This window comes from Beta vulgaris, chromosome 7 (assembly GCF_026745355.1).
Source record: "Beta vulgaris subsp. vulgaris cultivar EL10 chromosome 7, EL10.2, whole genome shotgun sequence".
NCBI classification, from domain to species: Eukaryota; Viridiplantae; Streptophyta; class Magnoliopsida; order Caryophyllales; family Amaranthaceae; genus Beta; species Beta vulgaris.
Window position 1 is genome coordinate 18,921,278 of NC_079208.1, and position 72,089 is coordinate 18,993,366.

At 37.3% G+C, this 72,089-nt stretch overlaps 3 protein-coding genes and 2 long non-coding RNA genes across 5 annotated transcripts; 3 read left to right on the top strand and 2 right to left on the bottom strand.

Moving 5' to 3' along the window:
* Window positions 1-4,072: 4,072 nt before the first annotated feature.
* LOC130589488 (uncharacterized) lies at window positions 4,073-4,546 on the bottom strand. The gene has a single exon (XM_057390758.1). The coding sequence runs from the start codon at window positions 4,544-4,546 to the stop codon at window positions 4,073-4,075; it is 474 nt and encodes a 157-aa protein (XP_057246741.1).
* Window positions 4,547-4,594: 48 nt separating this feature from the next.
* On the bottom strand, window positions 4,595-9,504 carry LOC104898892 (uncharacterized). Its single transcript, XM_010686021.4, has 4 exons — window positions 7,341-9,504; window positions 5,295-6,993; window positions 4,850-5,198; window positions 4,595-4,750 (listed from the first exon to the last, which is right to left on the bottom strand). Exons 2-4 carry the CDS (start codon window positions 6,156-6,158, stop codon window positions 4,596-4,598), a joined length of 1,368 nt encoding a protein of 455 aa, XP_010684323.3. The 5' UTR covers window positions 6,159-6,993; window positions 7,341-9,504; the 3' UTR covers window position 4,595.
* Window positions 9,505-28,983: 19,479 nt separating this feature from the next.
* Window positions 28,984-30,018, top strand: LOC104898895 (uncharacterized). The gene has a single exon (XM_019250580.1). The coding sequence runs from the start codon at window positions 28,984-28,986 to the stop codon at window positions 30,016-30,018; it is 1,035 nt and encodes a 344-aa protein (XP_019106125.1).
* Window positions 30,019-39,104: 9,086 nt separating this feature from the next.
* LOC125499610 (uncharacterized) lies at window positions 39,105-41,033 on the top strand. Its single transcript, XR_008970453.1, has 3 exons — window positions 39,105-39,450; window positions 39,541-40,551; window positions 40,963-41,033. It is a non-coding gene; the product is annotated as an uncharacterized LOC125499610 (long non-coding RNA).
* A 23-nt stretch (window positions 41,034-41,056) lies between these two features.
* On the top strand, window positions 41,057-42,643 carry LOC130592201 (uncharacterized). The gene is made up of 2 exons (XR_008970454.1): window positions 41,057-42,003; window positions 42,319-42,643. It is a non-coding gene; the product is annotated as an uncharacterized LOC130592201 (long non-coding RNA).
* Window positions 42,644-72,089: the final 29,446 nt, after the last annotated feature.

The window sequence follows — 72,089 nt, forward strand, 5'->3', positions numbered from 1 at the left end:
ATAATTCTGGTGGTTCGTCAGACTCAGCGTTCCTAATGACAGTACTTTCGGGCAAATTCCCTTAGTCTAAGAACCTTAAAAGGTCCTCCTCAGACATCGTTGACAGTTCATCCTCATTTTCTACCCTCGGATCTACAGCTTTCTCTTTCCCCTTCGATTTTTCTTGGTTCTTTAGAAAGGTCCTAATGCTACGTCTACTAGGTGCCATGAAAGCAGTAGAATTAGTAGAGCGAATTAAAGGGAAAAACGAAAGAGTATGAAATTACCTGGTGTCAAACGATCGATTTTTCCGGCGGAGAGAATAATGGAAGTTAAGGAAGTTGCCTTACTTAAAGAGACAGAAAGATTTGATGAAATTGGAGTGAGGATTGAGTTATTTAAAACCGCCTTAGTTATTTATGCCAACAAGAAGTAATCATGACAATTGGGCCAACGGTTATAATTAAAACGGCTATTTTAAAAACAAAAACTACCTTTTGTAGTTGGAGACTCTTGAACTACCAAAAATAAACCGCTCAAACGGATCTCCTTTCCTTCCTTGTGTCCCCTTGGAAATATTTTCTATAAACTGACAAAAGCAAGACTTATCTTATGATTTCTTGATTTCCTAATGACTTTGACAGAATTTCTTTTAATTTAAGAATTTTTTTATAATTGTCTCATGGGTTTTGTGTCACCCCGATTTCAACAATTGGGGGCAAACTGCTATGGCTGAATTTTTTGACATGATGACATTGACGCAACGACACGATGACTCGATGACTAGGGGTGTTCATGGGTGGTTAACCGTCCCGAAACAATATTTCGGTTCGGTAACCGGAAGTTTCGGTACACTCTTTTTGCGAACCGTAACCGTAACCGTTTAAACCGGTTACCGCCTAGCGGTTAACCGTTTTTTCGGTACGGTTTTTCGGTTAACCATTAACCGTTGTTTAAGTTATACTATTATGTTTTACTTAATGTACATATATATTTTCAATTTTTTTGTACATATATTTTAATATTATATATACTCTAATATAAAATGTATTATAAAGTGGATAATAAATCAATTGAAAAACATAACTAACACTAAGAATTCACTTCATTTCCTAATTACAATGTTTATATTAGTACTAGAGTTCTAAATAATTACATACTTCCTCTAATTGTTGTAACTTAGCAACAAATATTAGAATTAATGTAATTTATTGAAAATGTTTCACAAAAATTAAATAGAGAAAAAAAGATTTCGGTATTTCGGTTAACCGTTTACTCAAAAAGCATAACCGTAACCGTACAGTTTAACCGCTAATTTTTTCGGTTCGGTAACCGTACCGTTAAAACTTTTTTTTGTCGGTACGGTAACCACCCATTTAGACCGGTTTTTCGGTATTTCGGTACGGTATTTCGATTTCGATTTTTTATGAACACCCCTATCGATGACATGATATCATCTAACATAGCGACGAAGTAATTATGATCCGAAGACGCAACAGAGGATGTGAGATTAGAGCTGGGGCATTAAAGAGTAACGGTCCGGCTAAATAAGGAAGGAGTATAACAAGCCATAAATTCAGCCGTTGAGGAGCATGAATCAAGACGTTGGAGCATAAGTGAATGAGATCACCGTGATTGAAGCAAAAAAATTAATGTAATAATTAGTAGATTTATTTCTGTATTCGTTGGAAAAGCCAAGGAAAAGAAGAAGGCATATAAAAGAGAGAGAGAGGTCCTAGACGAGTTTTTTACGCAACATTATTGGAAAAACGCTAGAGAGAACTTATCATTCTTGTAACGACAGTCAAGTCACAAAGAAAGATAGTAAACTATATTAGTTTGGTGGATCTCCAACCACCCGCGGTTTTTTACCCATCTTCATTGGGATTTTCCGCGTCACCATTTCCCTGTGTTCATCCCCTTTGATCCCCTTTACAATCTTTTGTCGCATTGTCTTTAACATAATCTGGTTAACACGTCCCACAACTTTAATTTCGTCGTAAGCGATAAATTTTAGCATAAACATAGTCGTAGGTGAATAATTTTCAAAAAAAACGACCTCAATCAGGGGCGGATCCAAGATTTTGAATTTGGGGGGTCCTAACCAAACTATCTAGGAACATAATAAAAAGAAGTTGGACAGTAATTTCGTCATATATTGAGAATGAGAAGTTGAGTTTTTGAATGACAAAGCTAAGGGCCTGTTCTCCCCAGCTTATTTTTAGTTCAGTTCAGTTCAGTTCTGCTCCAATAAGTTTAGTTCAATTCAGTTCAGTTCAGCTCCAATAAGTTCAGTTCGGTTCAGTTCAGTTTAGCTCCAATAAGTTCAGTTCAGTTCAGATCAGATCAGTTCAGTTCAGCTCAGCTCCATTCTTTTATAATTATTTTGTTAAATATTATTATTATGTTGGTATAATTTATTTTACTAATTACTCTTATTATTATTATTGTTATTATTATTATTATTATTATTATTATTATTATTATTATTATTATTATTATCATTATTATTATTATGATTATTATTATTATTATTATTTAAATATATATTAATACTATAAGTATTATTATTATAAATTTTTTTTTTTTGTTGTTGTTGTTTCCATATATTATTTTGTTTATTATAGCTTTACTCATTATTATTATTATTATTATTAGGAGGAACATGATTTAGGTCAAAGCACAAATAAACCCACTTTTTTTAACCGATAAACCAATCAAATCGCGTCAAGACTGTTTATGATGTAATTTTTGCGGTCCAACCCAATCATTATTTTTATTACTAAATATTTTTATATTATTAAATCTAATTGTTAAGATAGTAATATTAATTTACTTCTTAGATATTATTGTTATTATATATCATCATCAAGTATTAATATATTAATACAAATAATATAAAATAATTATTATTAATTATCATTATTATTATTAATTATTATTATTATTAATTTATGATTATTAATATTATTTATTTATAACTATCATTTAAAAATATCCAAAATACTATTATTATTATTATTATCATTCATTATTATTACTTATCTTTATATTATTATGTAATATTCATATTATTCTTGTTTAAAATATTATTTATATATTTATTACATTCAGTTTATTTCAATTCAATTCAATTCAATTCAATTCAATTCAATTCAGTTCAGTTCAGTTCAGTTCAGTTCAGCTCTGATAAGTTCAGTTCAGTTCAATTCAGTTCAGTTCAGCTCCAATAAGTTTATTTCAGTTCAGTTCAGCTGTTTTATGCCGAAGAGAACAGGCTCTAAAACTTTACATCGAACACACCAATTATTATAAAATACTTTTGTTGTAATATATTTTAATACGTCATCCATCTTTGGAATATATATTTAGTAACTTGACTTTATACTCTCAAATACACAAATTTGACTATTCATTTCTTAATACTTATCTTTACTAAAACGGTTATTTCACAAGGTACTCCTGAGTTCTTGTAAAATTCACGTGGTACCAACAAAATTTTCAAAATTCACGAGGTACACCTCAGTTTCCGTACATTAACACCGCATACCCTATTTCGTCAACTCTCCGTTAGTGAATTTTCAAAATTCACATGGTACCCAAGATATTGAACTTATTTCACAAAATACCCAATTTTTTTAAAATGAAAAAACTAGCCGTTGCCAAGCTATAAAGGCTAGTTATGTTTTCCTTGCATATATATATGTGAGAGTTGGTGTACTCCTTTGTGTGTTAACATGTCTTCACATTCCATAACTTCCTCTTCATTTGAATCTACATACATTAGATTTATGTAATGTTGGGGAGATGAAGCAAAGTAATGTAATGTTACTAAATATTTCGTGCAATAATATATGTTTTCATTTAAATACCACAAGCAAGTTAATTACATAATGTTGTTCTAAATAAATACACACTAACACATATGTTAAAAAAAAGCAGCTTATGCCACTAAGATTAGTCAACTGCAATAAAAATCTAACAGGTGCAATTTAGAAGCACATACTGCCACTAATTGTCATAATCAAAAAAAAGCAACCAGCTTGGTACAGGTGCAAGATTTCCAAAAAAATGCAATTTTTCTATGTTTTTCCTAGTTAGCCTTTGTTGACCTCCTGGTTTTTCTTCCCTCAGCTTGTTGTAAAGAGCTTGCCTGAGCAGCCTTTCTTTTCTTCCCTCTGCCTTGTTGGCTTGCAGATAAACTTCCAGCTTGGCTCTTACTTTTGCAAGTCTTCACATTGTGACCCAACTCTTTACAGATGCTGCATTTGTTGTTCTTATGCCTCTTACCCTTTCTTGCTTCACTTGGACCCCTCTTCCTCTGCTTGGCAGGCCTTCCTGCACTTCTCTTGATAGTTGGAGGGTTGATTTGAGGGACATTGAATGAAGGCCATTGTGTATGGTCAGCCATTGGATGGACATGGTGAGCATAAGTGGCCTTATAAGCTGCCCCCTTGAAGTATGCAGACACATAATTGGCAGGGTTCAATCTTTGGTTGTATATGACCCTCAATCCATGCTTGCATGGTATGCCAGACCCCTGCCATGTCCCACATCCACAACTCATTCTACTGAGTGTGACAGGGAACTTGACATGACCATCCCTCACCTCAAACTCACCCCCCTCCACATACAGTGACATGGCAGAACCTTGAATCATCACTTCTTGTCTTCAAAATGTTCTCTGCATATTCAGTAAGGGCATTGGGGTCCATATCAACCGCCATATCAAACCTTGATCCCATTCTTTTCATTATCCATGTCCTAACAGCTATTACATACAACACAAAAAAAAAAAATAAATTAGTTTACACATATATCATATTGCAACATTAAGTAATTTCAAATTATATTGTCAATGCAATTTCACCTTCTAATAGTGTGAGAACAGGCAAGTCCCTGTTGTCTTTTGTGCAAGCATTGAAAGACTCAACAAAGTTTGTTGTGTTGTGGTCACAACAAACTTTGTTATCAAAGGAGTGCCTAGACCATTGCTCACCAACATTTCTTAGGTATTCTTCAGCTGCTGCATCATGTTTTTTAATCTTTGACATTGCCTTCTCAAAAACATACTCATTATATGCATCTGCAGCAATCCAGAACAGCTTGTGAAAAGCTGATCCACTCCAACCTGCATTCTTGCAGTTGGAGTACAAATGCTGGCAGCAAATCCTCCTTGTGGCCCTTGGAAAGACCTCAGAAAGTGCTGATTCAACTCCCTAACAATCAAGGCAAAAAAAAAAGAAATATAAATTAGTTATGAATTTAATTAAAATTGCATAAATGAAACCAATGATGCCTTAATAAAATATTACCCTCATTCTGTCACTTATGAATGTCCAATCATCCTTCTGACATCCCTCTTTTTCAAACAACAACCTTAAGTTTCTGAAAAAATATGTCCAGCTATCTATGCTCTCAGAGGCTACAACACCAAATGCAACAACAAATATTTCATTGTTACCATCAATGGCAACAGCAGTGAGCATCACACCTTTGTAATAACTAGATAAATTTGCACCATCTATCCCTATGATTGGTCTACATCCACCTAAAAACCCTTTCACAGAAGCAGCAAAAGAAAAAAAACATGATGTGAATTGATGATCTTGGTTTGTGTTGTGTCCTGTCCATGTAACTAGTGCATAAGAGCCAGGATTAGTTGCCTTAATCATCTCAGCATACCTTGGCAATAAGGCATATGACTCAGCAAAAGAACCATAAATCTGTTCCCTTGCTATGCTTCTGACCTTGTACAACAACCTTATTGTCACATTGAGCCTGTACCTCTCCATACACAGCTTCTGTAACGCATCTACAGGTATCTCTGGATTTGCCTCAAGGTCTTGCAAAAGGTGTCTGCACAACCACTCATAAGACACCATTGGATTTTCTTCAAGTCTGCCACAAGTGTTATGCTTCCCAGTTATACTCTTGATTGCCCAGCTTACATTATCTTTCAACCCAGTAGCATGGATCCTCCAGCTGCATGACTGCACCAGACAATATGCTGTGTACCTTGCACTGTCAGCTCTTTCAACAGTGACAGCAAAGCCTTCTTGAATGCAAAAATCCCTAAATACTTGTAGAAACTCAGTCTTGCTTTCAAAAATTAACCACTCTTCAAGTGCAATAGACCCAAATGGTAAGTTGCTCCAAATTTTGCCATTCAAGTACATCTTATCCAAATTATGACTCCCATCTAAGTAATCTTCAAACCTTTTTTCATGAATCTCATCAGAAACTACCAAGTCATCCTCATCAACCAAGTCAACATCATCAACGTTGTCATCATCATCATCATCCAAATCAGAGAACACATAATTCGAATCATCACTGTCATCCCCTGTCAAATCATCATCATCAACTTCCCTCACTTCTGCCTATTGCCTTCTGACCCTCTTACCTCCACCAGTACCTCCTGTCTGTCCCTTAATAAAAGTCCCATGTCTCAAGGCTGTAGTCTTAGGAACTCTCCACTCTTTTGGCTTCTCTCTAGTTGATTTTTTTGGTGGATGTGGTGGATTAGGTTGTGCTGGGGGTGGAGTGGATTGTGGTGGAGGTGGATTGGGTTGTTCTAGAGGTGGAGTGGGCTGTGGTGGAGGTGGATTGACATGTTGGTTTCCAGGAGGGGTGGGTTGGGTGTCACACTGTGATGTTTGGGGTTGGGAATTACCAGGGAAACATTCATCCAACTTCTCCCAACTAGCCTTAGCAGAACAGAATACAGTCCATGGCTTTTCAACTTCCTCAAGCCACACCTCTATAGTTTCCTTGCCCTGATTCCATTCCCACATTTTCAACATAGCATAATCATCATCCAACTCCATCCTCCTATTCGTCGTAGGTTTATTGACAGTCAAAATGAAATATTTGGGGAGAAACACATTCTGTTTTACAGAGTCCTCAAACATCATCTCATATAAACCCATCACATGACACAAGTCAATATCCTCCACCCATACATCAAAGTCCCCACCCTTACTATGCACCAACAGCCAGAATGAGAACATCCTAAACAACAAAAAATACAACATAATCACATTCCAATACTTTATTAAAGACCACAATTCAGTTGTCTCAAATAAACAAATTTCAAAAAATCTTATTTCTAACCAAAATCATAATAATCAATTCACAATTCACGGTACAACATGCATACCCATAATCACATTCACAAACACACATTTTTACAGCATCAAAGCATTAAAATTTTCTGGAAAACAAAATCGAAAGCGACATTTTATATAGCATCAAAGCATCAAAGCATTAAGATTTTATGAAAATTGCGAAAAACCCTATTTCATTCTAAAGATTTCATCTTTGCACTTCGAAAACAAAATCGAAAGCGACGAAATTACCTTCTTTAATTAACTGTTGCGACGCTGATCGAAATTGTACTGTTGCGACGCTGAAATTGTACTGTTGCGAGTCTTGCGACGCTGATATGATCGAAAAACGCTTCAACTGCACGACGAAATTGTACTGTTGCGACGCTGATATGATAAGATTTTAACGCTGATTGCACGATGTTGCAGATATTTTGGGAAGAAATTTAGGGTACTGTTGACAATGGTGATAGCGCAGAACAGGGGAGGAGAACAAGATGAAGGGTCGATTTGTTTTTCAGTCGCTTGATATTCGATGGGGTCAGTCGGCGGAATAGTGGATTTAATACAATAAGGGCAAAAAAGTCATAACACAGTAACGGAGAGTTGACGTCTGTTAGGAAATAGGGTATGCGGTGTTAATGTACGGAAACTGAGGTGTACCTCGTGAATTTTGAAAATTTTGTGGGTACCACGTGAATTTTACAAGAACTCAGGGGTACCTTGTGAAATAACCGTTACTAAAAGGTATAATAGTTTATACTTAAAAGATATACATAGATATCAACAAATTACATAAAACTTTTTTTTACTTGGCCAAACTTAGTATATAAAAAGTGCATAGTATAGTCAAATTGTTGTATTTGTTTGAAAACAAATCAAACAGTTTTTAAAAATGTATTATAAATAAATAGATGTTAAAAACTAAGAGTTGGACATGAAACTAATTAAGACAATAAATATCAAGTAAAAAGAAGAAAATGAATTAGAATTCAGTTTTGTAGTGAAACAAAAGGCTTCATTTAAAATCAAAAAGAAAAAGAAAGGAAAGCTTAGAAACAAAAAGAAAATAAAAACATGAAAAGTGGCGGGTGAGGAATTGACCCCGCGCACAAAAACAAATTTGCTTTCATTATACTATAGGAAAATGATATATATAGCCCTTAGGGCTACATATAAGAAGTTAAAAATGGAAATAAAAAGTTGAATCAAGCATTTATTACCTCAAATGACGTGTAATTTTGTCTTAAATTTTTAAACTGTTTCTATTTTCAGAAATATATTTAATGCTTATCCATAGCCCTAAGGGCTACATATAACATTACCCTTATAATAACACTAACCACCAGACCAAGCTTCAATATGTTCAATAAAGATGCGGAGAAGTTATTTTGGCTATATTTGCTGCATGTTTGATGCAAGAGAATATTGAACTTTTCTTTTTTTGGAGCCTGTGCCAACCAGAATCCTACATAGGTCCGCCTCTGTCAATGCAACCTAAAAGAAACTGCTAATTATGTTGATTTTACAAAATCAATGATTAAACATCAGAACAAGTAAATTCATCCACCTCAAACTTCAAATTTCAATTATTTAATAAGAAAAGAGGTTAAAACCTCCTAATTTGACTCATTTACAGAACAAATAGTCAACCAAGTGAATCAAGTCACTTTAAGACTGCAAATTCGAAGACATTACATTGACTCAACTTTAGTTGAACCTTAAAAAAAGCTGCAATTCCTCATAATCTTCCAAAATTACTCCAACGAATCACCCAAACACAACTTGCAGCCAAAAACGCTAAAATGCATCTAAATTTCCTGAATTACGGAATAAATCTACGACTAACTAAATCAATCTAACTAAGGATTAAGATGATAACCGAGTCAAAAAAAACTAGTTGAAATCAAAGCAAAACCTCATTCTCGATTAAGATTTGAGCAGATCTAACACCAAATCCAGCTTAATAAAAACCAAGAATTTCCTAGGGCTTGAACTCGATACCTCCAATTTGCAAACAAAGCAGTACTGCAAATGATATAATCCGAAGAACATGAAACGATAAATTTGAAAAATGAGGAGGAACTTATCGTTAAAGCGTCTTTCATAACAATAGGAGCATTGGCAGCGGACATGGATGAGTAAATTTATGAAGAAGACGATTCAAAAGACATTGGATTTTGAGTGAGAGGGACGAGAAACAGGACGGCGGTTGAGTGAGATGAGCGCGAAAGACAACTGTTGTTGAGTGAGAGGAAGATAAAGAGATGAGGCGTATGAAAATCCTAAGTACAAAGCTTTCGGTGAAGAAAGTGAAACTATCGGAAGTGAGGCAGAGAGGAAAAAAGGAGAGAGAAAGAGGGGGAAACCCAAGTAGAGGCCAGAGGGGGTTCAAATTTCAATAAGCAGTTAGGGAAAAAAAGCATAAAAGCAGAACGTTTTATTAAAATAGTCAAATGCTTTGGTGTTTTAAAAACCCAAGCATTTGTGAATTTTCATTTTTTTTTGTATGGCTATCAAATACTCGGGTTATTTAAACAATTCAAGCATCTATCTATCTATATATATATATATAACAAGGTTCATTTTGCTTACGTGTCAAGCCAGCATTATTCAATGTTCATTTCGCCTACGTGTCATGCTACTACTACATCTGCCACGTGTCATCGCCAAATTCGACACTCTATTATATACAAAAATTTGATGTCACATGGCGTGATAATTTCCTTCCAAAAAAAACTACCTTGAAATCAAACAATGATATTAGTGTGGGAAGTTTTAAACAACTGCCTAAATTATAGCTACCGGTCAAATATAATTAAATATTTTTATTTAAAATTCAAAATTCACCCACCAAGAATTGTTATTATAGTTGCGGAAAAATAAAGGTAAAAAATGTTATTATATAAGATGTTCATGTAATCACACCCTAATATAAACTGATTGTCCAGAAAATTAAAATGTGCATTCATCCTAATTTAAATTTCAATTCTAAATTCCTAAATGACAGTTATACTACTAATATATTAAATTAATTTTCACTAACTGTTAAAATAGAATTTGATTTTTTCAATAGGTTTCTCACTCACTAAATGTAATAAATTAGAATATTTTCTATAGATTGGCATATTCACTATTTCATTTCAACCTCATGTTATTGTTTCAAATAATTTGAATCTTGATTCTCCTCACTCACTGTTATCAATTTTAGGAATTATATGACTCATTTTAGTATTATAATTATAAGATATATCTAATTGCTAAAAACTACATGCAAACATAAAATCATGGAAATCTCATCATAATTAGTCAAAAATCATTTTTCTAAAAATAAACTTACCAAATAATTCCAACCTAATATTGACCCATTTAGAAAAAAAATTCGAACTCCATTCAATCCAACTGCTTCACAGATTTGTGGTTTTGCATGCGGTCTTTAAATCTTCTTCACTTTGTAGATCGAATGATGTACACCTTGGTTGCATTAAGGGATTATAGTAACCATGCTTCAAATGAGAAGAAGATAAAGATAATCAAAGGCTTAATTTCTTCACAAAACCTACATGCGTGAGTTTTATAATTGTTGTTGTTGCAAAAATCGATGATTTGAGAAGATAACAATTCAAGATGTTGGAGTATAATTTTGATCGATAATTTGTGGCTTTAAAGTATAAAAATGTAGCTACTTATAGATGAGATATTGTAATTTGATTTGCTTGAAGTTTCTAGATTTTAGAAGATGAGTAGGCGTATTTTTTGGACTGAATTTTTGGAGGGTTTTGATGGAAAATCGAAGAGGAAGAAGATTGGCGGTTGGTAATGGATAATTGTTCATAAAGAAGTTTAATATATGGTACATCAATATAAGAATGTATCTCATTTAAGTTCCTGAATAATCTGAATACAAACAATTGTATAAGTTTGTTATAAAGTGTAACAACTTATAAAGTATTGTATATAAAGCTTGATATAAAGAGTTGAAAATAAAGTCTGATATCTTATTGTATAAGTTGATATTAAGGTTCTATATAAAAAAAACAATTTTTAAACATATTACTATGGTTTTTATTTTTTGATGTATACATAATAATTATTAGGTTAAAAAATTGGTTTTTCTTTTTTGATGCATTATGTACGTACTTGATATGATGTATGCTTTTAGATATAGTTGAAGAATATTTTTGTGGACTGTGCTACATAACAATAAGAAAAAAATTATATTGTTAACTCATAAGAGCCCTTTATCGGATATATCTAACAGTACAACCAATCATAATTTCAGTACTAAAAATCATACAAGAGTTATTGACTTGGTGCTCGAAATCTAGATCCCAATAAGGAGCGTCTTAATGAAAGATATATAAATGAAATATATTGTCTATTTGATAAATTAACTCACATGTTTTTTTTAAAAAAATGATGGAAAACGTAATCACTCTTTACTTTGATTAAATAATATTTAATACATAGGCTTAATTATAATATTTCGGTAAATATTTATGAACTTTACAACATATTTTTGGCGAAACTATCATAAAATCTTATACTTATCATTCCCATGTAATTTGCAGGGGTCAAAAACCTATACTAAAAATTTTCGATCAAATTTGTTAGTAGCATAAATTATGTCCACTCACACATGAGAACCATGGTATTAGGGGGGCTATACTTTATTTTTGTGTGTAAGGAAATTGATATAGACATTTAAAATTGACTATAAGGAACAATGGCATAAAATTACGTGAGTTTAAAGTATCTATGAGACAAGTTTTACCGCTAAAAAGTTAAAGTTAAATAAATGACTCTAAGCAGGTCCATTTTTTATAAGGCCCGTTCTAATAAAATAAGAACAATCATACTACTAATTATAGATAATTCACAAGTCATAATCTTACAGCACAAGGGTCGTAAGCCAGTTTTAAACTATTCTCATTACAAGATTCTAAATTTTTGAATCACAAGGCCATAATAAATATTTCAACCTAAAATTACGAGATACCTCATTCACGAGTATGTTGGAATGTAAATATAGAAGTTTGAAATTGTTCTACAATACAATTCTAAAAATCGAAAAGAATATGGAAAAGAACAGGTCATATGGTGATTAAGAAATCAAAGGCAAATCAAGAAAAAAAAATGCCATATTTGTATAATTTTCTTGAGTGATTGTCTCTTTAAATTAATTTTTTTACTTAGAATTTAGAAATAACCCCATTCACTTTGATGAAAATCATGCTATATAAACTTTGAGATTGTTTTTTAATACAATTTGGATAATCATATCAAAAAAAATGTAATAAGATAGTTTAATAAGAGAGAGGAGTTGAGCGAAACTGCAGAAAGCAATGAGTGAAAGTTGTTGCATGATTGAGTGACAGTAGTGCTGCGCATTGTGTTTTTATATAAGCCTCTGTATAAAACGATAGGCTAAACAAAAGCTTCTTCATTTAACTTTTTTTGTTTTAAGAAAGTTTTTTTTGCTAAGCAAGTAATTATATTAATTAGAGCAAACAATTACAGCCTAAAACCAACTAAGAGAAAGCAAACCTTTGCTAAGCAACAAAAAAAAAAAGTTGGCTGGTCACATGTTTTATCATGACATTAGTTACATCAATCACTGAACATACATATGGGTCGTAAGTCGGTTTTAAAATTTATTTTTAATACACGATATGATTATAAAAACTTGAAATCAACCAGCTACTATTTAAATCATGATTTTCGGAGAAACATCTTAAAATCTTAAATTTATAAACAAAGTATTCCCCCGCATTTTAATGTGTTTTTTTGTTTCATTTACGTAATTATAAATGTATATATCACGATTACAATATTTTTAAAGTTCAAAATGTTGTAACAAAGGATTTTTATATATATTAAATATACTTTTACTTTTTATATTCTTTTAATCTTAAATACATGGATTCTAATAATCACGGATTCAATATATTTCGAATAAAAACAACTATTTAGTATACAAAATAATATTGTCGTACATTATACATGGCTCCAAATTATTTCTACATAAAACCTCCCGTGCATTTTTGCACGGGTGGAAAAGCTAGTTTATATAATACTATAAAATAAGGTTTTACACGTGTCAAGCAACCAACCATTTGTACACGTGTCAAGATAATACCTATAAAAGCTTATAAGTATGATATTCTAACTTTTTGCAATTTAGAATAGAAATAGCGAACTAAATTAGGAATACACTAAATAGTTTGATTAATTATTTGAATCCTAAAAATGGAGAGATTATATAAACAACATATTCTACAGTTTGCCAAGTCGAATAAATTGAATAATTGTAATTGATTGTGTGCTAAAATCACGGACTAGATATAGAATGAGATCGTTTGTTTCATCCAGAACTGGCAATGCAATACCATTACATAATCTTTTGCCAAGTCGCAAGTGTGTTATCAATTTATTATGGCAATGCAATAACGTTATAGAATTTCAGTCTGAAATTACGCGCAAATTGGTGTATTTAAGGAATTGAAGATTTTATCATAACTTAAGAGAAGCTAATTACCATGGTTTCTTTCAGCAAAAAGGACAAATACAACACACACAAGACAGGAGCAACAACAGATTTACGACAACAATAATCACAACAACTCAATGGAGCGACAACTTGCAATAGCAACAACTCCTGCACCAGATACTAAGGAGGAGAGAGAAAAAGAACTCAAGCGTTTATGGCAGAACTCCGGCGGAAGTATCAGTGCTTTGGGTCCGATAAGACAACATAAGCAAACTTCAACTTAGGGGAGTCCTGATTCGGAAAATCGCATTAAAAATAAAGGAAGGATTTTGTTTGGTGAATAATCTACTGGAAGATCTAGGATGGTGAGATTCATTGAAATCAGGTGTGAAATTATTTCGTGAACTTCCTTGGAGAGAGAAAATGGTAACATTCGAAAGAATAGAGAAAGAATAAGGAGCTTCTTGTGTAAATTTTTATTATTAATAGTCTAATATTGAGCAGAATACAAAGTCACGCTCGAACCACTAAATGTATCTACTTCATTACATATTTATACATTTATGTTATTCATGTACATGAGTTGTACACATCAACATCTGCAAAATTAATACAATATTACATTATGTTAATGTTATTCATCTTTGCTGGATAAGAGTGAGGTCGTAGAGTTAAACGAGTGAGGGTGAAATTGTGACTTGCAAATTAAATTTTTTTTATTTATTCATAATAAGTTAGTGCATTTTTTATTATTGAGAGGATAGTTAGTGGCTTAATTGTTTACCAAGATATCAATTAAGTATTTATTTATTCAATCAATCACCTTAAGCAATTCGATCAAATATTTTTTTCACAAATAAAACAGTAAGTTAGTGGAACTATATAAAAAAGAAATATTATAAATCTTAACTATTTTAACTATAACAACTTCCCAAGCCGTAAAAGTTAAAATATGAAGTTATATTCTCGTAATAAAAATATAAATTTGAACACCTAAGAATTATAATTAAGAAAGGTGAAGTACGATTTTTTATTTGATAATTGTGAAAACAACACTTATATAATTTAGTAATTATTTTTTCTTAGCTTTGCTAAGTTATATTAAAACCACTAATGATATTGTATTTAGGATTGGATGAGATTATGTTAAATATTGTTCTAATTTATTCGATAGTTCGAATGAGCGTAAGAAAGAACAAATGGCTGAATTCGATAAACGAAAACAGGGATTGGGTTTGGGCTTTAATGAAGTGATGTAGTTTAATAATATGGTCTTATGAAGCTCAAATACTTAAAATGTGAATCATTAAAACCCAAAACAATTTTAAGCAAATTTAGAAAACTCATTTCATAGATAATTACGACTATGATTTCAAAACTAATATCTATATTTAAGAGATAAAATTTGTATTTCTCATAATATTTCAAAAAGATATATATTATTAGATTATTAAGCTCATAAAATACAATTAGCCTAACTAAAAATTGCTTGAAATTCGGGCTATCACATTATATGAGGCATTGATTCAACTATTACAATTGTATAAATCTCCGCATTATTCGGTGAATTATTCATATTTTGTTGATTCATTATCTTCCCATTCCAGAAAATTTATGTATCAACATTTCATGTTTTGTTGCTTTTTTCTCTTTACATTCTCATTCCATAAAGTAAGTATAAAATTGAAGGGGATGAAAAACAACCTTTAGAATCTATGTTATCTTTTTTTCTACAAGAACGATAAGTAACAGAAATCTTCAAAAAATATTTTTAAAGATAAGTTAAACAGTAAAAAACTCAAACGTAAATATTTGTTAACTTAGGCAAATAAAAATGATAATATAGTGGCCTGAGGCGGTGAAAAGCAATGTTGCATGAGGGTAACAAGAGAGAAAGAGAGGGGGGGGGGAAGGGGGGAAGACACTACAAGAAAATGCTAAATTAACGACGGCTGAACAACGACGGCTAGGAAAACAGACGGTGTTGGGGTAAATAACGACTGTTTAAAATCGACGGCGCCGCCGACGGCTTTGAACCACATTACCGACGGCTTTAGCGGAAGCTGATATCAATGACGGCTTCAAGCCGTCGGTGCCTGTAGTATCTTGAATTTTGGATTTTCAGGATTTAGGCGACGACTTCAAACCGTCGCTGATGTAGATTAGTAGGTCGTTGGTTTACACGACTTAAAACACACTGCTTCCTAACCACGATTGTTTTACAAAATTTCCTCCCTCCCACTAACTGTAACTCGTTTTTGAAGAACTTGGGTTTGCTAAACGCGAAACAACCGGCGAAAGGATTGAAGGCAATTCCCGCGACCGGGTACCTGCGACCGGCGACAAAGACCACATTTCCGGCGGTAATTTCTACCCCTTTTTTAATTTTTTTTTTTTAAATTTGTGTTACCTTAAAAATTGGGTTTTTGGATACAGGTGGGCAACACGCCGGTGGAATTCAGTACTTCAGCCGCAGCCTCTCCGACACGCAATTAACTACTTCAGCCTCCGCCGCCTCCACCGCGCGCATTTTCTGCCAGTCCAGTCCAGTCCATAGCTTTTCCCTGGTAATTCATGTTGTTGTTTAACAATTGTTGTTTGTTGGTGTTGTTTAATTTGTTGTTGTTGTTGTTGTTGTTGTTGTTGTGTTCTTGTTATTGTTGTAATTTTTGGTAATTAATGTTGTTGTTGTGTAATATGTTGTTGTTTAATTTGTTATTGTTGTTGTTTGTGGTTGTTGTTGTTTGTTGTTGTTTGTTGTTGTTGTTGTTTAAGCATTATGTTGTTGTTGTTTTGTTGTTGTTTGTTGTTGTTGTTTAAGCATTATGTTGTTGTTATTTGTTGCTGTTGTTTGTTGTTGTTGTTGTTTGTTGTTTGTTGTTGTTGTTAAAATTTGTGACTTATTGTAATGATTTGTTTTAGTATATCATAGATTTTTGTTCACTTTGATGGTAGATGATATTTTGTTATGATGGTAGACTAACGATTAATCATCCACGATGATTTATAAATTTGTTGTTTTATATAGGTAATCATGTCTAATCCTAAGGGGTGCGGAGGTCGAGATGGCTTAGGTAGAACAATGTCGTGGGCATTTGATTTGCAGGGAGCTTTTTGAGTCACAAGGAGCTCCAGAATGCCGAACCTTGGTTCTGAGACGCAACGAGATGATTCACATGCACGTGAGATTGGTGACCACGTACCGGTGACGTCGACCAGCCATAGGGAGGAAGCTGAAGGGTCAAACCGTGCATCAAAAAGGGTTTTAAGCCCTACTAGATTGTTGTAAGTTTCTAAGTTAATATATGATTCATAATATTTATATCAAATGATATTGACAATTTACGTGTTTGTTTTGTTTGAGTTTCTAAGCCTTACTAAAATAACCAAATATAGGCAAGTTAGAACGAAATATAGGTCATTTAGCTCGTTTTAGGCCATATTTCTTGAAAATGCATGAATATGAGTGGTTTTAAGTTAGTTTGAGTTATAAACAACTTAAACATCCTATATATACTTAGTTTGCAACACAGGACCCTCTCCACAATGAAGACCAGACGATGACCCAGGGTCTGGTGGTGGCACTGGTGCTACAAAGACACCTGCGACAGTGTAGTTTGTTTTGTTTTGGCAACTAGATTACTAACTTATAGTTTCTACATACTTATTCTAATTAAATATATGCATTTAGTGTCTATATTTATTGACATATATCTAGCTTTGATTTTAGATGTCTAGGTATATTTTTTGGGAAATTGACTTTGACTTGATTTCCCGACACCGGGAACTATTTTGCGTACATATAACTAATCTAGGTAGTTTGTCTAATTATTGACATTTACAACTTATTCCCCGACATCGGGATGTATTTTATGTACATAAATCTAATCTATTTCATGTTTATATTGCATATTTTTTTCGTGTAACATAGAGAATGAGAAGGAGGCGATGCGGGTCCAAGTTTAATGTAGTATATTTCGGGGCTGCCGTCCAGTATGTACAGGTTTAATTATAATATGTAATATTATAATACTATTTAACGTAATAAAAACAATAACGATGGCTAAACTTCAGACAACGACGGCTAAACGGTCGTTGGACAAAGAAAGTACTGATGATGGCTAAACATCAAACAACGACAGCTTTAACTTTTAGCAACGGGTCGAAGCCGTCGCTGAATCACCGTCTATTGTGAGCTATTGTTGAATTAATTACGGCTAGCCACCGTCGTTCTTTCATCGACGGCTTGAAACCGTCGGTGTTCCTAGTGCAACGACGGCTTGCTGAAGCAGTCGGTAAATTGGTCAAGCACAGTCGTTGATAGAGCAACGACGGCCAGGCCGTCGTTAATTTCTTTAATACCGTCTATATTTGCAACGTCCAGCTATCAATGAAGGTTGGCCGTCGTTGATCATTTTACCGACAACTTTTTTCTTATCAGTGACGGCTTAAAGCCGTGTTAATTACGTTTATTCTTGTAGTGAGAGTAGGACTGCCGGAAGCAGGTGTATGGTTGAGTGCCGATGGTGGTTTGAATTATGATTTTATCTAGGCCTTTAGGATAAAGTAGTAGGCATAGCAAAGATTTAATTAACTTTTTCTTTTAAAAATAAAATTGTAAATCACATGATCCACCATGACATTAACTACGTCAACCATAGAACACACGGGTCATAAGCCAGTTTAAAAATATTTCCAATACACGGTTATAAAACTTTGAATCACAAGCTAATATTACCTCCGTTTCCTAAAGATCTTCCATCTTTCCGTTTAAGTGTGTTTCCAAAAGATCTTCGATCCCTCTTTTACTTTATTCTTTATTTGGAATTTCTTTTTCCCTTTTTATATTACATTATTAATTGAATTTTACTCCCTTTCTCTCTCCTACTTTAACCCCTTTCATTTGTTTATTTATTGTAACCCCTTTCTCTCTCATACTTTACCCAACCCACACCCCACATAATAGATCCTTCTTGGTATCTGTAGGAACAGTAACAAGGAAGATCTTTAGGAAACGGAGGTAGTATTCATAAGATAGTTTTAGGAAAAACATTCTAAAATCTTAAATTTATAAAAATAAATTTTTTTCTTGCAAATAGCACGGGTCTAAAATCTAAAATATTTTTTTTTTATCCTTACCATCCCATTTGAAGGATTTTAAATTTTAGCATATTAGTTATAATATAGTAGGTGTCTTTGAATGATGAATCAAGAGACGTTCGAAAGAACAGGGACAATACAAAAGGAAAAAATATAGATAATAAGGTACCGAAAAACTTATAGTTACTTTAACCTTTTTTTATACGCTGGAGAAAAATGTGTGGCAAATTAAGAGTTACGTAGAAAAACTGAACATAATGTACGGTCCTATATCAATGTAAATTAGTGACCCTAATTTTAATTAATTTATGTGCAACAAATATTACCAAGCTTTTGTGATTAGCTCGATATCCCTTATTCAAATTTCATAACCAAAATTTGTCCACAACAACAACTATCTACTTATATAAATCGATCAAACTGGGAACTTGCCACATGAAGCCTGTAATTTGTCGGGAGCTGAAAGTTAATAACGGGACAAAGAAAATAAATGGAAAAATATATTGTATACTGTGTACCTATATTATTTTTTGAGAAGTTATATATATATATATATATATATATATATATATATATATATATATATTATATATATAATATATATATATATATATATATATAGTATTTCATTCTCTTTTACAAATTCACATAACATAATTAAGGAGAAATATAATTAAATATACGATTCAATATCTTATAGTTTATCAACTTTTGACGCAATTATTGAATATATGCAATATATTCAGTTTTGTTGGAATATTTTAGATCTAAAAGTTAGAGATGAAGTAGCATACAATATATTTTTACACGGGTCTAAACGCTAGAGACCTACTTATAACTTAGTTATGAATAATAATCAACTACTTAATAAACAAAATAATTCCCGCGCATTATGTACGGTCAAAATCATATTTACTATAAAACTTCCCGTGCATTTTTGCATGGGTAAAAAACTAGTTTGTAATGTAGCAAAAAAAGTTTTTTCCATTAGTGATTGCATTATGTAGTGACGTGTCTTGTCATAATACATGCACATTTTATCTTAAAGATTGTTCCTTTTCTTGTGATTTATTACACCAAGACCTTCTTTTCTTTCTGTTTATGGTCTCTTAATCCATTTAGGAAGGATGATAGGTTGTCGTACACCCGTTAAAAATAATTCCTGCAAAACCTTCTAACAATGTAGTAGGGTAAGTAGGGTTAAATCCACAGAGAGATGGTCGTTTTAATCTAGTTTCTAAGGTATAGAGAAACTAAACAAGATCACAAATATCTGAATTAAAGTATAAGCTAATTAAACTAGGAAAATCAAATTAAAAAGGATCTAGGCGGATTAGTGATCCGCGCGTACGCGTGGCAGATTCCAGCAGAAACAGTGCAATCTTCCAAAAGGCATAACTCCTTGACTAAAAGTCTCCTCGGGGCATGCCACCTATTGTTGGAAAGCTCTTCAAGTCTAGTTTCCAAATATACTAGAATTACTCGATTTTAAGGAGCACATCAAAAGTTATGATCAGATGAGTAGACGTGACTCTTTTTCACATTTCTTCTAATGATTTTCCGCTTCGTTTTTGCTCAAACTTGTACTATGACATATCCATACGATCCTTATGCATTGTAACTCCTTTGCAAGTGCTCCTAATCCTCAAGTTTAGCTAACCATACTCCGAATACGTCTTCAATGCCTGAAATTCATCAAAAACAAGAAAACATACCGAATAGAAATAGAAAAACATAACTTAAGAATATAATGGAATAATGAACCTAAATATGAAACTAAATGCTCTAAAATGCAACCTAAATGCACCTAAAAACTATATAAAAAAATGACTTATCAAAGGACCATCACTTTACCTCAGTTTCTGGCAACTCCAAGTTCCTTCTTGAGGTTATTAATATGTTTGTTAAAACAATTTTCTCTTTGTTCAAATTTTCGATCTAAGATTTGTAGTTTTTAAAGAAGTTAATCTTATATCAAAGGAGCTTAAAACAGGGACAACTTGTAATAGCCTATATTTTAAGCATGTTTAATAACGACTTTATAAATGAGATTGACAAGTATAATAGCTGATATTTTCAGACACGTTTTAGTCAAAGTTAGCTATGTTTATATTAGTAATAAAAATTACTTTGAGAATTATTATTACCGTCTAAAGTAAGTTCCAATCACAAATAAGTTAGTATGAATTTTATATAATAGAGATATTGAGTTAAGGATTTTAAGGTTTGAAATAAAGAGAAACTCATTTTTAATCACAGTTATTTATCTCTCCTCACTCGTGTCATCTACTCTAGATGCTAGAGCATCACTCTTTCTTCTTCATAACTTCTCAATCAAGTGTCAAAGTGTATTTTCCATAGATCAATTGTTCTCTTCAAGATTCAGTTTAATTACCCAAGTGGTTGGGAATTGGAAGAAACCCCAAAACCAAAATAAAACCCCAAACAATAATTTTCTCTCTCCTATGATTTTATACCCGTACCGTGCATGTTCAATTTCTTCATTTCAGAATCGAAATTTGCCCAATCTTATTGCATGAAAGTTGTAGATCTCAAAACATTATTGAGTGTAGACCCAAAAATCACTTGATTCAGAGTTCGGAGCTATGATTTATGGCCTTTGCAAGTTTGGTGTTGCTACCTTCATTCTTTCTCCTCTGTTTTTTTTTCGACAATCTGTTGCCTCAATTTTCTACAACATTCAATCCAATTTTTCTCTTTGTTGCTGCATCAAAGTTGTAGATCACTTCGAGCCAATGAAATTGGGAACAAAAATCACCCGATTCGGAGTTCAGAGCTATGAGTTACGCCTTACACAAGTTCAGCACTGTTGCTATACTTTGTGTTGCGCTGCTGCCGTGGTTGGCTTTGTTTGCCAATGTTGTCATTGCTAACTTGTTTGCTTTGTTGCTACCATTTTTTGGTATTCATTTTCATGTGAAGGTATAAGCTAATTTTTCTTAATTCCTCCTCTCCTTTGATTCCAATTTAAGTCTGGTGCAATTGGATTTTATATTCTGATTTTAGAAATAACTTTGGCTCTCAATTTTGTTATTGATTAGCAAATATAGTTATGATAAGAGTTGTTAAACTTAAAGATTGAATATTTTATCTTTCTTAATGGATTGAAACTTCTAATATGAATTGATCCTCTTAAGTAAGTTTATAAAAACTAATTTTTATAAATTATGTTGTTTGATAATACTCTCTGAAATTAGAATGATGTTAATTAGAGATAGAATTAATGTTGTGAGTTAGATTAGTAGAATGGGTTGTATATAAGGGTTGTGGTTGGTTAGTTCATGGAAGAGCTTAGGAAAAATGAGTAATTCAATTTGTTTGTCTAAATTGTTGTGAGGATGGTTAATGATTGTTGTTGTTGTTTTGAGGTCGTTGTTGGAGTATGTATATGGAGATAATTTATGAAGTTCGAGCTATAGTTGGTTATCCAGAATTTTGAATTATTGGGAATCGTTTCAAGGTACACACATGTCCTTCCACCTTCGAATCTATGTCCGTCTTTTATGTGGTTTCATGTGCTGAGCTTAATAAGCCTTTTATATAAATACAGAATCATTCAAAATGTTATTCGTGTGTTTACAAGAGTTGTTGACTACATATCTGGTTTTAAGCTATGAGCGAAAGCTGTATATGTGATGAGTTTTACTGAGTAATATTTTTATGAAGAACTAATTGGAGGTAGTTGAATCCTTCAAGAAGATAGATGTGTGATATTATTAAACCTACTTGTTTCCACATCGAATTTATCATAAGTTTCTTATTCTTAGTAAGTTGATCTTTTATATGAAAGTGTAGCTATGAGAATTAAAACAAGGATCTTTAGTATATCAAACTATATAAGTGGTTTTACAACAAGTACTCCAATTTACGGTTTTACAACAAGTACTCCAATTTACGAACTAAGTCGGGACGTCGACTCGATATCTTTATGAACTCGCTTTCGATTTAAACTATAGTTATGTTTGAAAATTTCAGAGAAAAAGAAAGGAATTTTGATCAAGGATGTTGAGTTAAAATTTCAGGTTTAACACAAATGTGAAAATATTTGTGATATAAGTTTTATATGGAATTCTGAAAGTATGAAAGACTCTTTATTATGGTTTGAGATTTTGATTATATATGATCATGAACTTTGAAAATTATGAATTGGAGTTATGACCAAACAAAGAGATTTTAGTCAAAGTATGTTTGACCTATGATTCTAATGTATAATAAGAGACAAATGATTTACGATATGAGTTTTATATAGAAATTATGAAGTATATGAATAAGAGAGTATCTGTGGTATGAGATTTTGGATTATATATAGTCAATTAAAGTAAACTATGAATCTGAGTTATGAGAAAATATTACAAAACATGATGGGGAAGAAACTGCAGCAGCAGTGATGAACACATCGTAGTATGTGCGTATTATGAAATGATGGGACATATGACCTGGAAACAAGTCTTGCAAGTAGTAAAAAGTTGATAGGGGAGACGTCCCCATGAGTTTAGAGATGGTGTAGCCTCTCTATTCGTATAATTTCTCCGATTATTTTATAAACCATTTAAAGGGGAAACTATAAAGTATTCTTGATGAAACTCCTAATAGTTATTTTCAAAAAACGTTTTGGTTGCTACAACGACTTAGGGGTTTATGTAGAAATTCTGAGATATTATACAAAGGATTTTATACTGAGAGATATGCTCCCAATAATGTGTTCTGAAATAATGGTTACGTAGTTGGATTTAGTAAAATGTCTTCTAAAGGACTTATCTATAAGATAGTTAACGAAGAACTGTTTTATGGGATTGAAATATAAAGTTGTCTATTTCATTTGGAAGATCTATGGTTTTGTTAAAGTAGTATAGATTATCATCTCATCTTATTTCTAATGTGTAAGTTTTGTTATATAGATATTCTGCTATTTGAATACATAGAGAAATCTTATAAAATTGATTAATGATACAAGTATATTTTAAGCCACTAAAATGGAATTCTGATTGGATAGTGTGTACTCAGCTTTTCTGATTTTGTTCTTGGAACCTGTCCTGGTGGGGGTAGGGTTCATTGTTAGTGATCTCGTAGGTTCGTGTGTGGGAAGCTTGGAATGGAGTAAAAGGAAGAATTTGGGTATCAAGGTTGTAATTAGATTTAATGGTTCAGAGGTTGTATTTAAGAGTATATATCCTTATTTGAGAATAAAATATTATATTATTTTGGGAATCGAGTAAGGTATTACGAAATCTGTTATTTGGTATTGAAGGTGATTTATTGTGGGCCCTGACTCACAGGTCCAGGATCGTTTTATAGGTTATGTTTCCGCTGCAAGTGAATATAATTCGAGGTTTATTAAGTGTTGATTGTGATTAGTGAATCTTAAGTGTGTTTAGCTAGCAGCTTGGAAGTGCGGTCTGTTACACAACTATTGTAACACCCCGTAATTTTAACCCTTTGTTTTTGGTGTTTGTTTATTTTAAAATGGTATTTTCCTTTTCATAAAAATAATTAATTTATTATTTGAATTATTTTGGAACATGTTATGAAAATTTGTGTATATATTTATATGTTGTGATATATTTATATATATTTATTTTAAGTTGTTAGTTATTATTTTAAGTTGTTATATTAGTTTCGTTATTTATTTGGGCGTTTAAGATCCGTTTTATCGCGTAGTATTTATGATAACGTTTTTGGACCGACTAATTGGGTGATGAAATGTTGCATTGCTTGTGGCGTGTCATGCTAGCCGAAAATTAGCAATTATGTTGTGGAGGATGAAGAGTTTGGTGCGTGCTTATGAAGCTAACCTTTGAGTCTCTTGTAACTCCCTATTTAATTCCCCTTTAACCCACCTTTATAATCACCTTTAAACCTTTGCTTTATAAGGTTATTAATCAGTTGAGGCTGCTGCATTGTAACCCCCATTCTCGTCCAATCCTTAGAGAGAAAGAGAAAGAGTTCTTCTCTCTTCTCGATTTTCGTCCATTTCTGCACACCCATTTTCTTTGCATCATATTTCCTTCGTTTCTTATCCGAATTGAGCGTGTGAGTAGTCAAAATCTATCTACTCAGAAAGATCTTGCTCGTGGTATAATTTGTTTTTGAAGAAAGTGGAAGACGCGACTGAAGTTTTCGTTTCAATCAGACGGGTCATCCGGTTTTTGTTCCCTGTCACACCTTCACGAAAATAACCTTATCCAGAGATTTAACCGTTTGATCATCTAAAAATTTGGACAGCATGTTTATGACATCTTGTTCTTTACTTTGACCGGAGTGATTTGGAATCAGAGATTTTGAACACCGGTAATCATGGTCGGAACAGAGCAGTACGAAAAAATGATTGTTCAACATTTGAGAAGAAAATGCCTACTGACTTGTTGCTACAATTGTCGTTCATGGAGGAGTTGGATTGCTTGCATATTTCTCGAATCTCGTTATACTCAGCTCTCCTCCCGATGATCCAGGTAACTAGCGTTATTCTAGTTCGATAAAGAATAGATTGTGAACTTAGGTTGTTAGAATCACTTTCGAGAACATAGTATCATGCTAGGTGGAACTTAGAGGATTTTATAATTGAAGTTACATGTAGTTTCATGGTTGTTGGTGGTGTTTTAATACCTTGGATTTCTACTATGATCATCTTCTTAAGTTTTGTTGATTAGTTGTATCCTTGTTGTTGTTGTGGTTAAATTGATTCATTGGTTCACTTGGGTTATCTTTGGATTTTGAGAAGTTGTCGTTGTTGATGAGATTTAGCCTCATGTGAGGATGATTGGTGTTGTGTTAGGCATGTATGCTAAGTGTGTTAGAATAAGTTTTGGTTGATTTACTTGGATTGCGTCTTGGAATCTTAGTTGTCGTTGTTGTTATTGGTGAAGTATGGATGTTTGTGGAAGTGCTTGGCGGGTGTGTCGATGTATCATTGACGTTGGAGTAGGCATGGGTGGCTGGTGCTAGCCTCGAAGGAGTTGTTGTGGGCGAAAGAGCGAAGCTCGCAGGCAACGGCAGTGGGTTGCTCGCGACTCGCGACGGCTGGCTGTCGCGACGAGGGGTCTGCCTCTTGAGTTGTGCTGTTACGTTTTTGTTTCCTTTTGGTCTACAGCTTGTGTACCTTTGCTTGAGTGGTCTTAGATATGTATAATAAGGGTGTTTGAGTATTGTTTGGTTGACTTAAGTGTTACATTAAGGGTATGTGTCCTATTTTGTTGGGAAGCCTATGGTTGTTTGGTTTGGAGTATGTTGAGGGCTTATGCTTTGTTGTGCATTCACACATTCGAACCTTGTTCGTTAGTGAATTCGATTTGCTTGTGTACCTTGTTGTGTATACCTATGAAAGTTGGATTAGATGGATTTTGTGTATACCTTGTCGTGTATACCTTGTGCCTGTAGAGCTGGATTGATCTTATGGACGGTGTGGTCCTAGGAATTTGTGTTTGATTGACCCTATGAACGGTATGGTTCTAGGAATTTGCGTCAGTTGATTTTAAGAACGGTATGGTTCTAGATATATGTGATCATAATAACGGTATGGTTCTAGGAATTTGTGCGATGATCCTAAGGGCGGCATGGTCCTAGGAGTTTGTGTTTGATTATTCAAAGGGCGGTATGGTCCTAGAAATTTATGCTCGCTAACCTAAGGGCGGTATCGTCCTAGGCTTTGGTTACTAAATCGTGGGTGGTATGGTCCATTGGTTACTACGGGTGGTATGATCCATAGATTATAGCTATTCGAAAAGGGCGGTATGGTTCCTCGAATATGCAATGTAGGCCTTGGGCGGTATGGTCCAATGAGTTTACTCACAGGCGGTATGGTCTGTTATGTTTGAGCTTGTTGACCGCATTTGTTGCATGGTTGACAGGGATTTGGTGTGATAGTGGATTTTTCCTTATTGGTTGCTTATGATGATTTGTACCTCGTAGTGAGTACGGTCGGTTGCTTATGAATATTGTACCTCGTAGTGAGTACGGTATCTTGATAATGTGTTCCTTGATGTGCTTCTGATTTCTTTCAAGTTCATTATCTGTTCCTATTTGAGTTGGGAGAACTGCTAGTTACTCCCCACTGATTGTGGAAGTTGTTGTATATTTTGCAGGTTATGTTATGGGTTTCTCCTTTGGTTTTGGGCTCGAGTTGAGTTGTGAGCATTAAAAAGCTAGGTGTTTTAGGCCTAGACTTTTAGTTATTTGAAGAGACATTTTTCTCTTTTAGTTATTACTCTAATTTATTTATACTATTTACTTATGTTGGTTAATCACTTAGTTATTTAATCGCATTTCTTGTAGTAGTGACATTCCCAGAAGACGATGTTTCCTCCATCGTCCTATTAATACTATTATTATTTCTTTCGTTTCCGCTTTGAAATTCTGGGGTGTTACAACTATCATATTGTTCCTTAATTTTCAAGTTCGTATCACATAAATCAAAAGTCCTAATTTCAACATTTTCTCATTTACTTAAGGCATTTTATATTTTCTTTGCAAACTTCGATATCTAGTTCAATTTACTCACATTTTTCAAAGTTCATCTCTACATTCAAGAATTGCATCATAAAGAAGATCATGAATTTCAGGCCTAGATTTTTCATTTCAGACTGCTTCAGTTGAGTGTTGGTTTACCTCAACATTTTCTTCATCTTCTTCTATGCCAGTGTTTGCCATGAGGCAAAGATTTGTTGTTTTATCATTTGGTTGGTGCTCTTCTTCCATAGTCTTTGAATCTCCCAAAGTTGCTATCATAACTTTTCGAATGTTTGCTTTAGAGAGAAGAGTTTTTGTTTCCTTGTTCTTTTTAACAAAAGATTCCTTGTTCCTTTCTTTATTCTTATCATTGCCCCAAGTGGATATTCCTCGATGAAGTGATTTGTATAACCACATCTGTGACAGGTAGCTTTGTTAGACAATATTTTATTTTTACATTTGAAGTTCCCATTTTCATGTTCCTCCACATCTTTTGAAATTTTCATACTATAAGAACTATTTCCTCTTCTTCAATGTCAAAATCATCTTCATCATCAGCTTTTAGGGATATGGATTTTGTTTGGGCTTATCTCCAGGCTATAAGCCAATTAAGGGAGGATTAAGGTCCAGCAAGCCACTTAGCCTTTAGAGGCCCACCTCTAGGCCTCCTCCCAGCTGTTAGTGCATTCCAGCTGGTTTACAACTAGGAATCCCATTGCACTATAAATACCCCTAACTGTCAGTGCATTCCAGCTGGTTTACAGCTAGGAATCCCAAAGCACTATAAATACCAACCCCCTTCATCAATGAGCAGGTATTGAATTCTTACCTAACAAACCAGAGCATCTCTCTCTAGACTTTATCTCTCTAGCTTAATCACTGACTTGAGCGTCGGAGAGGCAATCCCGGAACCACCTCCGGGGAAGTCTAACCTTACCTTTTACAGGATTCCGACGTACGGACTAGTGACTCAGGACATTCAGATCTGACCCGGTGTTCCCTTTGCGAAATATTAGCATCCTTAATTTCTTAGCAGAAATAGTTTGACGCCGTCTGTGGGGATAGTACAAGAAGTTACTTCGCCACCACTCAGCGAGATTCACCTCGTTAGCTACTCAACTCCGACCATCAATTTCAATCGCCAGTCAACAATGGCACCGACTAAAAGCACGCTCGGCAAGAAAACCTTTGGCCAAGCACCAAGGCCTGAGAGAGGCCACTCACCTCCGCAGAACAGGGAGTCCGAGCAATCCCCCTCCCCAGCTCGGCGGTTCCCCTCCGTCCAAACCCTGGACCCTCGCCAGGAGCCTTCTCGAGAAGGGCGTCAGTCGCCTTCTCAGCAAATACAAAATGTTGATCCTCAACCATTGTTCGCGGCGGATATCACCCTCACTATGGCTCAGCTCCAAGAAACGTTGCAGAAAAGTATCATGGATATGATGGCTGCCCTCCAACAAAGACAAACCCAACTCGAACCTCCCAATCGGCCCGAGCCAAAGGAACGCGCCCTGATGCGCTCTCATAAGGAAGCCGCCTAACCGGCCACGATCCGATGTGAGGGAGCCGAGTCGCCGAGAAAAAGAGAGGTCAGCCCGCCAGGGGTCGGCCCGCCAGCACGAGGAGACCCACATTTCCAAATCTCCAAGAGGAGGATCGGGTCGGAAGCCCGAAGACGCTCGGCAATTTCTTAACCAGAAAGGCCTCAGCCAGGGATACGATGCCTAAGAGCTCCTGGATAAAAAAGCACATCAACGGGAAGAGCAGGGCGACTCAGCCCATTCCAAACCACCCAGACTGACCGGGGGCGGACTCAAATTCCTAACCCCATTCAGTCAAGAGGTCATGGGGATCCCTACCCCTGGGAAGATCAAAACCCCATTGATTGAACCGTTCGCAGACTTAACCGACCCGGACGACCATATGGCTAGTTACAAAGCGCAAATGAGCGTTCAGGCTAGTTGCGAGGCCACTTGGTGTCGCTTTTTTCCTACTACTCTTAAGGGTCTTGCCCTCAATTGGTTCCAAGAGCTTCCGGCCGGAATCATCCTGGACTTCTCCACATTGGAGCACCTGTTCATCCATCAGTTCGTGGCGGGGAAGAGGCAAAATAAGACCAGCCTTCACCTCATGGGGGTGAAGCAAGATAATAACGAGACCCTGGCCGACTACATCAAGAGATTCAACGAAGAGTCCCTAAAAGTCACCGACATGCAAGATGCGGTGGCTTTTGCTGCTCTCATGTCGGGGCTCCAATCAGGTCGGCTTAGATGGTCGTTGGCCAAAAACGAAGTTAAAACCTTCTCGGAGGCCATGACCAGGGCCAAAAGGTTCATCCAGGCGACAGACATTTGTCGCCACTCGGATGATGGGGGCAAGAAGTGGAAAGATGACAGGATCTGCAAGGATCAACCGAATCACCAAAAAATGGGAGCTCGAGGGGATCGGTTCACAAATCATAACAATGATCCGCGGTTCAACAAGAATCGACGCGAGATTCACCTTGACATCAAGGACAAAGCCTGGGTTCCCAAACCGGCACCTATTAGAACTTCATCCTCCTGGAGGGATAAAAGTTTATGGTGCAAATACCACAAAGAATTTGGACACACCACCAAGGACTACAGAGAGCTCAAAAAGTCCTTGGATGGCGCGGCAGATCAGGGTAAGCTGAACCGCTATTTGAAGCATACGAACGAAGAAAAAGGAACGCAAAAAGTAGGCCAGTCGAATAGCGGGGACACCGAGGGATTCATCGGTGTCATCGCCGGCGGTTTCGCATCGGGAAGCCGAACTGGCCAAGCCCGCAAGGCCCACCTTAGAGTCTCAAGCACCAAGTGCTTGACGTCCAACTGCCTCGGACCAACTATCCTGTTATGACATTCGGCGAGCCAAGTCGGACGTTGCATACCCCACACGACGATCCGTTGGTCATCGAGCTCAAAGTGGCCAACATAAGAGTGAAGAGGGTGTTAGTGGATAGTGGGTCATCTGCTGATATCATCACCCTCGAGTGCCTCAAAAAGTTGAAGTACAGTGAACGGGATGTCATACCGCTGAATCACCCGCTCATAGGCTTCGGGGGCAACTCAATCCACCCGGTCGGCTCAATAAAATTACCTACTCGGATGGGTGAAAAAGTCAAGGGGAGAAGCCTACCGATCTAATTCTAGGTGGTAGACATTACTCTACCATACAACATAATGATGGGGAGACCCACGTTGAACAGGACTAAGGCTGCCATATCTACCTACCAGCTCCTCGTGCAAATCGAAACTGACGACAGAAGGGTAGGAAAGATACAAGGGGACCAACAAACAGCAAGAGAGTGTTATGTGAATACCCTAAAAAATAACGACATCGAAAAGGACTCAAAAAAAGAAAGTGAGAAGAGGGTCAGCCATCAACCATCCTCGGGGTATATATCACAGAAAATCCCAAGCAGTACGAGCACCCTCAACCAGCCGAGGATCATGAAGAGGTAGTAATCAGCACAGAACCTAGCCGGACAGTGAGGGTAGGCAAGGCAATGGACCCTCAAACAAGAAAAGAAATTATCCAAGTGCTCACGGAGTACCAGAACATCTTTGCTTACAAGGCCACGGAAATACCCGGACTCGACCCAAAAATCATGTGCCATGAGCTGAACATCAAAGAGGGGTTCTGGCCGATCAAATAGAAGCTGAGGCACCAGGCCCCGAAAGAAACGCAGCGGCAGCCACTGAGGTCAAAAAGCTGCTTGAAGTAGGGTTCATTCAGGAGTGCCAATACTCGGAATGGTTAATTTCACAGACTTGAACAAAGCATGCCCAAAGCTGCTTGAAGTAGGGTTCATTCAGGAGGTCAAGCGGGGCATGGCGAATTTGTGTGGATTTCACAGACTTGAACAAAGCCTGCCCAAAAGACAACCACCCGCTGCCGAAGATCGACAGGTTGGTCGACTCCACGGCAGGACATGCCCTCCTCAGCTTCATGGACACAAACGCCGACTACCATCAAATACCCATGGCTGAGCAAGATAAAGTCCACACGACCTTCATCACACCTCAAGGGGTCTACTGCTACAAAATGATGCTGTTCGGCCTTAAAAACGCTGGGGCTACATATTAACGAACGGTTAACAAAATATTCAGTGACTAGTTGGGTCGAAATATTGAAGTATACGTTGACGATATGATAGTCAAAAGCAAAGCTCAGTCGGACCATCTGTCAGACTTGAGGGAGACCCTTGGCACGTTGAGAAAGTTCCGTATGATGCTAAACCCCAAAAAACGTGTCTTCGGGGTTAAAGGAGGAAAGTGCCTCGAATTCTTAGTTGATGAAAGAGGAATCGAAGGCAACCCGGACAAGATCAAAACAGTACTAGAGATGAAATCCCCTCGGAACGTGCGAGAAGTACAATGCATGACCGGCTACTTAGCGGCGCTCAGACGTTTTCTCTCTAGGTCGGCAGATAAAAGCTTTTCGTTTTTAAAAGCTTTAAAGCGGAAGGAATTCGCTTGGGATAACGAGGCGGAGAAGGCCTTAACCTCCTCAAAAATCATCTATCAACCTTGCCAAAACTCATCTCCCCCTTGCCGGAGGAGCCCCTATTCATATATCTGGTCGTCTCGGAGTATGCCCTCAGTGCAGTCCTAGTGGCCGAGCGAGAAGGAAAGCAGCATCCAGTTTACTTCATCAGCCATGCCTACAGGGGAACAGAGGCCAAGTACAACGATGTTGAGAAAATGGTCTTCGCCCTTGTAATGGCAAGTTGGAAGCTCAAGCCTTACTTTCAAGCGCACCCCATCAAGGTCCTAACAGGACAACCGCTTCGTAAGGTCATTGAAAGCAGAAATCACTCTAGTCGAATGATGAATTAGGCGGACCAATTGGCCGACTTCGGGTTAGAATTTGAGCCAAGAAGAGTAATCAAAGCCCAGGCATTGGCCGACTTTATCACTGAATGTGCGACCTGACCGCCGGTCGGTCCACAAGAAGAGTGGGAATTACAGGTCAACGGATCTTCTACAAAAAACGGATGCGGAGCTAGGCTAGTCATTAAGCCCTCGGTCGGAGATAAAATAGAGTATGCCGTTAAATTCGAATTCCACGGATCTAACAACGAGGCCGAATATGAAGCTCTCATCTTGGGGCTGGAGCTTTGCATCCTGGCCGGGGCGACATTTATCATAGCAAAATCTGACTCACAACTCATCGTGAGTCAGGTCTCAGGAGGATACGAGGCCAAGGAAAACAACATGAGAATGTACTTGGCCAAGGCCCAGGATGTCATCCGCAAGCTCTCCAAGTTCTGGATCGCCCATTTACCTCGATCGGAAAACCAACAAACCGACGCCTTGGCTCGGATGGCTAGTTCCGCTGAGGGGTCTGCCCCCAGAACTATAACATGGGAGGTACTCAAGGAACCAAGCATAAATGCTAAAGAATAGCTCGTCCTCAATCGCACCTCGGCATGGATGGATGACACTATCAAGTACTTGCGAGACGAGCTTGTACCTAATGATCCTAAAGAGGCCGAACGGATCAAACAGAAGTCGAGCACGCTCCTATGGCACGAGGGTCAACTCTACAAAAAGTCTTTCACTCACCCCCTCCTCAAGTGTGTAACCCCCGAGGAAGGAAATCACATCTTAAGGGAAATACACCAAGGGGCTTGTGGAAGTCACCAAGGGGGAAGAACAATAATCGGGAAGGCCTTGAGGGCCGAGTACTACTGGCCCACGCTAAAGTCAGACACCTCAGACCTGGTCTGGCGGTGCCCCTACTGCCAGATCCACTTGGATATCCCAAGGGCCCCGGTCACTCCCCTTACTGCAATCCAAGCTGTGCTCCCTTATTGACAAGTGGGGCATGGACCTGCTCGGACTCTTTCCTCCAGCATCAAGCCAAAGGAAATTCTTAATAGTGGCCATCGACTACTTCACCAAGAGTACAGAAGCCGAGCCGCTAGCCTCCATAACCAACAAGCACGTCCAGATGTTCATATGGAGAAACATCATTACTAGGTTCGGGATTCCAAGGGCCCTAATTTCGGACAACGACTGGCAATTAAACAGTGGCCAAATGCGCGAGTACTGCGTCCGATTCGGTATACAAACAAAGTTCTCATCCGTCTCCCGACCACAAACCAACGGTCAGGCCGAGTCGGCCAATAAAATCGTCTTAAAAGGGATAAAAAAGTCCCTTGACGCAGCTAAGGGAGCATGGGTAGACGATCTACCCGGGGTTCTCTAGTGGGCCAGAACAACTGTCAAACAAGCCACGGGGAATTCTCCGTTCGGCTTAGTATACGACAGCGAAGCTGTGCTACAGGTCGAAGTGGGTATTCCCTCTCCTCGAATGACGTTTTATGAATTTGACAAGAAAGAAGAAGAGAAGCCCGTTAACTTAGACTTACTGCCTGAAAACCGGGGCAATATCCTGTTGCAAAGGTCACCCGGAATTTCAACCAGTGAGTGAAACCCAAGCCGGTCCGCCTAGGCGACTGGGTCGTCCGAAAAGTGGAAGCCACGGGGTTGTCACACCTTAAAGGAAAATTGTGGGTGAATTAGGATGGCCGCTACAAGGTGATGGAAGTCCTTAAGCCAGGCACATTTCGACTAATTTGTACATATTGCGGCATAAAGTCATAGTCGGTCTGACCCCGATGATCTCGCAAATCACCTGAACGGCCAGAATCCCTCCCCGGGAGTTAGGAGATAGCTGGCCCAAGCAGAGGTTATAAGCGTTTAGTAGATCCTTCTCAAAATGGGTCAGAGGGAATCTGAGGCTCATCTCCATGGCCTTGTAATAAAAAGTCGTGCATCCTGGGGGAGGAGCCAATATGGTGTGACGTACATCGGGTCGGACAAGGAGGTATGGGTCCTTTATCTGGAATCTCACAGCGTGGCCCCAAGGATCCTCTAAAATGGCCTTTATCAGAGATGGGAAAGGAAACTTTGAGCCCAGACCGCCCTTCGGGTCTATCTCAAGATACTCGAATCGACCGGATATAGAGGCTTCACCTTCTTCGCCTGGCATAGTTATCCTAACTACACCATCAGACAAATACTGGTCTAAGTAACTCCTCGAAGAGGGATAGGCCAGGGACACCTCCCAAGGAAGGGGATGGTGCCCTCGGCCTCCCCTTCCTCTGCATGCGAAGGTGTGCTGGGGAGAAAAAGCGCATCGAGCACGACCGAGGGATCCGAGCAACTTATCAAAGTTGACACTAGCACCATCCCCATTCCCCTCACCTCCTCCGCAAAATTATAAGGAGGTGAAGAAGGGGGTGTCACTGACTCGGACAAGCTCCCCATTATTTATCAACAGAGGGGGTAGGCCAATTTTATTAAAAGGAAAGGAAAGGACTTAAAGAAAATCAAAATAAGAGCATACCTGGTCGGACGAAGAATTGAACCCAGACTTAGAGAGAGAAAGAAGCTCGAAAGTAGAGAGAGAGAGAATTTCAAAGTTTATGAAGAATTGCGAAAGAAAAGATCTCCAAAATCTCTCTCCTCTCCATATTTATAGGCGAGCTCCTTGGACGTCGCATCCCGCGTCCGATAATGGACCGAGACCTGCTTCTAAAAAACTTTAGTAGGCCTCTCTCAAGTGGCCCAAATGATCAAATTAGCCCAAGTAGTGCACCCCAAGGAAGATGAAACGTCGCGAAGGTTTGCCCCTTCTCCATAAGTTGAAACGCCAAAAGGCTTCCTCACAACCCAATAATCCATGAATGCCATGTGGCATTCAATAAGAAGTGGAACTTTGTCTAGCTCAGATCTACTCGGCTCCGAGCTCAGCCAGCTCAACATCAAGTGCCTCAAAATCAGATCAGTTTCCAACGCACATGCTCGAACAAGCTTGGGGATCATTATCCGCTCATCTGAGCAGCGTCCAACCTACTTGGCCCAGGGAGGCCTTCCCCTCCTTGATAGAGTTACTTTCCTAGCCTTAGGGGGCTTAGCGAGAGAAGGCACCTGCTCGTACAAGCTTGGGGCTCATTAGCCCCTCATCCGAGCAGCGTCCAACCCACTCGGCTAAGGAAGGCTTTCCCCTCCTTAGTCGAGTCACTTTCCCGCCTAAAAAGGGGGCTTAGCGAGAGAAGGCACCTGCTCGGACAAGCTTGGGGCTTATTAGCTCCTCATCCGAGCGGCGTCCAACCCACTTGGCCCAAGGAGGCTTTCCCCTCCTTGGTCGAGTCGCTTTCCCGCCTAAAGAGGGCTTAGCGAAAGAAGGCTCTCTCTTCCATGGGAGACCGGGTCGGCACTCCCCTCCCCCATGTATAGCAGACCAGGTCGGCGCTCCTCTCTCCCCTTCAAAGGAGACCGGGTCGACCTTCCCCTCTCCCCTTCAAGGAGACCGGGTCGGCACTCCCCTCTCTCCTTCAAGGGAGACCGGGTCGGCCTTCCCCTCTCCCCTTCAAGGAGACCGGGTCGGCGCTCCCCTCTCCCCTTCAAGGGAGACCGGGTCGGCCTTCCCCTCTCCCCTTCAAGGAGACCGGGTCGGCACTCTCCTCTCCTCTTTCAGGGAGACCGTGTCAGCCTTCCCCTCTCCCCTTCAAGGACGACTCGGTCTCCCCTTTAAGGAGACCAGGTCGGCACTCCCCCTGCCCTGTAAGGGAGACCGGGTCGGCCTTCCCGTCTCCCCTTCAAGGAGACCAGGTCAGCACTCCCCTCTCCCCTGCAAGGGAGACCGGGTCGGCCTCCCCTCTCCCTTCCATGGAAGACCGGGTCCGCACTCACCTCTCCCCTCCATGAGGACTTGGGTCGGCTCCCCCTTCTTCACCAGGGCCAGGTCAACCCCCCTTAGAGTTGTGGGTCCACCCTCTCCGTTCCTATGGGCCCATAGTAGTCAAGGTTCCGCCGCGAATGGGCGACGCTCTGCTAGGGTCTCAAAGTCCCCCACTCCCGGCATGAAGCTAATTGTTTGGGCTTATTTCCAGGCTATAAGCCTATTAAGGGAGGATTAAGGTCTAGCAAGCCACTTAGCCTTCAGAGGCCCACCTCTAGGCCTCCTCCCAGCTGTCAGTGCATTCCAGCTGGTTTACAGCTAGGAATCCCAAAGCACTATAAATACCAACCCCAAATCAATAGATTGTGGAACTTGAAGAGCTTGACTCTCAACTGATGGCTCTTCCTTGTTTTAATAATCTTCGCTTTCTTCATCCTCCAGAACATAGATGATTAATTTCACGATAGATTGTGCCAATCTCATCCTCTCAATGCAAACCTACATGTCAGCTCCTACTTCAATTTTCTGGACACTCCAAAATATAAAATCTCTAGCCTTTTCTTTTAATGGTACTTTGCGTTAAAAGTGAATCGCCAACAAGTTCAACGAGCTCATGCCGTATCTCAAATTTGTCTAGAACTTGTTCGCAATTCACTTCTCTAATCACTTAGCTCTTTCTTTGTTTGTTGCTTCCCCACTGTTAAAAAAATACTTTCTAATAAAACTTTATTTCCAACAACGTGTTGCAAATTAATATAGGATACGGAAGCCTATCTTGTCATGGTGCAGATTTTAATTGATAGTGTTAAGAATTAAAAAGTAAAATTATAATTTATTTATATTTATGTTTGACAGCATAAGATAACATGATGACAAACTAATCATATTGGTCTCTAATGTTATTATTTTGGTGTTAAGAGCAGTGCAACGGAAAGGGCACAAACTAGTTAGAATATAATTAAAACTAGAATTTTTTGCACGCGATGCGTGCTTGATTTTTTTCGAAATAGAAACTCGAATTTTGCTTCGGCATAAGAGTCAAAATTTGAACATTAAACATATGAAGTATAATTATTTTTAGTTGCAAAATTTGATTGGTTTAGTTTCTGTCACTTAAGTCTCTCACCATTTTTTTGTTTTTTTTTTTACTTTTCAAAGTTAAATTAATTATATGAGAAAAATAGAAATTTTATTGAATTTATTTATGATTTCTAATATTATAATTTTTTAGTTGTTTTTTGAATTAAGTACAATACTCCATAAATTGTAAAGAAAGTGGACACTTTGATTTCAAGTCAATTTTTTCGTAGGTTGTAGTTTGTAAGTGAATTTTAAAGTTTTTGTAAAGTTTCCTCATTTTAGTGATTTGCAAAACGTAAATTATGCAATTTTATGATTTTAGTTGACTTGTGAGTGATTGTTATAATTATATTTTTGGTATTTTTTTTGAAGCCCCCTTTGATTTGTAAGTGAATTTGTAATTTAGAATGGGAAGGGGGTAACATCGTCTCTTCATTCGAAGACGCCATAGCTCCCCCCCTTCCCTTATATAATAGAGAGATATGTTGTATTTTAATTCTTGAATAATATTTTACATAAATCTTTTTACCTTGATAATTAATCTCTATTATATGATAGAAAAAGATAGGTCCAAATATATGTAAAAGTTTTATTATATATAGGAAATACTATAAAAAAGTAAATAATTTTTTCCCTTGTCTAACTTTTAAATTCTGATTTCAGTACAAATACAACTCTATTTTTCTTTTTATCATGACTCACCATTAATTGTGAATAGTTCTTGAGAATAGTGATTTGTAAGTGAATTTTTGTAAATGTTTCTGTATGTATTGATGTTTTAGGTTATTAGTTTTAGTTTGTATGTTAATTTTAAGTTTTAATAAAGTTCCCTGATTATTTGAGTGATTTAGTAATTTTTATAATGTGATTTTCTCAATTGTATGAGTGATTTGTAAAGTTTCTTCTTTTAAGTGATTTGTGAGTGAGTGTTGTAAATTAATTTTCGGTAGTTTTCTTTGAGTGCCAATTTTGATTTTGACATTCCTTTTGTAATTTAGAAAGAGAATGGGGGTAAAATAGGCATTTCAAAATAGGACACCATTGCTCCCCCTTCCCTTATATAATAGAGATATTTGTTATGGTCTAATTTAAACTTAGACGGTTATATGCCAACCGTTTCTCGGCAGCTAATAGCGTGCCTCATGCAGTCATGCTGTCCAAAAGATATCATAAACAAAGAAAGTCGTGATCAAGTATCAATCGTTGCCATCATATCTTACGTTATGAAACATGCTTAGAGAATGGTATTACTTTCAAAGATATGAAATAGTATACAATGAATTATCAGCCAGACCATCTATGAACTAGAAGCATGACGGCCATATTCTACATTTTACCTCTTCAATTACTCTTAGAGACCGATCTTTGTGTTCCTTTGTCTATATATGGACATGGAGCAATGCAGATTCTAACTATTTTATACCAGTAAAATATATTTAGTCAATGTTGATCAATGGAATCTAACTATTTGAGATAAGGTAGGTAAAGGAATTGTGACATCGGCTTTAATGTAATTATTAAATATAATATGGATCATATTATGGAGATAATAAATTTATTAAATTAACGTTTTCATGGTCGAATTCGCTTTGAATTTGATAAATGCATTGCTTGTGAAGTATGTGTTCGTGCATGTCCTATAGATTTACCCGTTGTTGATTGGAAACAGATATTCGAAAAAAACGGTTGCTTAATTATAGCATTGATTTCGGAGTTTGTATATTTTGTGGTAATTGTGTTGAGTATTGTCTGACAAATCCGTTTATATGTGTTGCTAGAGAATGCTATAAAACTTCATGTTTAGTATTTAATGAACCCGAAGCTCAATTGGATGGATCATACAAGGTCATACTTACACAATCTGGATAAAAAAAAAAAAGAAAGAACTAGAGCCCATGAAGGACTCTAGGGGTGGCCAACCAAAGAGAAAGAAAAGGAGAGGATTCCTAACCTAATTTGTTCCTATAATTAGGTGGGAGAATTAGAAAATTAAAGAGTCAATTTTTGTCTCATTATTTTTTCTGTCTATACTTTTCTCTCTTTTCAAAAGCTACGTAATACTGCTCCAAGAAATAGAAGAGTCTCTCTCCCTTCCAACTAGCATGCATTGGTGGAGCGTTGATATGGATTGGTGGACCTAGTAGAGGAATCTCAATTGCTGTCACTACTACAAAAGGAGTGTTATCGCGACGCTTATTGCTCGACGCCACAGTATAGGCGTTGGGTGGGGTAAAAAGTTTGCGCCTCACCTCAGCGCCTAAAAGCGTCGACAAGTTTGGCAATGCATTTTCGCGTCCAAAAATCACATGTGCAGCACGTGGACTTCTTTTTCATTAAAACCGCACATCATCACTTCTTATAACTCCCATTAGATCCACGTCTAACACCAAACCCTATCGTCTCCCAATTCACTCACTGGCGATCGTCTCCCAGTTCACTCATTTCACTCACTAGCGTGTGAATTCATCAACGCTGATTCTTCTCAATTCACTCACCGGCATGTGAATTCATCAGGTAATTTTGTCGTCTCTCTTTGTAATCCTTGTCCTTTTTTTTTGCATCTTCGACTTTCCATTGAATTCTTGATCTCTTACCTCTCATCAGTCTTGAACCAACTGCAAGATGCGCGAAAACGATAATTTGCAATCGAAATCTATGAGATTTCAATATCGTCTTCAGTAGGCCAAGGATTGTTGCGAATCCTCTTCAGTAGGCTAAGGATTGTTGCGAATCAACCGAAATCTAGGTTTGTTGCGAATTATCATATTTTTTTCTTGAATTGTAAGATTTCAATTTGAATTTAGGAAATCGTCTCTGAACTCTTTGTCCTCAACCTTCATATCAATTAGGGCTGGCGGAATAGAACACTTTGTTTAAGGAAATTCAGGACTTTTTAAACAATTAAGGGTATGCTTCTTATCATGAATATTACGTGATAAATTGGCAATGTTTTCAATTTCTTGGCTACATTAATGATCAATTCAGTTCAATAGTTAAAATTTCATCTGGATTATATTGCGAATTATCGTATTTTTTTCTTGAATTTATAAGGTTTCAATCTAAATTCACGAAATCGTATCTATATTCTTTGTCCTCAACCTTCCATCAATTAGGGCTGGCGGAATTGAACACTTTGTTTAAGGACATTTAGGTTCGTTTAAGGAAATTCTAGGCTTTTTAAATTAAAAGGTTAGTACTTTTAAATAATTAAGGGTATGCTTCTTATCATGAATATTACGCGACAAATTGGAATTTCAGCCAACTTTTACCGTCCATAAGGTACTTCAATAACACTGAAATACCAACTTTATTATTTGGTAAGTTGAGTAGTAAAACAATTTTATAGTTTTTGCTCACTTAAAGAACTATTTGTATCGTTGATGTTCAACAGTTGGGTACTTCATCTAAAATCCCAATCATGTGCCTTTAATATATGCTCTCTCTACATGATGATAATGATTTTAATTTGTACTGGATGGAAGACTAAAGATATCAGGTCTTCTTGTTATGTTGTCCAACCCTCAGGTTTCATGTGATGTGCCTCTTTGGGCTGCTATTGGAGGACCGGATGTGGAGCGGTTACCCTCAGCTTCGACATGCTACAACACTCTAAAGGTAATATTCAAACACGATATTGCTATGTTATTGTCACTTAAATTGTGGAACTATAAATCATCTTGGTAATTCCATCCTGTTTACTCTTTTATTCTTGCTCTTTTTCACTTGTTGTAGCTTCCTACATTTTGGCTACATTAATGATTATTAATTCAGTTCAATAGTTAAAATTTCATCTGGATTGTACTTATTATTTGGTAACATAGTAGCCCATCTGATATCTTGGACCTACTTTCACACATGTATGAAAACCCTTTGTATTAGTAGTGGACAGTTGAGAACCAAAGGCCCTCTACCCTGCCCCAATTCTTTTCAGCGCTTGATGATATATGGGTCGTTTACTTGATCATGAAGAAGGAAAGAAAGAAAATTGTTAACCCATCATAATATATGTTTTAATATTTTTTTTAGTGTGGCAGTACATTATGAGGATATATACTCTGGCTGAAATGGGTGAAATCTTTGATAGTACACATGAAGGACTACTACTGCTATTATACCCTAGCTGTGAGTTTGCTTTCACCTGCTTTCTATTGAAATGATTTATAATTTCACTGCTGATTGGGTGAAATGCTATTAGTCGTATATCTGAATATGTAATGTTAGGAGATTTGGTGGGAGTTTGGCAAGAATATCTCAATGTAGGACCCTTTCTAGATTCAGGCTTTTGAATCAGCTTTCTAGTGTTTTGAGTCTAGCAGAATATCTGAATCTAAGATCCTTTTAGATTCAGGCTTTTGAATCAGCTTTTGAGTCATTTCTGAATACTTGCTCTTTTGTTAGACCATTATATGTTTGTCCTTCTGAATGGTGGCAATATGCTGCTTTTCTCTTTATTGACCTTCAATTCCCTTGCCTCATGGCCAGAGTTCAGAGTTGCTCACCATTTTTGTGAAGAGTTGTTGTCTTTGTTTGCCGTCATGTGCTTGCCATTAACGTGCAAAGGGTTGCGTTGACTGCCTTACCCCCATCTTGGAGTATTACAGTCTATTAGCTTATATTGATTGCTATCTTGAATGATTCTTATGGTTCATGTTGCAAGTTGGCTTCCCTGATCTTAGTAACATTGTAAATATTGAAATGATATTCCAAATTGCTGATTATAACTTGATTTTGTGCTGTCAAGTTGTTTTCCTTGTGTCTCATGTAAGGCTGTGAAATTCACAAATTATTTTGCTTGCAGTTGGTGATTCGAACCATTTGATCTCTGCTACCATGAGTGGTGTGACCTGCTGCCTGAGGTTCCCTGGTCAGCTGAACTCTGATCTTCACAAACTTGCAGTTAACCTCATCCCCTTTCCTCGTCTTCACTTCTTCATGGTCGGGTTTGCTCCACTTACTTCTCGTGGGTCCCAGCAATACCGTGCTCTCGAACAAACCATAAGTCCATTACTGATTTACCATCCGTGCCAGACCCTTGGCTCTACCACAGCCACGTGCCACCATCCCAAGGTGATGTCTTCTGTTTTGGCAAGAATTCGAAAGTATGCACTTTTCCCCGCTTTAATAATATATGAAATCTACTTGAACAGAGCATAAGCTCTAAAGCATGTAATTTACTCCATGACAACAAGTGAAAGGAAGTGTAAGATTGGAACATTGCAGGCTGCTATATGAGAGGAAAAATTTGAACAACCTTCTGTAAATTATGAACATTATAGTGTTCGTCTTTCTAGTCTAAATCATTTTATGCTCGTGTTACCTATTTTTTGGGATATATTACATGTGTCTAATTATAATTTTGGTCTTATTTTTCATCTTTTGAAGGTACTCGAAAATAATAATAAAAGTCCAACAGATTAAGAACAAGAGGAGACTACTTGAGGCTTCAAATTGACTACCATCATTGTTTTGCTAGATCTTAGTATTATTAGTTAGTTTTGTAAGGCTACAACTACATTTTTAGTGTGTTTTAATTTTGTGGTATTTTTAGTAACATATTAGTTATGAAGTATTATTGATGAACGTGTGTAGGAATTTTAATTGTGCAAACTACGTTTATGATTTATGATTACATATACATTGTTCGAAGTATTTTTATGTAATCTTCAAGGTTTATTGTTGACTTTATATTCTAAATTACATTTTATTATATTATTACGGTATTATTATATATAATTGTTTATTAATTAATTATGAAAAAAGTACCAAAAGAGTCCATACAAAATCTGGACGCTTTTCCTTGTCAAGAACTTATAGCAAATATAAGATTAATTTTCCAGCCAAATTTCTCTCAACACTAAAAAGCGTCGTGACTAATTATAGTCGACAAAAAGCGTCTCGAATTAGGACACTTTAAAGCGTCTATAAATTAATTGATGGCACCCCACTAACCAATGTGGCGACGGCTATACGGGTAAGGGCGACGCTTTTTGGTGACGCCAATGGCGACGCTTTTTGGTGACGCGAATTGCCGACTGATTCTGCTCGACGCTTTTTGGCAGCGTCGACAGCAAATTTCGCGACGCTTTTAAGCGTCGCCAAATGGGTTAAAAAGCGTCGCGATAACACTCCTTTTGTAGTAGTGTGTTCTATCTCCACATCTCGAAGAGCTTTATGGAAATCATACATCAAAGGTTAATTCTTAACTATTATGTGATCCTTGAATGTATATGCATGAGATCCTGTTTTAAGTACTTATGAATATGATTCATGAAATTTCGCTTATAGTACTTATAGTCCAACAATGGTATCAGTTTTAGCCTCTTGCATATAGTTTTTTGGTAATTTGATTTATTTTGAAGTGTTTATGGCTAATTTTAGTTTGATAGGGGAGGAATTGAATTATGAATTTAATAATTTATTGGAATTGATTAAATGCAGATTTAATTTCTTAAATTTTCAATATAAAGTGGCCGAAAATTTTGAACTTTCAACCCTAATTTTCGAAATTTAAAATCTGATTTGAGATCTCTAAATTTCGAATATTAAATTCATATTATTAAGCTGATTTTCATGTTGAAAATTATTTATGTATGAAAATTAATTCAGGTGAAAAGTGTTTTCTATAAATTAGAGATTGATTTATGTGAATAACCTTAAAATTAATTAAAATGAAGATTTTAATTTAATATACTGAATTGGGCATAAAAGAGTTATGTTTAATTTAGTTAAGAGCACTAAATTAATTTTGCAAAAGGTTATAATTTGAATTACCTTCAAAAAAAAATTTTTTTGAGGAGGAAGAGGAACAACCTCGGCAGGAGGCTGCTCCGGTGGTCTGCCGGACTAGAAGTTGGTGAGGGGTGGCGAATACTGCCGCCAAGCAATCCGTGAGGGTGGCGCTGGCAGGCAGCCACGCGTGCGACACACATTTGACGTGCGCAGCAGCGTGCTGCTGCCTGGCATTGGGCGCCCTTGCCGGTGTCGACTTCAAGGTAGATTGACCGGCGAGATTCCGGTGGAGGCCGCTTGATGTGGGGATGCCGGGGTTCTGTGTCGCATGGTGCAATGTTGGCGTGGAATGCAGCTTTTGTGCTACTGTTATGCTTCCACGATTTCTTTTTGATAGAAACTAGCAGAGTGGCAGTATCCTCAACAAAATTTTATTTCCTTTTCAATTATTTTTTAAAACAGATTTTTGAGAAAGTTAAGTAAATTCCAGTTATGTTAATTTTGACTAGGTCATAGATTAATTCCATAATTTAGTTTTTTAATCTAATTAAAATTAGTAGGCTAGATTTTATAGGATGGAATCTTTAGATGGTTAGGAATAACTTAAATATTTTATCCTCTTGCTTTGATTAAAAATATTTGATATTTTTATTATTGGCAAGTATAAGATATGATATTATTATGTGGCTTTTAATATTTGATATAATTGTTATGAATAACTAGTATGGCCCAAATTTAAGTTAGAAAATACGATATGCATATCGTGATGTATTATTGTAATTTAAATACGATCTACATATAGTTAAGTATTTTTTTACTTAATTTAATTTAGATATTATTCAAATTTTTTGGATATGTATGTAATCGAAAGACGACCCCGTCAAGAGAAGGCCCATGGCTAAGATGGATGGAGATCCATGAAGAGTCCAAGGAGGAGGCCATTATACTTATTTCTTAGGATTAGGGGCCATACTAGATCATATTTATTTTTCATTTTATTATTATTTAAAATGCTTATAAGTTTATTGTATGTTGGTTATCAATGCGCTAGTCTTCACTAATTCATAACAACATAATAAACTTAGGTCCCGCAAATATTAAGGTTAACTTTTCCAAACATAAAGTACTTATTAAACCCTTAATTAATAGTAATAGGTCATGTCTCCGCAGGGTATTATCATTAACTTTGGGAGATAAGGTAAAATTGCGAATTTTACAACCTAGTTTGGTTATCCTTAACAAAATCATCAAAAACGTTTTGGATTTTGAGGCAAGAGATAGTTAACTATGCGATGTTTACCAATCTAAACAAGAATTATAAAGTGTTATAATTAGTAAAAGAGTTTACTTACCTTGAAAATGTAAAGTTAGGATAAGACCTCCGTCTGCTTAGTGTTGCATGGTGATATGATCTTGTATTCACTTATTCATCAAATGGAAAATTAAAGTTGAATAGGTAATCAACCTAGAAACCTTTTGTATGTTTTAGGTTGTTTAATTGACATAAAATTGAACTTTGCTTTTGTTTTATGTCTGTAGATAATATGTCTAATAACAACAACAACAATTCCGTTTTCAACATTCGTCCTTTTCTCAAAAAGGATAGGCTGAATGGTGAAAACTTCATCAACTGGCCGGAAAGGACCCTAAGACTTGTATTGACGTTTGAGGGCCGAGAGGATGTCTTAGAAACCCCACTTCCTCTGATTACTAATGAATCGACTGAAGCAGATAAACGTCGTGCTAAGAAGGCCAATGATAGATCTGTACCAATCACTTGCCTGATGATAGCAGCCCTGGAGCTGGACCTGTAAAAGAGGTTCAACCAAGAATGCCTACACCATCATGAAAGAGCTGCGGGCCATGTTCGAGACTCAGGCCCGAGTTCAGCGGTATGAGACTAACAGGGAGATACTGGAATGTCACATGAAGCGGGGTCCAGTTGTTGGCCTGCATGTTTTCGGTATGATGGGTCTTTTCGGACATGGAATGACTTAGATTCCCTTATAGGGTTGAGTTGGCTACTGACATCATTCTCCATTCATTGCCTGACAATTTCAATCATCAGTTCAGGATGGCCTTCAACATGAATGGGTCTGAAAAGGCTTTGCAAGAGCTGCATGGGCTGCTGGTCAATGATGAGAGGAACATCCCTAAAGAACCAAAGAAAGAGGTTTTGATGGTTCAGAAGGGAAAGGGTTTCAAGAAGAAATGGGCAGGAAAAAAGGACAAAGGCAAGCAAGTAGTTATCGTTGTTGCTGAAAAACCGAAGCCAACATTCATGCGAAAGGTCGTCGCGGAAACCAAGTGCTTCCACTGCCACAAGATAGGACACTGGAAGAGAAACTGCCATCTATACTTGGAGGAAAATAAGTATGGGGCTTCCACTTCAAGTATATTTGTTTTAGAAATAAATTTAACTTCTACTTCTTTATGGGTATTTGATACCGGTTGTGGTTCTCACATATTTACCAATGTGTGCAGGGACTAAAAAGAAGTAGGAAGCTGGCAAAGGGCGAGGTCAAGCATCGCGTGGGAAATGAAGCACATGTTGCTGCACTTACCATAGGAAGCTATAGTCTGCATCTGCCATCTGGCTTTGTTTTAGAACTCAATAAATGTTATTTTGTTCCATTGATAACTAAGAACATAATATCTGTTTCTGTTTTGGATTCTAAAGGGTTTTATTTTGAAATTAAGAACAAGTGTTGTTCCATTTCCTACAATAATTTGTTCTATGCTAGTGCTAATTAAATTGATAAATAGCTTATATGTGATGGATGTGTTAGAAGAAGTCTATAACATAAATAGCAAGAAACAAAAATCAAATGATTCAAACCTAACCTACATTTGGCATTGTCGAATGGATCATATAATTAACCAAAAGCGTATGCAAAAGTTACAACATGATGGTATTTTTTCATCATTTGATTTCGAATCATTTGATGTATGTGAATCATGCTTGATGGGTAAGATGATAAAGGCACCGTTTACTGGAAAGGGTGAAAAGGCTTATATGCTAGTGCTAAATTGACAAAATGGCTTATATGTGATTCATAGGTCAGTAGAAGTCTATAACATAAATAGCAAGAAACAAAAATCAAATGATTCAAACCTAACCTACATTTGACATTGTCGAATGGATCATATAAACCAAAAGCGTATTCAAAAGTTACAACATGATGGTATGTTTTCATCATTTGATTTCGAATCATTTGATGTATGTGAATCATGCTTGATGGGTAAGATGGCAAAGTCACCGTTTACTGTAAAGGGTAAAAAGGCCAGCGATCTGTTAGGCCTCAGACATATAGATGTTTGTGGTCCTGTTAGCACAAATGCAAGGGGAAGGTTTAATTACTTTATCACCTTCACCGACGATTTGATTAAATATGGATATGTCTACTGATAAGAGGTTTTTAGTGTGTCGTTAAGGCACTAAGAACCGCTTTCCAAACAATATTTATAAGTCCTAACAAGCAATTACTAAGAGAATAATAAGGGCAAGTCAAGGGTCGATCCACAGGGAAAATGGGATTGATTAAAGTCTATCAAGTCCAGACTACCTAATTGAAAGGTATTTGGGGGTTTGAAAGATGTTTGGTAACAATTAAGACTAACCAACAACTAGAACAAGCAAATATCAAGAGTTTAAATATCAAATAAAAGACACTAGAGTTAAGGTTACTAGTATGAATAAGAACGAATGATGATTGTTAATGCAATTGTGAAGCAACAAAGATAATTATGCAAGGTTTAGTTCTCCTCTAAAATACTCGAGTCCTCTCTCGAATGGTCCTCAAGAGTAATCACTTAATCAATCAACTAAATCCTCTCTCGAATGGTCTTTAGTTAATTGATTAAGAGATTCAATAAGTTTGGAAAACCCCTAATGAAGGATCCCCTTAATTTCCATCCAATATCTTGGTATAGAAATTAAGTTGATTCTTGGGAATGATAAAAGAGTTCAAAGTCCGATTTAAGAACATTTGAAATCAAAATACCAAAGTATAAATGTGATCAATATCTATCCTAAGGTTTCAAAACACCAAGACCAATGCATAAACTTCTCTAAACAATCACAATCACATCAACATCATATTTAAAACCCTAATTCATACTTTCACCCTAACCCTAGGTTATGAAACTACTCACTAATCATGGAGTTTAAGCAATTAAACATAAAATCTATGACTAATCTAAGGTTAAACATGATTAAGTAATGATTAAACTAATGAAAATCGCAATTATTAAACTAAGAGAATGAAAATCTAAAATAATCTAAGAACATAAACAAACATCAAGAGAATGAATTAAAAACTGAAACTTTGAATTAAGATGTACGAAAAGTACCTTGAATATCAATGGAATTACAAACTATGATCACTAATCTCGATTACCAATGAAAACTAAAGTGTTTTTCTCTCTAATACAAAACCCTAAAATATTCTGTAAAAAATTGGAATGAAAGCGTTCGGTCTTCGAAATAAAACAAAAAGTCGTTTAATGAAGCCACGAGCTCCATTTTTCGGAAACGACTGGTGCGGGCGCACCAAGATGAGGTGCGGGCGCACCAAACAGAGGTGCGGGCGCACCAAAAACAGGTGCGGGCGCACCTAACCCTTCTGCCTCAAACTGGACAATTCAACTTAAAACGAGCATAACTTCTGCGTTTTATATCTAAATCAAGCTTATGACCAGTCGTTGGAAAGATATCAAAACGAGCTTTCACCTCCAACTGGAATTACCTTCATCCGATTTATGGCTTGAAAGTTATGTCCATTTGAAGTTCTCCGTTCAAGATTTCATTGTGCAATGTGCTCCTTTGTGCTAGCGGACATGGGGAATGGTGCAAACGCACCATTTATCAATGTGTGCTTTGTTTTCATTGCTACCTTTTCCAACTTTACAAATCGTAGCCATCTTAGTAGTTTCACCTATATCAAGAACATGGCAAAATAAGGTGAAAGCAAATGTACTAGAAATTCGGTCAAAAATGACTAAAAATCTAGCAAAATATCACTATGATCAAGTGAATGAAATAGAAGGGGAAAGGGAGAATAAAGAGGGAAGAAAGGGGAGAAAGAGGATCAAAATGAGCTAAAAGGAGTCCATAAAGTACGTTTGAAACACACTTATCATCTACTTAATGAAACATAAGTAGGAATCTTTTGACAACTTCAAAGAGTTCTAAAATGAAGTACATAATCAACTTGGTAAGACGATAAAAACACTACGATTCATTCATGGTGGCGAGGATTTGAGCCAAGAATTTGATGATCATTTGAAGGATTGTAAAATTCTTTCACAATTGACTCCACCAGGAACATCGCAGTTAAATGGTGTATCCTAAAGGACGAATCGGACCTTACTAGATATGGTTCAATCAATGATGAGTCTTGCTGATCCTCCTATTTCTTTTCGGGGATATGCTCTCGAAAAAGCTGCACACACACTATTTAGGATCCTGTCAAAGGTTGTAGAAAAGACTCCATATGAGTTATGGAAGGGAAAAACTCCAAACTTGTCTTTTCTAAAGATCTAGGGATGTAAGGTCTATGTAAAGCTATTACTATCAAGCAAACTTGCACCCAAGTAAGATAAATGTCTTTTTGCGGGATATCCAAAACTGACAAGGGGTGATTACTTCTATAACCGTCAAGAGAACTAAATGTTTGTTGCTCGTGATGATGTCTTTCTCGCAAACGAATTTGTTTCTAGAAAGACAAGTGGGAGTAAAATAATACTCGAAGAAATTCGAGATGAGCAACAAATGGACATGGTTCACACCATGTCAGAGACGGCCCGACAAGAATAAAGTCATGTTTTTGAGATGCCCACTAGGGAAAAAAAGGAAGGGCTGCGCATTCTTCAAAACGTAGCCCTTCTTTATTGTAGGGCTGCGTTTTTTTAAAAAGTGCAGCCCTACATAACAGAAGGGCTGCATTTTTGAAGAAAAGCGCAGCCTTTTGAAAAAGGGTTGCGCTTGTAAAACAAAGCGCAGTCCTTCTTACTGTCAGAAGGGCTGCGCTTTTTCTACAAACGCAACCCTACTAAGTGAAGGGCTGCGCTTGTAAAAAAAGGATTAATGTTCAATGTGGGTTTTGTTAATGCTAGGAAGAAGAGGCTAAGCAAGGCAAATTAAAGTTCCAACTATCTCTTCTCTCTTCATTGCTCGGCGTTGGTGTTAAGATGTAACTAGTTTAATTTCGTTGTCTTTTTTGTTTCATTTAATTTGTTAATGAGACAAAGTTGTCATGTGCTTCAAATTGATTAAGTTATGATAATTTATTGATGTATATATGTATTTTTTATAATATATATGTATATTTCTTGATATGAGATTGTATGAAAACGCAATGTAATTTAGCTATATATGAAATCTACAAGTTATTTGAATCATCATCATATGCCTAGATATCCGTTCAAGACTTGCTTATTAGGAGTAAGTCTTGAATAGTCCCCGATTTAGGACTGTTCTTGGACGTTTGATCTCACTTAGGTGGTGAATGTGTGTCTTCTTTTCAATTCTGAGGAAATTCTTGGCTTATCGTTTCTCTACATTGTTCTCTGGGTACATATGTAGATAAGCAATTATCTACATTGTGTACTTGGAGAACGGTAGGGAAATGCTGCCGGATTTTCCTTAGAATTGAAAAGTTGGCATATATTGACTAGTGAGATTAGACGTCCAAGGATGGGTTAGGTTGGACTGATAAGGACCTTCGGCTGCATGCATACAATTGAACATGTCAGTATCTTAGCTTACTCTATACGTGTGTGATTTGAATATGTGAGTGTATGTACTTTGATAATTATTGATGCATTATAATGAATGGTTTTGTTTAATTATCAGAGGTGGTCTTCTTGAATGAGATGGATCGTACTTGGATGTATGGTAGTCGTGAATCGATTGAGTTTGTGAATGGGGTCTCGGAATCTTGTACAACTACATTAGAATATCAAACATCCTCTGGAGCAGTCGACTTTTATTGTCCTTGTGTCGATTGTAGAAATGTGAGCAAGGTTCGTAGTATACATGTGGTTAGGGAGCATGTCTTTCGCCGTGGGTTTAGGCCTCAATACCACGTATGGGTTTGGCATGGAGAGCAGGGGAGGTATATAGGAAGCTCTAGTGTAAAGAATGATGTATGTGAATAAAAAAGAAGAATGATGATGAGTTAGGGGATGAGAATTTGGATGATGAATTTGGAGATAATGATAGGGATCGGGTAGACGAGATGATACACGAGGTTGAAGATCAGTCGTGTAGACGACCTCGTCTTATTGATTCTATGTCTTAGGCTGCTGAAAAGCCGTTGTATCCAGGTTGTACAAAGTACACCAAACATTCCGCGGTGGTAACACTGTTCAACATTAAGTCGAACGCTGGTTGGATGGACTCTAGTTTCACATCGTTGTTGGAAGTTTTAGCTGATATGCTCCCTGATGGAAATGAGCGGATACATGCTTGTCCTAACGATTGTGTGCTTTATCGTAATGAGTATGAGCATTTACATGAGTGTCCACGTTGTGGATTGTCGAGGTACAAGCGTGAAGGAGCTGGAGGTAGTGAAGGACCACCAACTAAGGTGTTGTGGTATCTACCCATAATACCTAGATTTAAGCGCATGTTCTCAATTAAAGGAGATGCGAAGAATTTGAGGTGGCATGCAGATCGTAGGAAGAAAGACGGTCTGCTCAAGCATCCGGCTGATTCGCCTGAGTGGAAAACTATCACAGGGTGCATAAGTCATTTGGTAATGAGGATAGGAATCTGAGGCTTGGATTATGTACGGATGACATGAACCCTTTTGGCAATCTCAGTTTGCAGCATAGTACATGGCCAGTAGTTTTAGTGATTTACAACTTGCCTCCTTAGTTGTGCATGAAACACAAGTACATGATGCTGTCGCTTCTTATATCGGGGCCCAACAACCTGGAAATGACATAGATGTATACCTTCAGCCGCTTGTTGAAGATTTACAGAAGATGTGGAACGAAGGAGTGTTAGTATTTGATGCGTATGCTAATGAGATGTTCACTCTGCGTGCCATGCTTTTTTGTACTATGAACGATTATCCAGCTTATGGGAACTTATCTGGGTATAAGACTAAAGGAAACAACCTTGCCCGATTTGTTTAGATGACATGAAATCTACACACCTTAAGGGCTGCAAACATGTGTATATGCGCACAGAAGGCTCCTCAGCCGCGACCATCCCTATCGGTTTAAGAAGAAGGCATTCGATGGGACGGTTGAAGAAGAAGTTGCTCATAGACCATTAACTGGTACTGAAGTTTATAATCAGGTGAAGGGCATTGAAACAGTCTTTGGTAAACGCTAGTGAGGTTGATCGACCTACAGGATTATGGAAAAAAAGTCCATTTTTTGGAAACTCCCATATTGGAAAGATCTAAAGGTCAGACATTGTTTGGATGTCATGCACATAGAGAAGAATGTTTGTGAAGCTATTCTCGCGACACTTATGAATATTCGGGCAAGACAAAAGATGTTAAGGCGTCACGACTTTACTTGGAAAAAGGGGTTCGACCAGAGTTGTGGCTCAGAAAAGGGACGGAAGGAAGAAGAAAAAGGGGAGGAAAGGGTTGATGATGAAACTCAGAAAAGTAAGAAAGAAGGTGGAGGATTCGGAGAACAATTATTTGCCACCAGCTTGCTACACGATGTCGCGTGTAGAGAAACGGATTTTTGTGAGTCATTATATGGCATTAAGGTCCCTACTGGCTACTCATCGAATATGAAGTGCTATGTTATCATAAATGGTGAGTTGAAGTTATCGAGTATGAAATCGCCAGATTGTCATGTCATGATGCAAGTATTCTTACCGATTGCAATTCGTGGGATACTTCCAAAGCATGTGAGGCACACCATTACAGAACTGTGTTCATTTTTTCATACAATATGCAGCAAAGTCCTAGACCCATCGACCCTCGATTCCTTGCAGGCCAGAGTAGTTGAAACTCTATGCAAATTTGAGATGTATTCCCCCCCGCATTCTTTGACATTATGGTCCATCTCATTGTGCATCTAGTTCGAGAAATTAAGCTGTACTGTGTGGTCCAGTGTTTTTGAGGTGGTGCTATCCTTTTGAGAGATATATGGGAACTTTGAAGGATAAAGTTCGGAATCCTGCACAACCAGAAGGTAGTATAATTCAAGGGATTGTGGGTGAAGAGATCAGTAATTTTGTGGCTGAGTATTTTGCTAGTGTTGATCCTGTTGGACTTCCGACATCCCGACAGAGGGCAGACTTGAGGGAAGGGTACAATTGGTTCAAAATTGATCACACCTTCCGTAGAAAAGCGTAAACAAGCCCACTTATTTGTATTGCATCACGTACCAGATGTCCATCCTTATTTACATGAACATATGGAGGAATTACGTGTTAGCAATCCTGGAAAAGGAGTGAGGGCATTGACGCAAATGCATAACAAGACTTTCATTGATTGGTTTCATAAACGAGTACTAATGATTTGGATGAAAGTGTTCCTGAAACAGTCAAGTGGTCAGCATTTGGTCCTCGTGAAACTGTAGCTCTTATGAGGGTTATGATATTAATGGGTATACGTTTTGGACTGAACGTCAAGATCTGAAGTCAAGATCGCAACAAAATAGTGGTGTTTCACTTGTGGCGTCGTCTACACGATACAAGCTCGAAAGATAAGTCGCTGTACATGCTGAAAGCAACTATTATGGGCGAATACAAGAAATATGGGAGCTGGACTACTGTACTTTTAATATTTGCCTCTTGTGTTGCAGTGGGTTGACGATAATCGACGTTGTGTAAGAAAAGATGATCCTTGCGGATTCACTCTTGTTGACCTTAGTCGTCTACGTGAAACTGAGGAGCCATTTGTAATTGCATCACAAGTCAAGCAAGTATTTTTTGTAACTGATCCTGCTGATCATAAGTGGTCAATTGTTGTACCTGGTAAAAGGAGTATCCTCGGTATTGGTGATGTTGATAATGAGGAAGAATATGATGCATTTGAGGACCTCCCCCCTTTTACCTATCCTGAAATTAGTGTGGAAGATGATGTGAATATGTCGGAGATGCGTGTAGATCACACGGAAGGGATACATGTACTTGAGGATTTTAAGAAACGGCGGAAGGTCAATAAATCATGAGACATAAACTCAGGTCTGTGTAATTTCTCCAATTGTAATGTGTGTAATTTTGGCCTATTTTGCTTTCGCTCCCAAATCGTACTTATCGAGTCATTTAACCCCAAATTCTCTTTGAACATGTTATATGAGGTATAATGTAACTAGTGTGTAGAGTTATAGGCTTTCATTTGTTGTTGGTTGCATTTCGGGAACGAAAAGGCCATTACGGCCTTTTTTGGCTTTTTCGCTCCCAAATCGTACTCATCGAATTATTTAACCCCAAATTTCTTTGAACATGTTATATGAGGTATAATGTAACTAGTGTGTAGAGTTATAGGCTTGCATTTGTTGTTGGTTGCATTTCGGGAACGAAAAGGCATTTCGGCCTATTTTGGCCTTTTGCTCCCAAATGTACTTATCGAGTCATTTAACCCCAAATTTCTTTGAACATGTTATATGAGGTATAATGTAACTAGTGTGTAGAGTTATAGTCATGCATTTGTTGTTGGTTGCATTTCGAGAACGAAAAGGGCATTTCGGGCATATTTTGGACTTTTCGCTACCAAATCGTACTTATCCAGTCGTGTAACCCCAAATTCTCTTTGAACATGCTTATATGAGGTATAATGTAACTAGTGTGCAGAGTTATAGTCATGCATTTGTTGTTGATTGCATTTCGGGAACGAAAAGGGCATTTCGGGCCTATTTTGGCTCGTACTCATCGAGTCATTTAACCCAAAATTCTATTTGAACATGATTATATGAGGTATAATGTAACTAGTGTGTAGAGTTATAGTCATGCATTTGTTGTTGGTTGCATTTCGGGAACGAAAAGGGTATTTCGGGCCTAGTTTTGCCTTTTCGCTCCCAAATCGTACTTATCGAGTCATTTAACCCCAAATGCTCTTTGAACATGCTTATATGAGGTATGATGTAACTATTGTGTAAAGTTGTAGGATTATATCTGTTGTTGATTGCATTTCGGGAACAAAAATTTCATTTCGGGCATATTTTTACCTTTTCGCTGTACACCCCCCTTCCCCCACTACCTTACTGCTGCCCCCTCCCCCACTACCTTGCTGCTGCACACCCCTTCTGCCACTGCCTTGTTGTTGCCCCCTCCCTCACTGCCTTGCTGCTGCACACCCCCTCCCCCACTGCCTGCTGCTGCCCCTTCCCTTCCCGTGCTGCACCCCTCCCCTCCCCCACTGCACTGCTGCCCTCCACTCCCCTCCCCACACGCTGCTGCCCTCCCCTCCCCTATTGCAGTGCACATCCCCCCTCCCCACACCCTGCTGCACTCCCATCCCTTCCCTCACTACACTGCTGCACTCCCCTCCCCTCCCCCACTACACTGCTGCCCTGCCCTCCCCAGACCCTGTTGCCCTCCCATCCCCTCCCCCACTACATTGCACTGTTGCCCTCCCCACACCTCGCTTCCCTCCCCCCACTACACTACACACAGCCCCTCCCCACTCCCCTGCACACAGCCCTTTCCCTGCTGCACCCCTCCCCCACTGCACTACACACAACCCCTCCCCACTGCCTCTACACACAACCCCCTCCCTGCTGCACCCCTCCCTGCACACAGCCCCTCCCCACTGTCCCTGCACACAACCCCCTCCCCTGCTGCACTCCCACTGCACTCCCCCACTCCCCTGCACACCCTCCCCTCCCCCACTGCCGTGCACAACTCTGCACAAAGCTACCTACTGCCCTGCCCCACTGCCCTGCCCCTACTGCCTGCACACCCTCCCCTCCTTGCCCCTGCACACAGCCCCCCCATTGCCCCTCTGCACACCCTCCCCTCCCCCACTATTGTGCTGCACAACCCCCTCCCCTAAATGTTAATTTTAATTTTATATATTAATGCGTATGTTTGTACAATTTCAGGGACATGGCGGAGGTGCATATGGATACGAGTGCGGAACGCTACCGAGGATGAGTCTTTCGAGATGAGAAAGGAGCAGGGTAAATTGTTACGAGCTCGCCATGAAGAAAAAGATGCACAAAGCCCTAAGAAATCATTGGCGACGAAAAAGAGAAAAGGAAAGGGACCTACAAAGTCACTAGGGAAACCCACCCTAATGACTTTGGAGTACGATCATTTGGGGCAACCTTGTGGATAATAGCGTCAAAAGTATACCATGCAAATTGGGATTTGCATTCATAAGCTCTCCATTCTCCACTCATGGAAAGAGGTGCATGAGACTTTGAAGAAGTCTATTTGGGAAGATACTATGGTAAGCTTTGCGTACAATAACGTTTAGAATCTTAATTATTTAGTTAAATATATGTGTAATATATACTAATTTGTGAACTGCGTTTTTTGTAGAATACATTCAATATTGAAGATGATGAAGCTAAGAAGAATGTGTTTCTATCCGTGGTTGCCTAGGGATTCAGAGATTTGAAGGCTAAGTTAGTGTCTAGGTGGATCATTAAGCGGAGAAAAGTAGTGGGTACAAAGAAGAAGAACATCTACGACGGAGAAGCACAAACCGGTTCTGAGGCTCTCCATTCTCCACTCATGGAAAGAGGTGCCCGAGACTTCGAAGAAGTGTATTTGGGAAGATACTATGGTATGCTTCGCGTACAATAACGTTTAGAATCTTAATTATTTAGTTAAATATATGCGTAATATATACTAATTTGTGAACTGCGTTTTTTGTAGAATCAATTCAATATTGAAGATGATGAAGCTAAGAAGAATGTGTTTCTATCCGCGGTTGCCTAGAGATTCAGAGATTTCAAGGCTAAGTTAGTATTTGGGTGGATCACTAAGCGGAGAAAAGTAGTGTATACAAAGAAGAAGAACATCTATGACGGAGAAACACAAACCGGTTCTGAGGCTTCATCGGACACATCCTTTGCACCCTCCAAGTTACCATATCAGATATGGAGGAGTATCAAACCTGAAGAGTGGGAAGAATTTGTTGCAAAAAAAACAACCCCGGAAGCTATTGTAAGAATATTTTACTGAGATTTAATACACTTAGATCCAGTATTATTGTATAATACCATACCTAACCTTTGTTTATAATTGTGTGTTTCAGGCAACTCGTGAGAGAACTAGCGCGAGTGCAAAAGCTAGGAAGTATTACCATCATCAAGGGGCTCACTCGTACGGTTAGGCAAGAGATAAGTGGATGTATAGCCCTTATCCCACGATAGGGTCGACAACGGCAATGGGGACTAGCTCTACGACGACAGTTGCACAACCTCGGCAACCAGATAGAGTCATCGATTGGTGGTGTTCGATGCATGGGGTTGATGCAAAGGGACAAAGAGTCTTGCCTGATCCCGAAACACAACAGATAGCTAACGCCATTGTAAGTACATATTATATGATTATATAAGGTACATATAATATAACTTGTACGCTCACGAGCATTTCTCTCTTATCCTTATGTAGATTGGCTTGAAGGAAAAGGAGGCAACTGGTGAGTTCACTCCTAAAGGACACATTGATGCCTTACACGAGACTTTAGGACGGGACTAATATGGACGTGTGAGGGGCGTATGAGGTGTCCGCCTCGGGTTGAGAAAGGTGTATGGTGATCAATACACTACTACGTCAAAATCCAGTGCCTCAAGTGTGAATTCAGCAGCTTCAATAGATGTGGAGGCTATGAAAGCTGTAATTCGGGAGGAGCTCAGAGAGGACATGACACAGAATTTCAACGCCATTTTGGCGCAAATGGGCTTACCGACTTTTGGCGCTTTCAAGCAGGGTAGTGTTATTACACCTACGCAGCCTGATCCAGTTCCGGAGTTGACGGTAATCACTTAATCCCTTTGTTTTGTTAAACAACTATTGTGCTTAAATGCATCAAATTCTTGCTATATAGTTGTTTCATAGAGTAACTATAAATAGAGTTTTTTTTTTTTAAAAGGAAGAGACACCATGTGAGCTATTAGCTCGAGGAGATGGTCATTCTAGTTTCATTCTCGTTGCTTATGGCACTGCACAACCACCTAGGGACCGAGTACGATTGCACAACCAGCCACTGGCTGATATTCACTATGTGGTCAGCGTTTCAGAGATTGTGTCTGGTTTCGAAGAATTACCTCTTCCGTTGCCGAAGCCAGAAGTTGGTCTACATTCAGTGACTGATGCCCTTGGCAGTTATGTTCTATGGCCGCGTGCATTGGTGCGGTTTTCAGATGAGGTACAATAATTAACTATAACATATATATATATATATATGTGTGTGTATATATATATATATATATATATTATATATATATATATATATATATATATATATATATATATATATATATATATATATAATATATATATATATATATATATATGTGTGTGTGTGTGTGTGTGTGTGTGTGTGTATATATAGTTCGTATGATTGTCAGTAATATCTTTTAATTTGACTAATTACTAGGTTTTGGGGAAGGCCGATAGGAAGGGAAAGAAGGCATATTCACCTCAGGAAGGCCGACGTGATGAAGGTACACGAAATGTGGAGAAAGAAAATGTTTCTATGGCAAAGTGTCCACTCATTACGGAGACCGAGAAGATGCAATGCCTTAGTTCTCCATGCTTTTGGCTACATGAGTGCACTAGTGATGTAGCCGATGATGCAATCATTGAGATTCATTTGTCGCACCAACAATTCCACTACTTTGAGGATTCATCGACCTTCATTTCGAAACTTGATATTAAAGAATTCTTATGTGGGATAGAGTTGAATGTTTCCATGATACAAACATTCATGAGGTAATTAATACTTTAGTATATATTCATAAACATCGACCTTAAGTAGTTTTCAATTCAACTTCCATAATAAGTAATTCTTTTAATCAATATGATTTCTTAGGTTATTATACAATGAATTGATTGCATTTAGTGAGCCACTATTTGGTTTGGTTATGTCCAAGCATAGTACGAGATGCTAGTTGCTTACAGAACAAAAACGAATTGAAAGAGTATCTCAGTGCATCTTTGAAAGCATCTTCTCGTCTTGGATATAAGATCATTCTAGTTCCTTATATTGAAAAGTATGCTTCTTAAACTCACTTTACTTTTATTATTCTATAAATTAAATTGACCTATTAGTTGTTCTACGATTAATGATAACTATCTTTTATTGTTGTAGGGCTCATTGGACACTAATTGTGACATGTTTGTCAAGTAACGAAGTCTACCACTTTGATTCGTTGCGTCCACGACCAGCACGATCCTTACTAGTCAAATCATTGTTAAATAGGTAGCCTAATCGAAACTCAATATATGTGCACTTATTAATATTAATATACATCTAATCTTATAATAATGTATTGATGTAGTGTGATGAAGGATGCTAGTGTAACATGACTAAATTTTTTTGTCCTTATATTGAAACACATAATACACATCTAACATGAATGTCATCTAATGCATCCTTTCGTGAACATTTAGTGTCCGCAACAACAAGATGGATTTGCATGTTGATATTACGTTATGAGGTACATGTTCGATATCGTCAACCGTTGCACTAAAGTTGATGATCTTCAAAAGGTATGTAACTTATTAGTATATGTTAGTCTCTGCCTATTTTTGCCTTTTACGCTTCCAAATCGTATTTGATTCATTTAACGCCAAATTCATTTTGAGCATGATTATATGAGGCATAATGTAACTATTGTGTAGATCTTTAGGTTTGCAATTGTTGTTTGTTGCATTTCGGTAACGAAAAGTTCAATTTAGGCCTATTTTTGCCTTTTCGCTCCCAAATCGTACTTATCGAGTCATTTAACCCCAAATTCCTTTGAACATTTTATATGAGGTATAATTTAACTATTTTGTAGAGTTATAAGCTTGTATTTGTTGTTTGTTGCATTTCTGGAACAAAAAGGTCAATTTAGGGCTATTTTTGCCTTTTCGCTCCCAAATCGTACTTATCGAGTCATTTAACCCCAAATTTTCTTTGAACATGATTATATGAGGTATAATGTAACTGTTTTTTAGATTCTTAGGCTTGAATTTGTTGTTGGTTGTATATCGGGAACATAAATGTGATTTTAGGCCTATTTATGCCTTTTTGCGTCCAATTCCTTTTCTCGAGTCATTTACTCCATTTTCTTTTTGAATATGATAAAATGAGATATAATATAACTAGTGTGTAAAGTTTTAGGCTTGTATTTGATTTTGATTGAATTTCAGGAAGGTATATGTCATTTTTAGAACTACCAATTAACTACGGTAAATGATTGAATTCTTATATTATTGTTTATTCCTTATTTGGTTGTTTTGCAAGGTTTATAAGAATAGCACACCAAGTTTGAGGGCCTTCACCAAAGAAGAAATAGATGAAGTTCGAGATAAGTTGGCGTCCCACATTACCGATGATTACTTGTAATACATTTTAGCCCGAATGTACTAGTTTGTATCAATTCTATGTACACTTTTTACATTATTAAATATATATTTGAAGTTAATTATTACCTTTTTCCACTTGCCATATATTATTGCATTTTCATCGGTTTTTTTTTTGTGTCGAAAGGAGGTTTTGTGTAACAGCCCAAATTTCCCGACCAGCTTTCAAAGGATTAAGCACAGCGAAAGAGACTCTAGTCGAGGTAACTCGGACTATTACCATCACACTCACCGAAATACATCGGAGAGTGTGGAATTCAATTCCCAACTCTATTCAAATAAATTAGCTATTATAACTACGCTCAGATTCTCAGACTCTATTCCCATAAATTTCTACAGAAAATCCGGCAGAGTTTCCTTTGAAAATAGGACAACGCTAAAGCAAAAAATGATTTAAACCTGTTTGCAAATTCAATTTATAAAATATTTCCAAATCCCAAAGCTCAACAACCTCAACGCTTTCGCGGAGCAAAACAACAGAGAATCGGGAGCACTAACGACTTTTAAATGGAAAGATATATTATAAATAATAAACGACTAACTATTACAAAGTCAAACGTCCTCACTTCGATAACAACTATAATACTGCTCCAGCTTGTATTAGCTTCAACTTGCAAAGGTTAACTTTCGGCTTCAACCTGAAACATTTAGGAAAACTGCCACCCACCAAGTGACAGGCCACAGAAATGACAAAACAACATATACATATCAGTAAAGCTGAGTACTAACCCGTAAACAAGAGTAACACATGCTTTGGTGGTTTTTACTTGAAAACGACTCTCACACAATCAACATAAGTTCAACAATCACACAAAGTATCATACCATACTTAGCAGCAATATTCTTGTTGAACATATATATATTACATTTCCAAATCCCACGTTCCATAATACATCATCAATCACATAGTAACAAACACAATAAGATGACTCTCAACAATGACATGTTTCTATATTCTCATTTAATCAACCTTTCAACTCAGTTACTATATTTTCACAAAATCAGATCGTTTGGCATGAACGCGAGTGGAGACGGGTACCACGCAGTACCAGCTGTCTCCAAACTATTGAGGGTCGTCACCCCGCCTCTTATTGTTCTGCTTGCAAGACTTAACCGGACATGTCCTATAACGCCAGGAATTCGCCCTTCCTGGAAGGCAACAGCTAGGGACTCTACCCGCCCTAACTCGGGGTGCATGTTCATGCCTCACTTTCATATTTATAAAATAAGATATTTAATGATTTATACTTGAATCCTCAATACTCATAACATAACACCATAATCGACCTTATCTGGTCTTAACTCATATCTGAATCATTTCCTCATTATTATACCAAATCATTTTTTTAGAAACATAATATTTTCAAAAACTCCAATGTGAACAAAAAGAATACTTTTATAATAATCCAATAGCAATTCACAACTAACTCATAGAGATACATCTATAATCATGGGCATTACTATAAACTATATATGATATCTAATATTCATATAACGCACACAGGAGAATTTAAATATATATTGTTGAACATAAAGGTTACATCCACTCTATAACAATTATGCGAAACCTCCAAGCATGATGACTTGATTTCCCATATCATCTTGAATTATATACGTCTACATAGCCATCCTCCAACAACCACCTCAAAATAACATCGATAATCAATAACCAAAATTAGACTAATCTAAACTATAAAAACATAATTGTAACTGATTCCCAATTCACAAATTATCAACCTTTAACATTCTAATTTCCTTAATCCTTAATTAATATCTATAACTTCGATGATATTAGCTACATCGACTTGCATCCCAATTCATAATCACAATTCTAAATTATATAACTAAACAAACTAAACATAACTCACAACCTTACCTAAATCAAGCACATTACTTGCTACCAACAATTATATTGAGAATATAAAGCTAGCTCGACACATAAATAAACCTCAATAAACTGATTTCTATCTTGCACTCAAATCCTTAACCAATCGAATAACAATTCCAACATTATAATCTCCTTCATAATTCCGAATAATACTCCATCCCAAAATCATCCCCCAATAATCAAGACTATTAAAGTAATTAACAACTTGTATCCAACCTAGTGATTCCCCCCATAGATAACCATAATCATTTAACATATAACTCTTATAAAGACATATTTCAAATCGACACATATATGCTTTGCAATTCCAATTTAATTAATCATGTCAACAATTATCCACAACGATATTACTAAGTCTCTGAGTTAGAATTAACTAACGAGAGTTAACCAAAAACACACGACTCAAGTTTCATCGATCGTAGGTTGATTATAAGTAACAAAATATGATCCAAGTTATACCATTAACTGAGTTCTTATTAACATAATCACTAATAAAACCAAGTACAGATCATAATCATAGTCATACATAGCGAGTTTATCTCATTAAAACAATTTCATTATCTAAGTGGGACTTCTTCAAAGTAATTCTTACTTACTTTGATTTATATAGTTAAACACACACACTAATTCACTTTAGTGAATCACTAGTCAAATAAGCCGACTTTATTATCTTATTCCGTTTATAGTTATCAAACTAAAATACTTTATTAACCACATCTTCATTAATCGAATCCATAGTTAATAAAACTAACTCAAGTGATCTTCACATTACTAATAAGGACTAATTAATTCTCTTTCTAACTTAATATGAGAAAACTAATTAAATTAACTCAATCAACTTTCTTAACTAAGACTGTCTCACGAGTCTAATTACAAATCTTTGATAAGGAGACAATAACACTAATATATTCAACTAAACTAGCAAATTCCATTAGTCGAATTAAGTTCAGGTTATAAAGAGCAATCAAACTAACTTACTCATTTAGTACTCCCAATATAACAGGATAAAGATTAGTGGTAAAATTATTTAACAAAAATAGCTTGGAACTATAACGTCATTTCCTAGATTTCAATTCTAATAAACTCAACTGCAAACCACATACGTAAATGAAACACCCACCTACCATGGCTTCTCTTTACTCGTTTCAAGAAGAATTGAATTAAAAGAATTATTTGTAGGCAAAATTGATCTAGTTTACTAAGGCTACAAAACCAATGATACCATAAACTGATTTTATACTCCAAAGAATCAAATTAGTACTTAGGTACTCTTAGAATTGACAACAAAACACACAACAACATACCACCAAGCATTAAAACAACAACAACATATCTTCCTCATCATCATCAACAACCACAACAACAACCAAGACAACACTTACAACCACTAGGAGTAACACCAACAGTAGCAACAATAACAATAATACAACAAAGACATAACAATAATTCACAACTCAGCACAAGAAAATGGGAAAGTACCTCTGGTACTTTGTACAACCGACACCCGACGGTAGAACCACCAACATCAGCACCCAACGAAGGAGAGAGAAGGAACAACGGCGTCAGCAACAACAATTCCGACATTAGCTGCGGCGAGGCACACCGCGCATCGACGGCGAGGGAACGAGCAGGGGAGGCTGACGAGAAGGCACGCGAACAGAGGAGAAAGAGTTCCGAGGGAGGAAGGAGAAACATTAGGCCTCAACAACAGCAGCGAGGGTAGCGGTGGTGTTCGCTGGGGGTGGAAACCGACAACAGAGCTGCGGTGGCTCGCGAGCAGCACCGCACACACAGCACAATAGAGGAGAGAGAAAACGCGAGCACACGAGGGAAAAGGTTCGGCCAGCAACAACTCCGGTAGCATCACCGGCAAGGAAACGCCGCAAAATACCGGCGAGGAGAAAGGAAGGGGAAGAAAGAGAATTTAAGGATTTGGGGTTTTTGGGATTTTGGGTTTCCTCTTCAATTGAGGGTTTGAGAATTCTGGGGTTTTAAAATTTGATAACAGTGGATCTTTGGCACCTCAAGCTTCATCCTTTTTGTTGGCTTGAGTACAGAAAGACACGAAGAGAGGGAGGAAGGATGAAGCAGGAGTTGTAGTCAATTGAGGGTTCCTTGAACAAAAGACACGAGAGGAGAGAGAAAATGAGGGAGATGAGTTTGTGGTTTAATCCTCTTTATCAGCAAAATAAATAGGACAAAGGGTTTGGTTTTGAGTTTCTATTTTGGGCAAAGTACAACTAAACTAATTCACATAACACTCAATATATGAATTACTAATAATGATAACAAAAATAAAAATAGTCTCATATAATTAAATAAATAAATATATTGCAAACACGATGATATAAAAATCACACTACACAACTCTGAAATAAAATAATATTTTCAGAACATAATTAACTTAATAAATATAATTAACATTTAAATAAATACTCTGAAAAACAGGGTTATTACATTTTGGATGGGAGGTGGGGTGGTGGGGGCTGCTGGGTGGAGGGGTTGGCAGAGGGTGGGAAGGGTTGGGTGTGGTGGGAAGGGGGAGTGTGGGTGGGGCAATGGGGGGTGGGAAGGGTTGGGTGTGGTGCGCAAGGGGAGGGGGCTGTGTGCAGGGGCAGGGAGGGGAGGGGCAGCAAGGCAGTAGGGGGAGTGTGGGTGGGGCAGTGGGGGGAAGGGAGTGCAGCAGGGGAGGGGGGTGTAGTGTGTGTGGGGCAGTGGGGGAGGGGAGTGCAACATAGCAAGGGTGTGGGCAGTGGAGGGGTGGGCAGGGGAGGGGGCAGTAGGCTGGGTGTGGTGTGCAGGGGCAGGGATGGGAGGGGGCAGCAAGGCAGTAGGGGGAGTGTGGGTGGGGCATGGGGAGGGGAGGGGGTGCAGCAGGGGAGGAGGGTGCAGTGTGAGTGGGGCAGTGGGGGGAGGGGAGTGCAGCACAACAAGGGTGTGGGCAGTGGAGGGGTGTGCAGGGGAGGGGGGCAGTGGTCTGGGTGTGGTGTGCAGGGGGCTGTGTGCAGGGGTAGGGAGGGGAAGGGGCAGCAAGGCAGTAGGGGGAGTGTGAGTGGGGCAGTGGGGGGAGGGGAGTGCGGGGGAAGGGCTGGGTGTGGCGGGGGGATCAGATTTAATTTTTTTTTAAAAAAAAATTTAAAACAAGAAGGACTGTGTTTTTTTTCAACAAACGCAGCCCTTCTAACCTCAAAGGGTTGCGTTTGTTGAGAAAAAACGCAGCCCTTCTAACCTGAAAGGGTTACGTTTGTTGAGAAAAAACGCAGCCCTTCACAGTAGGAAGGGTTGCGTTTTTAAAAAACGCCGCCCTTCTACTCTAAAGGACCGCAACCCTTCACCTTAAGAAGGGTTGCGTTTTCTAAAAATGCAGTCCTTTTAAGCATGAAGGGCTGCGTTTGTTGTAAAAAACGCAGCCCTTCATTGTGAAGGGTTGCGTTTGAAAAGCGCAACCCTACTTAGAAAGTGAAGGGCTGCGTTGGTAAGGGCTGCTGTCTAAATACGCAGCCTTAAGGGCTTTTTTTAGCGCAGCCCTTCCTTATTTTTCCACTAGTGGCCCCTCCTCTACATTTCTCTCCTATCTATACAATATCTTAAGGGGATAAAGAAGGTTCTTGTGAGATTGCTCCGTAAAGTCCTCAAAGTCCTCCATTTTCTAGAAGTAAGCTACTTCCTATACTACCCATCTCCTCTATTAATAATAAGTTTATGAAAATCTTAACACAACATTCTCAAATCTACCACTCTAGGAAGTATATTAATTTTGGCATATATATGAATCAACAAAGACCCCAACATTCTCAAATCTACCACAACATTTTCAAATCTACCCCTGTTCACAATTTCCTAGCCTCGATAAGATCTACTGTACTTCTATATTTTCTTCTGTGTTCTTTATGATCTAGCTTAAGGAAGTGTGTAACCTTTATACACCATTTCTTTACTAGGATGGCTTATGCATTCTCAAGAGATGGCACGATGCCTTTTGGCAAAAGGTGAACAAGCAAGAAATTCCTATCAATGGAGTATGGGTGTCTGCTTTCATCTCCTTTGGCATGGCACTAACGGTATGCTTATCTTTTGTATCCTACTAAATGTTGTTCAATATGTGGTAAATATACAAGAACACAACTTCCCACTTGCAAAGGTGCAATACATCTTCAGATGCTATCACTGGAGTTGGAATTGAAAAAAAGAAGAGTTTAGTTGCTTAATTATTTTATATTCCCCTTATGATTATCCCATTTCACTGGCAATTGAAAAGAAGAAGAGTTTAGTGTGCTCAAAGTGGTCATTTAGTTGGGTTAGGTAACAAACTTTTCCTTTTAGCTTGTTTTAAATACATTTAACTAAAATTTTCTTTCAAAAAAGTAAAAGAAAGAGCATTAGAAACAACATAGTTACTAGAAAGTAGAAACTGTTATCACATTGATGGCACTGGTAATAAATTTCAAGAACATGACACCAGAAGAGCTATTATTGATCAAATTCACTTTCTAATCACATGTTTAACAAAACACCACTATTGATGGCACCAAAATTGGATTTAAGTTAGACAAAAGAAAAATGCATCAAGCCGACTTATTACTTACACCCATCAAATAATTAAGTTAGAAAAAAAAATGCATCATATCGAGTTATAGAAATAAGAAAATGCCATCAGTGGCAGACGACAGACCAAGGATTTTTATAATTATAGAAAGCATCATAACAGCAACAATAGAAGCATATATGAGCATACCTTTTGGTTTGTCACTTCCAAGACTGCTTGTGCACAATCTAAAAGGTGCATTGAAGCCTTTCCTTTACGAACTTTACCTACTAGTTCAGAAAATTGTCCAACTAGAGTTTTGCGTAGAGAGTTGTTGTCTTGAACTTGGGCTTTCAACAAGCTATTTTCCTTCTTAAGAACGGAAAATTCTTTTTTATCCTTCTCCACAACCACGTCCTCTTTCGAACCTTTTGCTTATTCTTAACGCCATGCACATCGTAAATGTCGCCCTTTCGAACTCCAAGTCCATAGCCTAGGGGACGTTTTGGAATCTCTCCACCATACATGGTATGCTTAAAGGCTTCATCTTCGAGTTCTAAGTCAGACTTAGAAGGGCATGCTTGCTCCAACGATCCCAACTTGGCATATGCATCATCCTACACATATAATTAACATATAAAATTAAAGAAGTATTATTTTACATTCAAAGTAAGCAAGCTTAAAAAGTCATTCTAATATGTACTTATACCACAAAATCTGCTATGTCTGTCTCGGGTAGAAAGCTTCCATCCTTGCCCATATGAGTTTTTTTTCGAAAGAGCTAACAAGCTAATTTTTTTCTCCATGCTCATCTTCCTATTATTTTTATTAATATGATAAAATAAAAAAAAAATCAACAAGATAAGATGTGAAACATTCATATTTTTGAAGCAAAATATAAGTGAAAAGGCCTAATTCATCCTAAATATGAAATATCTAAGAACCTATTATATTCACGATTCATACATAATCAGCTTGCTTGTTCGCGAAGCTCTTTGAACCACATCTATGAAGTTGATTCATAATCAGCTTGCTTCTTTCCCCAATTCTGACAGTTTCTGCACTCATTTCCATGTAGATTTATTATGGGAAAAAGTTTATGTTTTCATGAAATAAGCAAAGAGTAAATAAAGTTTAATTGTAAGTATGGTACTTACTTTCCCTTCTTGCGAATCCCAATACTTATCCCACTTTATCCACCGATTACTAGTAATTCCGTACGGTGGATCCATATTGCACATCTCATCGAGTGTCTTCTGCTCTGGTTTATAGTGACTTGATTTGAGAGAGTGTTTAAACTGCCTCCAACTTTTACTAGCATGCTTGAGTATTTGTTTGACGTAATCAGGACCGTTGGGTATCACAAACCGTGCCTTAGTTTGAACAAAGAAATAAGCCATATATTTGCTTTATCAAAAGTTATTCACAACATATTAGAGATAGCTACAACTGATCAATAACCACATCAAACATATTAGTTTTACGTCTAGCAGAACAGATTATACTAAATCCTCTAGTATTGTACCCAGATTTACAGCTGCCATTAAACAGTCATTGGGTAAAGAAAAAGTAGTCATTACAACTTCCAAAACAAAAGCACTCAAACTAAGGCACCAGGGAGTATTAGCAAAGAAAGGATCATTCTCTCTACAATAAAAAACACAACCAAATCTATTTTGCCAAAGATCAATCGAATCAGTGAAACAAGTCAGCAATGTGTTAATAAGATAATAGGAACATGAAAGTGCTTACAACATCAGTCACTAACATTACTGATAGCATTGGTCTGACACTCTGAACTCTAAAGTAAACACAAGAGAACTAGACAGAAAAGAATCTACATTGTCAAACAGCCTAAATTAGAGCAACAATAAGAGACAACAATGTGCATTTGCACAAAACAGGCTAGTGATTGGCCATGCTATAGTATCTCTCATTGCATTTTAAGCTGATAGTTTCTGCCAATATTATACCCTGATAGATAAGCTCATAAGCCAATAACTAGAGGATATGTTCTCGTCGTGATTATGGACCATAACACTGGCATTTTACAGATTAGAACATCAAATAGACTGCCATTATGAGAACAGGGGCAGGCAGGTTCCACCGTTGGCATGTATGTCAGCAATATAAGTTTCGTGGTTGATGTAGGATTAAATTTGGAAAGTAGATATATTTTGGTATGTATTATATTCTATCTAAGACTATTATTAGCTTGAGGCAAGTTGTATATTCCTTGAAGACATGTGTTGTTCCTACTGTCTATAAATATATGGTTCAAGTAACAAGACAAACAATGTAAAATTCAGGTGAGAGAGTGCTAAAAGCAAGGGAGAAATTGTAAAAATTAGTGGGCTATACTACCTAAATATTAAAAATTACTAAGAGTAACTATTAAAACAGATTGAAAAAGGAAAAAGTAACAATGCTAATTGTACGGCTCAATAAGATTAGAGTGATCAGGTGGTTGTGGTGGCTTGCTGTGTGGACTGGAAAGCCGAGTAAAGAGAAACTCGCAGCTTGCAGAATGAACATTAATAGGAAGGTGCTATAAAGTACTCCGTGAGTGCTGAATTGGAGATTATGTTCGACCAGTATTCTGGACATTCTGCCCACAGAAACTGCAAGTATAAAAAAGAAATAGCATATACTTTTAATGTTTTTTCGGTCGGGACAAAATGTACTTAGACAATCTTAGCCATGGTTCAGACTTCATATTTTGGCTTCCGATTCAGATGTACATTTGCTTTCTATCTAAAGCTTGTTATGAAAGGAGTTTTCAACTTCAGATAATCCCATTCGATATGCTTTCCCTTGTATTTCATTACAAAAACCCCACTTAAAACCACCACAAATAAAAAAGAGAGAAGAAGTTGTCTACATAGGATACAAGTATTCGAAGGGAACATGATAAAGGGTGGTGCAAAAAACTGTGACAAGCACGAATGCACAATAACGACGTACACTATAAGAAAACGGACATAAATTCATAATATAACCACGTGAAATGTAATGCAGTGCTTGGAGACAAGGCAGCATTTCAATTGCTACCTATGACTACCAGTACACATGACATAACTTTTTCCTTATACTAGCATTCCCTATTTTTTCTAATGTTAACTACTTCAAGAATGACGCAGAAAGGAGAGGGGAATAAAAAAGAAATAAAAAATCAAGGAGCATAGGCAGCGGAAGATATAAGCAAAAGGAGATGAAAAAAAATTGACAAATCTTTCCTTCTAGTCAATTTAAATACCTTTAGAACATTCTCATATACAACAAAAATTATAGCAGATGTAGAAATCCGAAGGTTAATATTTCAACATTTGAATTTAAGCCTAGTTCTGAGAGTTCTGATATTTTGTCAGTTGATCAGAGACTTTATAACAGGAATAACAAAGATATCCCAAGATAAGGTATCTGGTGGTGCCAAGAAGATGGATGTGTATAGAATTCCATATTCTGCCCTTTCTGCATTTCCATATTTTTATATAGAAGTTCAGTTTCCAACTCTACAAAAAATTGAGAAGTTTTTTTGAAAAAATTTAGTAGAAGTCTTCAACCAACAGAAGATTACAAAATCCAAAATTATATAAAATAATCTATTAAGAAATTTTCAATTCCGGCATGAAAAAATTAACCTCAGTAGAAGGAATCAGAATATTTTAGGAAGATACTTACTTTGATCTCATCTACCATCTTAGCTTTGAGATTCTTGTCGACAGAATGCCAATTTGATTACCCAATCGGACAGTATGTCTCAACCTTTGCAATACTGCCAATGAATCTAACCAACATACTTCCACCTTTCCTAAGTGGTTGGCAAAACTCATTGAATTCAACGCAATATTTGACACCGTTGTTACTCCATGCATCCATTATCGGAATAGAACCACTAACCAATGATATGTTACCCTGAGCATCTACATAGAAAGAAACAACAAATTATATTACGTATTAAGGTACTTAATATTTCACCTTTATATCAAATGATAAACCAGATCCTTAATGAAAATGAAAAATAGAATGATTTACCTTGGTCATAACCTCCTCCTTGTCATCAAAATCTATATCTAAAGTCCAATATGGATACGACTTTGACCTGGGATTTTGATGTTTTTGACTTATGTAATGATTCTTCACCACCTTTTTGGTTTGTTTGATGAGTTTCACACTTTCTTGTTGATGTATCAATATAACCAGAAGGTGGGATAGGAGCAGAGCTAGTAGAAAGGTTTTTAAGTCGTGTTGGTGTAGTAGAAGATGGTCCTTTTTGAGATGGAATAGTAGGGGAGATATAAGTAGAAGGAGGAATACTATGTGACTTATGACTTATGGAAGTAGAAGGGTTTTTGAGTGGTTTTGGTGCAGTAGAAGGAGGGTCGTTGTGAGATGGAATGGTAGGGGAGATATGAGCAGAAGGAGGAATACTATGTGACTTATGACCTGTGGAAGTAGAAGGGTTAATGAGTGGTTTTGGTGCAGTAGACAGAGGGTCGTTGTGAGATGGAATAGTAGGGGAGATATGAGTAGAAGGAGGAATACTATGTGACTTATGACCCGTGGCAGTAGAAGGATTAATGAGTGGTTTCGGTGCAGTAGAAGATGGGTCGTTGTGAGATGAAATAGTACGGGAAATATGAGTAGGAGGAATACTATGTGACTTATGACCATTGAAAGTAGAAGGGTTTTTGAGTGGTTTTGGTGCAATAGAAGACCGGTCTTTGTGAGATGGAATAGTAGGGGAGATATGAATAGAAGGCGATATACTACGTGATTTATGACCATTGGACGGAGGTGGGATTGTTGTAAAATTTTGATGCAATAGTAGGTGGATTTTTCCATGTAGCTCCTAATAGTGGTGGTGGACTTTTTGTTGTGTTCAAACATGGAAGTTGAAACTTAGATGCAATGGTACTCGGTGTACTAAACGGTCCAAATCTGACACAAGAAGGAAATTGAAGTGGTTGTGATTGGAGATGTTGTTTTTTGGTTGGTTGTGAGGTATTTTCGGCCAAAGGTGAGGTGTTTGAGGTTGGTGAATCCGAACACATATTAGGTTTAGTATCTGAGGCATGTATATCCCTCGTTCTCTTCCCCCGATAAGTCACTCCTACAATATAGGGCAAGGCACACAAAAATAAAAGTGGTTAAAGAGAATAAACAAACTAAGTGAAAAGAGAGAAACCAAAAACATGTAGGAAATACTTTAACATTTAGGCATGTAGATAGGATAATGTTTGCAGCATTGTTCTTTCTGTTAATTGGGATAATCCTGGGATTTAATTAATGGATTCTTTTCCCTAAATACAATACTCAAACAGCCCCTAACTAGTAACTAAACAAAGGACAACAACTGGAATGATCATATGACAAGAAATCAAATTACCACCAAAACACTAACTTAAATTAATTAAACAATATCAACCCTAATACTCAATCTAAAATAGGGTAGGATTATATTAGTTACCTTAGACAACTTGAGGAGTGTAGAATTTCTTATT

Excerpts from the sequence above, each read along its gene's own strand:
- LOC104898892 (XM_010686021.4), bottom strand. The coding sequence starts at position 6,158 with ATGTACTTGAATGGCAAAATTTGGAGCAACTTACCATTTGGGTCTATT. Across the intron at positions 5,199-5,294 it reads TCATAAGTGACAGAATGAGG|GGAGTTGAATCAGCACTTTC; the intron begins GTAATATTTTAT and ends CTTGATTGTTAG. Across the intron at positions 4,751-4,849 it reads TGTTCTCACACTATTAGAAG|CTGTTAGGACATGGATAATG; the intron begins GTGAAATTGCAT and ends TGTATGTAATAG.
- LOC104898895 (XM_019250580.1), top strand. The coding sequence starts at position 28,984 with ATGGGGATCCCTACCCCTGGGAAGATCAAAACCCCATTGATTGAACCG.
- LOC130589488 (XM_057390758.1), bottom strand. The coding sequence starts at position 4,546 with ATGAGTTGTGGATGTGGGACATGGCAGGGGTCTGGCATACCATGCAAG.